The 72,089-nt window shown below is 35.7% G+C and overlaps 3 protein-coding genes across 7 annotated transcripts; all 3 read right to left on the bottom strand.

The window, feature by feature from the left end:
• Positions 1–12,438: 12,438 nt before the first annotated feature.
• Positions 12,439–16,718, bottom strand: LOC131644050 (kinetochore-associated protein KNL-2 homolog). Its single transcript, XM_058914439.1, has 6 exons — positions 16,643–16,718; positions 16,491–16,570; positions 13,318–13,391; positions 13,027–13,171; positions 12,767–12,920; positions 12,439–12,668 (listed from the first exon to the last, which is right to left on the bottom strand). The coding sequence occupies exons 1-6, from the start codon at positions 16,716–16,718 to the stop codon at positions 12,439–12,441; spliced, it is 759 nt and encodes a 252-aa protein (XP_058770422.1).
• A 15,152-nt stretch (positions 16,719–31,870) lies between these two features.
• LOC131625856 (uncharacterized) lies at positions 31,871–46,167 on the bottom strand. Of its 5 annotated transcripts, none has more exons than XR_009290969.1 (3): positions 35,996–46,166; positions 35,520–35,568; positions 31,871–35,420 (listed from the first exon to the last, which is right to left on the bottom strand). XR_009290969.1 is itself a non-coding variant. In XM_058896696.1 (3 exons), the coding sequence occupies exon 3, from the start codon at positions 41,797–41,799 to the stop codon at positions 40,435–40,437; it is 1,365 nt and encodes a 454-aa protein (XP_058752679.1). In that variant the 5' UTR covers positions 41,800–44,215; positions 44,315–44,363; positions 44,791–46,165; the 3' UTR covers positions 31,871–40,434. The 5 variants fall into 5 exon arrangements, 2 of the variants coding, with proteins under 2 accessions (XP_058752679.1, XP_058752684.1); XM_058896696.1 differs by having other exon boundaries at positions 31,871–44,215; positions 44,315–44,363; positions 44,791–46,165; XR_009290968.1 differs by having other exon boundaries at positions 31,871–35,568.
• Positions 46,168–50,392: 4,225 nt separating this feature from the next.
• On the bottom strand, positions 50,393–53,979 carry LOC131625875 (outer envelope pore protein 37, chloroplastic). Its single transcript, XM_058896714.1, has 6 exons — positions 53,515–53,979; positions 53,314–53,406; positions 53,041–53,226; positions 52,816–52,910; positions 51,371–51,491; positions 50,393–50,804 (listed from the first exon to the last, which is right to left on the bottom strand). Exons 1-6 carry the CDS (start codon positions 53,881–53,883, stop codon positions 50,673–50,675), a joined length of 996 nt encoding a protein of 331 aa, XP_058752697.1. The 5' UTR covers positions 53,884–53,979; the 3' UTR covers positions 50,393–50,672.
• Positions 53,980–72,089: the final 18,110 nt, after the last annotated feature.

Below are 72,089 nucleotides of genomic sequence, written 5' to 3' on the forward strand. Positions count from 1 at the left end.
GAGAGGGGAGAGAAAAATGAACAACATGAACCCTGAACCTTGAACCCTGAAACCTAAACCTTGAACTCTAAACCCTAATAAACCCTAAACCTTAATAAACCTTAATACCTTAAAAACCCTAAACCCTAATAAACCTTAAACCCTAATAAAACCTAAACCTTAATAAACCTTAAACCCTTATAAACCCTAATAAACCTTAAACCCTAATAAACCCTAATAAACTTTAAACGCATCTCATACCTATTGTATGGGTCAGCTAAAGATGCATGAACATGTTTCTAAACTTCAAAATTCTACGATGAGATTGATTTAAACTTAAGGAAACTTAATTGGTGATAAATAAATTCATAATTCCTTGCACTTTGAGTTTTAGAAACCCAGAGAATCTTGATCCTTAAGCTTAAATAAGATGAACAATAAAGGTAGCAACAAGAGAAACATGAGAAATCAAATGAAATTTGAAAGAGAGCTCAAAAACATAGATTTGGAATTGGAGAGAATAGTTGCATGAAATAGGGTTTATGAGAGGTCAAACGGTCTTAATATAGCACATGGAAGAGTGACAATAGGGGACTTGCACTTAAAAATTGCTTAATCACCAAGTTTAAAATTTTTGCACATGTGAGGTGGTTATTTTAAAAGAAGTGTTTTGCGTATTATGCATGGCCAAATTTTTGTGGTTTGGGCTCTTTCATAAAGTGAGAATTAGATCCTCCAAAGATGGGCCAAAAAAAATTAGTAGATCTAGTGATTTGAAAAAGTTACCAAAAATGACTAAAATGTAAAAAAGAGGTACAAAGGGAAAAGTACTTGGTTTTGTTGGTTTAGGCAACCCACATGTGGTGCATATTGGTATAAGATGAGGTCTATACCTTGAAATTTGACCTAAAAACCTGACATTGACATTTTGGTGCTAAATGGACTTTTGGTGAAAAATGAATGGGAAGCCTACTTTTACCATGCATAACTCACTCAATTTTGAACCCATGGACGGGAAATTGGACTTTTTGGAAAGGAAAGTTTTTTCTTAAAACTTTCATGTTTGGAACTTTTTAATTTGAAGCTTGTAAAGTACCTTAAAATAGCCACGAAAATGAAGCCTAAATACTAAATCAAATGTGCTTAAAAACTAAGATTTTTGTATTTTGCTTGCAAAAACCACAACTCTCTTTGTTAGTATTCAATGGTCATGATCTTTAGACGAATAGAGAAGGGAGAGAAAAATGAACAACATGAACCCTGAACCTTGAACCCTGAAGCCTGAACCCAAAACTCTAAACCCTAATAAACCCTAAACCCTAATAAACCTTAATACCTAATAAACCCTAAACCCTAATAAACCTTAAATCCTAATAAAACCTAAACCCTAATAAACCTTAAACCCTTATAAACCCTAATAAACCTTAAACCCTAAAACCCTAATAAACCTTAAACCCATCTCATACCTATTGTATGGGTCAGCTAAAGATGCATGAACTTGTTTCTAAACTTCAAAATTCTACGATGAGAGTGATTTAAGCTTAAGGAAACTTAATTGGTGGTAAATAAATCCATAATTCCTTGCAATTTGTGTTTTAGAAACCCAGAGAATCTTGATCCTTAAGCTTGAATAAGATGAACCATAAAGGTAGCAATAAGAGAATCTTGAGAAATCAAATGAAATTTGAAAGAGAGCTCAAAATTATAGATTTGGAATTGGATAGAATAGTTGCATGAAATAGGGTTTATGAGAGGTCAAACGGTCTTTATATAGCACATGGAAGAGGGACAATAGGGGACTTCCATTTAAAAATTGCTTAATCACCAAGTTTAAAATATTTGCTCATGTGAGGTGGTTATTTTAAAATAAGCCTTTTGCGTATTATCCATGGCCAAATTTTTGTGGTTTGGGCTCTTTCATAAAGTGAGAATTAGATCCTCCAAAGATGGGCCAAAAAGAATTAGTAGATGTAGTGATTTGAAAAATTTACCAAAAACGGCTAAAATGTAAAAAGGAGGTACAAAGGGCAAAGTACTTGGTTTGGTTGGTTTAGGCAACCCACATGTGGTGCATATTGGTATACGATGAGGTGTAGACCTTGAAATTTGACCTAAAAACCTGACATTGACATTTTGGTGCTAAATGAACTTTTGGTGAATAATGAATGGGAAGCCTACTTTTACCATGCTTAACTCTCTCAATTTTGAACCAATGGACGGGAAATTTGACTTTTTGGAAAGGAAAACTTTTTCCTAAAACTTTCATTTATGGAACTTTGGGATTTGAAGCTTGTAAAGTACCTTAAAATAGCCACAAAAATGAAGCCTACATACTAAATCAAATGTGCTTAAAAACTATGATTTAGGTATTTTGCTTGCAAAAACCACAACTCTCTTTGTTAGTATTCAATGGTCATGATCTTTATACGAATAGAGAGGGGAGAGAAAAATGAACAACATGAACCCTGAACCTTGAACCCTGAAACCTAAACCCTGAACTCTAAACCCTATAAACCCTAAACCTTAATAAACCTTAATACCTTAAAAACCCTAAACCCTAATAAACCTTAAACCCTAATAAAACCTAAACCCTAATAAACCTTAAACCCTTATAAACCCTAATAAACCTTAAACCCTAATAAACCCTAATAAACTTTAAACGCATCTCATACCTATTGTATGGGTCAGCTAAAGATGCATGAACATGTTTCTAAACTTCAAAATTCTACGATGAGATTGATTTAAACTTAAGGAAACTTAATTGGTGATAAATAAATTCATAATTCCTTGCACTTTGAGTTTTAGAAACCCAGAGAATCTTGATCCTTAAGCTTAAATAAGATGAACAATAAAGGTAGCAACAAGAGAAACATGAGAAATCAAATGAAATTTGAAAGAGAGCTCAAAAACATAGATTTGGAATTGGAGAGAATAGTTGCATGAAATAGGGTTTATGAGAGGTCAAACGGTCTTAATATAGCACATGGAAGAGTGACAATAGGGGACTTGCACTTAAAAATTGCTTAATCACCAAGTTTAAAATTTTTGCACATGTGAGGTGGCTATTTTAAAAGCGTTTTGGGTAATATCCATGGCCAATTTTTTGTGTTTTGGGCTCTTTCATAAAGTGAGAATTAGATCCTCCAAAGATGGGCCAAAAAGAATTAGTAGATGTAGTGATTTGAAAAAGTTACCAAAAATGGCTAAAATGTAAAAAGGACGTGCAAAGGGCAAAGTACTTGGTTTGGTTGGTTTAGGCAACCCACATGTGGTTCTTTTTTATTCAATTATAAACCTTTTTGTTTTTTTCTCTACTTTATTTTTATTAAATATATTCTAAATTCCACAACACGTTGATTATGTTTTCCTTTAATTAATTAGTAACAAACCCGTGCATACGCACAGGTTCTCTTCTGTTACGCGCATTTGTATACATCATTTATTTTAAATAAAATGTTAAAAACGAAAAAAAAATATTTAGATAAATAATTGATTATTTCGTATATAAAAATATTTATATTAATAATAGATTTTTTTCTTGTATATTAGTTTTGGATAAAAAAAATTTAGATCAATAATAATTTTTTTCTCATATAGATACTTCATATTTTTTAGGTATCATTTACAAAAATATTTGGATCAATAGTAAATTTTTTATATAAAAATATTTAGATTAATAGTAGATTTTTTTTCGCATACCATTTTTGAATAAAAAATATTTGGATCATAAATACCATTTTTTCGAAAATAATAGTTTTTTTCCATGTACAAATATTATTTTTGTGTAGGTATCATTTACAAAAATATTTGGATCTGTAACGCCTCATACATAACTGACTAGTATATTATGCATGAAACGTTAAAATTGATATTGAGTACATACAAAAGCTATAGTTATAGAAAGATCCATATAAAATACAACATGAAATCCTGATAAGAATTACAAAACATGTGTCTTCAATGGATCTGCACAGCAGAAAATGAAATCTGACGAGGTCTCCGAGCCATCACCACTTTCAAGTCTTCAGTCCTAACCTGCTACTGACCAAACGTTACTAAACTGCACCTGAAAAAAATGTAAGTTGATTGGGGCGAGATTACTAAATCTCAGTGAGTTCCCCTATCCTATGGGTCCACTCAGATCTACAGGGTACATGCATCAAAACCGAATCCACCATTGATCCGGGGTTTATCCTCACATCCAGTACAAGTACGGAGCAAACACATGAATCGTCCACCATAGGAGTCATGATATCACAAGTATACAAACACGTATGCCAAAACCCATACCTGTGTACGGGGAATCCAGAAACGCGTTAATGCCTCGACTATGTTATAAAACACACCCTCGATGAATCACGCCCATGCCTATTATCATGAGACTTGTACAAGCACATCGCAGCATGATTAGACGGGTTCGCACAAGCCTAACTGGCCGCGAGATGACCTTAGCCTAATTGGCTTCATTGTCCTATTAACCATCTTCATACACGTGTGTTAACGTCGAGTACAAATATGCCATCTTGACACATGGGTCCATCGGGCGAAAGCCTAGTGATGTGGCCTACATGGCATCACTAGAGATGGTTTACCTGTTATGCGTAGGCCTACTTAGCCGCATAACGCCACCATACCGAGCACGGAAGTGTGTTAACGCCAAGTGGGAAAATGCCTCAAGACCCTCACAAGCACACTACAACGGTAGCTTAGGTGTGAGCCCAAGATCACATGATCGGGGCTGTCCCATTGATCACAAAGCCTGGTACATAACGCAACCTAGCCCCCGGCCCGTTTCGATTCAAGCATACTGTAGCGGGGAAAATCTGATATCGAAGCCATGGGATTGACTCGAATCAATATTTCATTTGAAATCGCCACCGCGCTTTATTTTTTCAAAGGAAAAGGGAAAAGAACGAAAAACCCAAAGTTTTGTTTTTAAAACAAGAAAGAGAACTCAGGTTCGGGTGTTGATTATATGATGGGAAGGTTTAAAGCACCCCTCATATCTGTGGTACTCCACAGGAACCTTTTTGAAAATCTGTGTCGTGTGTGCTAAAAAAGGGTTTGTTTTATTTTTAAAATAAGCTCGGCAAAGCGTTAAGCTTTGGGCCTACATACCTCCTCGGTGCAATGGAGAAGTCAGAGCTAATGTAGTTCCGCTTAAAGGGAAAACATTTAAAAACGAATAAACACTTTATCGTCGTTGGAGAGAAATACTCAGCCATTGATCTTGAGCATGAGAACAAACGAGTTCTTTGCATCGCTAATGAAAGAAGGGCTCCAACTCGGATAAAATCGACGAGTATGCCACTAGCTCTCTCACGCGGAAAAGATCTCATTATATCAATCAATTTCAAAATCGTGGGGTATAACCACTCGTTTCGACAATTAACAGTGTCTAAACTTTTGAAGAAAAAGAGGAAAAGGCCACTAAGGGCAAAATATATTTTAAGAGAAAAGGTTTTGAAAAGATTGCAAACATAAGAAGGTTTTTGAAAAAGGGAGAAGATTTTGAAAATTTAAGAATGGGAGGAGATGGAGAGGCTATCCTATTGCGTAAAATAAAAGCTAAGGAAAGAAACGGTCTAACCGAAGAAGAAGCCAACACTTGACATTATGAGTCAAGGTAGATTTCCCATCCTTTGGAATATCAATACTAAACCAACATTATCACTTGGGGATCCAGATGAACTTATTGTCTTAGCACCACTTTGCATTAAGCACATTAAAAATTCTGACGAAAATCGAGCAGAGTAACGGCTGTTTTCGGGTAAAATCCTTATCTCAATGCCTTGGAATTAACCATCAAGGGCTTTCAAGGAAATACCTGCACACATAAACAGACAACAATCCAATGCCAGACAGACAGAACAATCACAGAGTAATAACAGAATGAGAGTCCAGAGGTCCTAAGTCCATAAGTCCGAGTCTCCAGAATGCTAGGGATAGTAACCAATAGTCCAAAAGAGAGCCTTAGGTGTTTTTTAGATTTTTGTTATTTATTAGTGTTTTAGCATAAAAGTAAAGTATGGTCCAAGTGGACAAAAGAAAAATAGCGGAAGCATAAACATAGCGTCCAAATGGACAAAGAGAAAATAGCGGAATATAAACGTCCAAATGGACAAAGAGAAAATGGCGGAATGTAAATATGATGAAATGATAAAATAAAGCGATAAAGCGAGAAATATAAAGAGCGGTATAATAAATTGCGGAAATTAAAGTTAGTTGTTAGATGTTAAAGATAACCATCTTGAAACTTGTCAAGTATGTTATCAAAGTTAGTAGTAAAGATCGATGGTGAGTGAAGGATGTTCTCGGATTTAAATTCAATGGAACTTTATCAGAAGCTTGATAAAATCATAGCGACTACACGATAAATTTCCATAAGTCTTAAATCAACCGCATACAATTCTCTTCCATATTTGATCTTTTTTGTTTATTCGGGACACGAAATATTGCGCTATGTTAAGCAGATCGCCAAGTGATTTATGTAGAAATCACCCTACAACGAGGCCGGTCAAAACTTTATGTGCTAATGCATGCGAGAGAAGTGATATGTAGATCACTCTCCGAAAGCAATACCGCACGAAAAGAAAATAGGTAACGATCTAGTCTTTACCAAGAATCCATAAGAATTCTCAAGGTGTTTAAGACTTTCATCGATCAAAAGAAAAAAGAAGGAGAGGAAGAATGAAAATACATAAAGTAAAATCAACTCACACTATCATTAATATCATTCATCTAATATTATGGATTTGGTCCTTTCAAACCTATCAACATCCTAGATCCAATGATATTAATGAAGTAGAGGAAGAAGAATAAAATGCATAAAAAGATAATCAAATCACACTATCATTAATATCATTCATCTAATATTATAGATTAGGTCATTTCAAACCTATCAACATCCTAGATCCAATGATATTAATGGAGTGGAGGAAGAAGGAAGCCAAAACAAGCATAAAAAAGGCAAAAAACACATTCTGTCCCAGGGGAAATCGATTTGCCTAAGGAGGAAATTGATTTCCTTTGTGCAGGTTTTCAAATCTGGCGCAGAAACGGAATGGAAATCGATTTCCCTAAGGAGGAAATCGATTTCCTCTGTGCAGTTTTCAAAAAATCAGCATTAGGAAGCATAAAACTTGACTTAAGCAAACATACAAACACCTTATGATCACATATCCATTGGAGCACGAATTTTCCATCAAATCACCATCAAATAAGACCAATATAGCATCAAAGATGCATCACATACAAGCACAAAAGAATCACATTATGGTAGATGAAAAAGGATGATGAAAATTACCAATTCTTGAACAAAACTTAGATCCACTTCAATAATCACCAACACAAATCTTGATCTCTCAACAATTGAAGAAAAAAGAGTGAAATGAAAGGTGGCTTAGCTCAAAGTTTGTGAGGTTCAAGGTGTGACTCACAAACTTTATGAAAGAACAAAGAGCTTTGGTGAATTTGGTAGGGATGAGGAGAGAAATTGCAAGGGGTTTTTTGGCTCTCCAAGCTTGAGAAATGAGAGAGTAGTGGCCTCTATTTATAGGATGAGAGCAAGAGTAGTGGCAATTTGGTCATTTTCTCTTAGTTAATTAACTTGTGTTTAATTGGTGATTAAAGTGGCATTTAAATGGTAAAAAATGGTAAAATGAGGTTAAAATGGAATTAATGAAGGGAATTATTTTGGTGAGGTGGAAAATTGGTAAAATGACAAAAATGGTCAAAGAAAATAGGTGCCAAAATCAAATCAAGCTTCCCTCTCTATTTTTTTTGAATTTTGCCTTAAGGAAATCGATTTCCCCCAGGAGTGAAATCGATTTCACTCTGTTCCAGAAGAGAATTTGGCGCAAAATACACTAGGGAAATCGATTTGCCCAGGAGGGAAATCGATTTCATGCTGTCCAGAATGTGATTTTGTTGAAAATTGCTGTAGGGAAATCGATTTACCCAAGAGGGAAATCGATTTCATCAGTCCAAAATGTGGAAAATGCCTTGTTTATTACATGTCTTGGCTTGATACCTACAAAACAAAAGCCTACAAAGAAACAAAGCAATATTTTTGGTATTTGGGTTAGTATAATATGCATACAAGATAAACAATCATTGGTTCTTGACGGTCCCTCTTATTGATGAGGTGAGTGCAACACCACAAACAAAACTTCCAAGTGAAGCTCTTGATTAATGATTGGGATATAAATGATATATGATCTTAGGGTCAAAAATTGGGGTATGACACATACACACACATCAATCGCCAATCACACAAGCACACAATCCCAATTGTTTAACCGAAACAACGGGCATCAACAATATATTCATGTCTCATCACAATATAGCATTCACATTTAAGCATAATGTAGCAATGAGATTAATTCATTCTAATCATGCATAATTCACATATTAAAATTACCACATCCATGATCATATATGACATTAGCATGTTTAACAACCAATTAAACAAGTCTCACATGACTAAGGAGACATCCAGTTCCCTATACGGAACGGGACTGTTCTCGGGGGAAATAGTCACATACAATTTCACTCGACAAGACACACTAAGTGGGGTTCAAATATGATTAAATTAAACATTCTGGTTTGGGGACCAATTTTATTAGAAAGTACACGTCGCTAGCTTTCCAACGATATAAAGTTTGCGCGAAACGGACTTACGACGCAAAAGTTACGAATTTCCGAAGTTTGCTGATTTTCCCCTCTGCACCCAGGGTAACCGATTACCCAAACTCAGTAACCGATTACTGGAACTAAAAACGGCCCAAAATTGCATTTTTAACGGTGTAATCGGTTACCCAAAGACCCGTAACCGAATACCATGTAGCATAATCGATTTTTCTGCATTTTGAAGGTTCTAACCCTAATACAACTTCAATCCAAACACCTCTAACATCTCAGGATCATTCCAGACTAAATTATAACACATAGCAATGGTCCAATACATACAAACTCATTATAAAGCACAATTCCATCAATTATATCAAGCATGCAAAGAAACTATCTCATAATAACTCCCAATTCCTAACAATTAGTCTCACATGCAAGGATTCAATCACAATCTAATTCCAAGCATAAAAATCATTCTCAATTTCCTACCCAAGTCCTATCTAATGGAACTAACCTTGGCTAAATAGAGGTTAGAAGGATGTTCTCGCTGCCATTGGACTTCCACCATAGCCAAAGCTTTATCTCCAAGCTCACCAAACCCGTAACCCCTTTATAACTCATTTCAGCATGCATCATCCAACTTCAAACTCACATATCTCCTTCAAAGCAGAAGCTATAAATGCGAACCATGTATGCAAATCGAAGAGAATTTTTTTAGCTTTCCAACGAGACCAGAATCGTTACGATCGGAGTTACGAGCATAGAGTTATACCTGATTTAGTGGAGCTGCACGATGGAATACGAAAATGGAGGTATGAACTCCTTTCTTCTCTTGCTCTTAAGCTATTCCTCTTTTCTTCCTCTCATAAATTTTGATTTTATGAACACTATCTTACCAAACATGTCTTAAGTTCCATGCACTCATGTTTAAAGGCCACAATACCCTTCAACTAAAAGATATTTACACCCTTGCCATGTAGTTTCATTTTAACTAATTCCCTTTTGTTTCTAACTAATCCACTTGTCTCTTCTCAATAATTCCTCATATGTACATTATCATGCTTAGACAATGAGGGATGTTACATTCTCCCCCCCCCCCCCCCTTAAATAGAATTCGTCCTCGAATTCTTTCTGTTCACCCCGAAAACCAACCCCTCATATCTAACCAATCAAGGGAAAGAATGTTACTCAAATTCCTCTTTAGATAATCTCACTACTCTGTCTGAGGGTCATTTCATACAAAGAAACATAATCTACCAAAATACTTGTGTCCCACCATACATGATTAGGAACCTTAACCGTCAGGCAACACGTCTATTCAGGTACTTCATCTTGACATACCTGGGGAAAGATCCTTCCAGGGTCTTTGACCTTCATTGCTCTGCACTGAATCTCCAGAACTTCAGAAACCCTAATAATTCACTCATGTTGGATACCTGTTGTTCAAACTCTGTTGTGCTCACCTTTGTTCAACTCACACTATTGATTTACTCAGGCTCCTTGAATTACTTCCCATTCAAGAATTCCTTTTTGCCAAGACACTTCAATTTACTATCCACAATAATCCATACAGTGTTGTTAGGTGATCGCCAATTTCTTTGGTCTTAACTTCCGGTTTCCAAAGTGTTAGGATGATTGTCCCAAATTTACCTTTACTTATAAAACTAAATCTCCTTACCTTAACCTTTACTCCAGTTTAGACATAACAACTATCACCGTAAACCGCGAAGGGGTAACATCTTGCAACTATAGCCTTGACACTCGACAACTTCACACAAGATCCTACTGATGAGAGGCAAAATTCAGCGGCTGACCTGTAAACATTGTCCAAGTCTTCTTGCACAATCATAGTACACAAGACATAACCACAAAGAACTTGCGGAAACTGAATGTCCTCTCTAGCCTTCAGCATTTCGGCAGTCACGATACTATGTCCAACCCTTATGACTTACAAGCTAAACTGATGATCTCTAAACACATTGGACAACATGCCATCCACAAAACGTATTCCCAAGCCGGCCCATTGACAACACCTCTCGAGTTTATGGTGATCCTTGAGAGACTAGAATGAACGAAACGATGCTTCGAAAATTTCCCTTAGGAAGATACTTTCATCCCAACATAAAATCCTACAAATGGTCCGTTCATTCCTGCCTCCGACTTATTTGATTCTTCCTTGATCCGTTGCGCTACTTTGATTCCAATGAGTCACACACCTTGAAATCCTCTGAGTCACGTTATATCCATAATCCACTTAGTTTCCATTAATACACAATAATTCCTTATCTACAGTTGTCCAATTACAACACGTGCCAGAACTCCATATACATCCATCGTCGACTACTACTCCTCGAAGTTGCGTACTCTCCAGAATCAAGCTTCTACTTACTCTGCCATTCCATATAGTTCATCTACCACAACTTAGGCACACGTTTCGATCTCATGACATTGAAACCCAAATACTCGCTGACTTAGAGGTTCGTCCTTGTCACTGATTTCCACAACGTACAACTGCTATGTTTTTCCCTTCCAACAAGTCTGGTTGCTTAGCCGGTATAATAAACCCTTCAAAAACGTACTGCAGCTCATGATAACTCTTGCAGTTTTACACAACTTCTACCCAACCATACACCTTTATTCTCTTTCCGTAGTATCACCTCCCATAGCCACACTCCATTCACACAGTCATCTAATGTTTGTTCCACCTCTGAGTCAGACACTAAACTGACTTCCTCGGCGGCTGCATCCTTCATTGCAGTGCTTCCAACGGTCGGAGTGTAGCCACAATGCAAGAAATTGCACTTTGTATTTCGAACATCTCTCTTATAGACTCCTCAGCAGTTCTCAAACCAAAATTTCTATGCTTTACCAAGATTGACATTTCTTCACTCAGAGTATCTACAGACACTCTACCAGATACGTCACACATCAAACTAGTCCAAGATATAATTCGCATATTCCATCACCAGTCACTAATGGTACATGATAGCCACTCGCTATGATGACCAGGATATCATGATCGCACATGAGTCTCACTCTAGACACTCATGCAAAATTGCCAACTTAACACTTCACGAAACGAGAACATCCTCAAGGTACAATCTGATACTAACTCACACGATCACGATCATTCAGAGTCTCCATAAGTATAGTATCGGATCTTGATCCATCCCACTATCGCCTGTCTAGTTATTCCTCTACTAATTCGTGCAATCTATTTTCATGCAAATATGGAAATCTTCTTTTTATGTTTGTTTATACATTTTCATCTATTATTTTTAGTCAATGGATTTCATTTTTTTCTGGTGGCTTCATTTTTTTCTTCCTCTTATTACTATTCATGACTTTACAACTATGTTATTTTACTATTTCCATAGACGTAGCTGCCTTGCTCTGTTCTGGAATTTACTAGAGACAGACTCTAAGCTATTGCACTTGCACTTGATTTTCTGTTTAGTTTATCATATTGAAGTTCAGTTTTCTAATTCAACTTTATTTTAGATATAGGTATTAATGTTAAATGCATTTACTTATATCTCCTTCTCTTTTCATTATAAAAAATTCAAAGAAAACCCACCAAGTATGAAAATAATATATCTTGATTGTAACATTTCAATCATAGTCATAGAATCATATAATTGAAATTTATTATAAAGATGTAAAATCAAATTAATTAATAATAAATGTTCTATTTTTTTTTTTGTGACAAATCATATTTAAAAATAGAAACATCAAGTTAATCAATAATAAGCGTCTATCTTTTAAAATAATTTATTAAGAAAATAATTTAAAATACCTATTTTAATTAGGTGTTAGAATGCAATTAAATTATGTAATAATAGTCTTTTTGTAACTAGCCTTATTTGTAATAATAGCCTTCTTTGCAATTAAATTATATGTAATAATAGCCTTAAAGGGAGTGAATCCATTTTTTAAAACAACATTTACCCCACTCGTCTCCTTTGACACTTGGCATTCATCTCCAGGGAATGGTGTCTGGTTATTTTCTGGGGCTTCTTCAGGCAATTTCGACAAAACAGAAATGGATTCTTCCTCATCTGCAACAACAACCAAAACAACTACTTAAATGATAAAACAAAAAACAACTAGTTTAAGACATGGACACATCATTTACAGCTATCATCAAAATATTTACCGTCAAACAAAATGTCTTGACAAATTGGAGATACATTATCCATAGCAGCATTGACTGAATCAGTACCAGGTTCTACTTGTTCATCTCTGATACAATGTAAAACCCAACAAGTTTCCCAGTTTGGAGGAAAGCCAAGGTAAAAACTATTGAAAATCTGAGCATAAAGTAGAAAAGAAGGTAGCACTTAAACTCAAGATCATGAAATGAATAACATGTTGCAAGAGCAAGCAGCAAAGACATTGACAGTTATAAAAAGAAACCTCAGGAGTAAAACCTTTTTCGCGGGTGCGTTCCTCATTGATGATACCCCTAATGAAAATGTATATACCCTCGGCATTCTTAAGGGAATACACATCGTATCTTTCGACAATAGGAGAAGAATTAAACACGCGGACGGCTTCTCCCCTGAATCATAATATAAAATGTGAGTTTGTTAAAACATTATAAGTTTTGATATGATGTAAAACAAACCCTAAATAGTTCAAACCTAACACAGAAAATAGTTGAATAATCAGACAATATGAAAAGCCAAACGTGATAGTGGAAGTTACTTTCTGGAAGCGTTGCCAGAGATGCATAAACGGTTATCTGGGGATTTAACGAGCCACCAGCCGAATAATGTAACCTAGAGATGGATTGAAAGTGAGATTAGAGAGAAAAAGAAGTATGAGAAGAGAGAATTAAAAGGAAAAGAGAGTAAACCGATGGTAGGAAATGAGAGCCTGCGTTGGTGGCATTGGAACTCGAGTCTGCCATTGTTGAACTTCGCTCGACGGAGTGAAGGCGAAAGAGAATTCGCCGAAGAAGGCTATGTCGAAACTCGACAGAGGAGAAGGGGAACTTTGTTCACAACAAGTCTAATAACCATTATTTTCAACTCTAATTTCATGATTCCTTTTTTTCCAATTGTTTTGATACTATTATTTTTTTAATTATATTTCTTTTTCTTGATATAACATACAAGTTTACTTTTGCTGAAATAATAGATAATGATATGTCAAAGGAGATAAATGTTATAAATAAATCTGGACTGACCTATGATGACTTGTGTGGTGGACCGAATCATATCCTTTGCCTTGGTCTAATAAGTTTTATATATATATATATATATATATATATATATATATATATATATATATATATATATATATATATATATATATATATATATAAACTCTTCCTGGATTCTTATTAATTGGACTTTGATATCATTGCTTGTAGCACACCTGTCCAAATCTTGACACCCCCTACAGTTTTTATTTTCTTTTTCCTAGTTAATTATTTTAATATAATAAAGTAATTTAGTACTTAATTAAACCTGTTTAAGAGCCATATTTTATACCCCTACCCTAAATGTAATTTCATAATCTTAATCATTACTAACCTATTAATTAAATTTCACATTAATTTTTTTCAAAAAACTCATTCCAAATGCACAAGTGGAAACAACATTGGAATATGCACAGACCTTTCTCATATTCAACCCTAATAATTACTTGCGTATCAGTTACATTTCACATTAAAAAATTTCAGCTTCTTCCTAAACCCTAAACTAGGTTTAATATTTCAGCTTCTTCCTATTCGTATATGTTATTCTAATTTTGCCGCCAAGTTTTTCTTAAATCCTTTTGGTTTTCTATGAGAACTTTGAAGATTCGTATTGTTACCATTCTTTATCATGTAGTTAGGGGTTTTGTCAGATTTGTGTAAATTAAATTAATTGATTTTGTTATTTTGATTAATGTTTAGGGTTTTTGTGATATAGTGAGACATTTGCTCTGGTGGAGTCGCATCTATTCGAAGGTAAGAAAATCAATACTTCTTCCCCTTGATTTTGTTGTTTAGGTATGTCATACCCCAATTTTTGACCCTAAGATCCCGCATCCCAGGCTCTGTTTAAATCACATGAAGATCATGTGCGAGGTTCTATTGTGCCTCTCTCATTTTGAGCTCACCTACAGGGGAATCATTAGGCACCTCTTTGTTTGTATTTATAGTTATTATAGTTATCATGTTTACTAACCATTAATCAAAATACCAAAAATATGTCTTTTTGTGCATTGTAGGTGCTGAGCCAATAGCATTTATCTCCTATCCTAAAATCAGGGTTTTTGGGGATCGACTCTCAATCAATTGGTTATCCATGGAAGTTTAATGGCTTAAACTTCAAAGATCATGCGCATCAAGTGATTATGTTTTCATCTGAACGTGCTTTGAGTTAGGGTTTGGTCCCTCTCAAGATTTCAAGTCATTCTTTCCATATGCATCTCAATGCTAAGGTTTTTCGTCAAGACGAACCATGAAAATCAGTAGTGCTATATATCACGAACAGTATTGTTCACGAATATCACGAAAGCTATTTTATTTTATACTATTATTTAATTTTTTAAAATAATTGCAGTTACATTTATTTGTTTAAAATAAAAAAGAAAGCATGGGGTAACAAGTAAATAACCAATTGCCACCGCCATAACTTTTGCACCCTCTAAAGGTAAACACATCATGGCATGCCAACCCAAAAACTAAGTCTGATGATAACAAAGGCCGAGGGATGCTTGATCTCAAACTGAAAACTACATAACATGTCATATTTGAGTCATGGTAAATTTATTCAAGTAATAAAGTGACGCACAGAGCAAAGGTATATTTTGGCATTAGCTTCTTCAATAGCCATTTGCTTGACGGCAGCCATGGAAGCAACACATATAAACGCAACGCAACAACCATGGACTGGACTCGTTTCCAATAAAGCAGATGTGGAACTCCCAGAGAGAAGGATGAACTCGATTTAGCTTTGGATGAAAGAAAATTTGTTTTTTTTATTGGGGGAGCAGGCGTAGCTACAATACTAATAATAGAGAGAAATTGAAAATGCGGGACACGTCGCGAAATTCGTTATTGTTTTTGTCGCGATAATTAGCATTATTCATAAATAAATATATATGACATGTATATTTATGTTTTTTTATTTTAATTTTTGTTACTAACCTTTTGGATTTATAACCTCGATTTTAAAATTCAATTTAAAATTAAGTTGAATTTTAAAATTAGAATTAATAAATTCATTTTTTGTTATTGTTTTTGTTCCATTTCTTATTGGTGCAATTAAAAAAGAAGGCCCATGAACATTCATGCTGCAGCCCATTTGTAATTAATTTACATCCTTGTTTACATTTTGTTCAAACCAAATAGCCCAGAAAAAGAAAAATCCATTTACGATAGCAGAAAAAACCGAAAAAAAGGAGATATTTTGCAGAGATGTGAGTCACGTTTTCCTCCCTCTCATTCCCAGCATGCGTTCACCACCCTCCTACACGCTTGAGGTTTTTTATTCCGCACGTATCGAATTCAGAATTCGCCTATAAAACCGACGCCTTGCATCAGTATCAGGGGAGGAAAAAGTTACAACGTTATGCTGCTAAAATCACTACAGCTTCCTCCTAACCTTCAAACCATTCTTCAATTCACCTTTAAATATCTGCAAACAAAAATCCAATACGCTTTACAATCCTAATTGATGCTCACTCAAGCTCAGGAGGAGGTTCAATTCATGAACTTTCTCTGAGCATTTGTTGAAGCTAAATCAACAACACTTTTGCTGCCTTAAGAGCTCGAAATTAAGAAGATTTAGAGAGGAAAATTAGCACTGTTACTCTGCTGAATTTGAAAATCAACTTTCCTCCAAACCTTTTTCATATCAACCTTCCTATCTCCATAACCATACCTTCATCGCATCTGAAACGAAACATTTAACCAAATCTGCAAATTCCTCCAATCCCAGAGTTACAGAGCTGAAACTCAACTCTACAACACACTCACACAAAACTTTTCAACAAACTCTGAACCGAGATCAAACCAGAAAACTTTCCTCCAAACCTTCCTCACTTTGCTGATCCACCTTCAAACCGAACTCATCTTCAAAACCGATTTGCTTAAGCAGATTCTTCACCATCATCTAGCCACCGTGAAAAACCGAACACACTTATCCTCCACACTACAAAACCTTCATCAAAACAGAACCACACCGTAGAAACTGACACAGCTTCGTATCCGCGACGTCTTCAACGACTCAACGAACATCGCAACGATCCGTCGTCATCAATACTGAGGCAACTTCGCACAACACCGCTCACAACCGCGATTTGTCAAACCGTTCATCGTGATGTTACTTTGAGAGGAAAATCTGGAAGCGTATATTTTAGCGTGAGAAAGAGAGAGGTTGAAAACAGAAAAAGCAGAGAGAAAGAAGAGCGTGGAACAAGGGACTGAAAGAAAGTTACAAGAGGCGGATCAGTATTTTGCTTCTCTAGGGTTAGTTTGCTTTGATCTCAGTATGGGCTTAAATGAAGCAGCCCATCCGAATTACTATGCCCACCATTCTGCTAATCATACACCCTTCATGGCTGACTTCAATTGGACCTTTGGGCCTCCATCAAGTAAAAGCCCATTCATTTTGTCTTTAGTTTTTCTAATACTCATTGTGTTTTTATAATATAAAAATACCAAATATATTTTACAATTAGGTTTTATTTCATATATTCAAAAATACAAAAAAAAATCTATATTAGTATTAGTTTTATTATTTTTTATAACATAAAAAAATACTAAAATTTGTTTTAAGTTTTTTTCTTTGATTTAATACTTGATGATCCATTTGGTGAGAATTTGTGAATTTTACAATATCTCTCTTCTTCTAATCCATTCTTTTCTTATTTTCTTTGAATCACAAGTTAGAGGCCTAATTCCTCTCTAATATCAATGGACTTAGGGCGTCGATAGGATGAAAATCCGAATCCGCAATATTATGTGATTGAGCTTAGATATGGAAGGAGCTTTGGAATATGGTTCCATCTTTCACTTCTTTTTATTTTGATCGATGAAAATCTTCAACATCACGAGAATTCTTTTGGATTCTAGATGAAGATGAGACCACTACCTATTTTCTTTTCGTGCGGTATTGCTTTCGGAAAGTGATATATATATCACTTCTCTCGCATGCATTAGCACATAAATTGTTGACCGGCCTCGTTGTAGGGTGATTTCTATATAAATCACTTGGCGATCTGTTTAACATAGCGCAACATTTCGTGTCCCGATTAAAAAGATCAAACATGGAAGAGAATTGTATGCGGCTGATTTAAGACTTATGGAATTTTATCGTGTAGTCGCTATGATTTTATCAAGCTTCTGATAAAGTTCCATTGAATTTAAATCCGAGAACATCCTTCACTCACTATCGATCTTTATTACTAACTTTGATAACATACTTGACAAGTTTCAAGATGGTTATCTTTAACATCTAACAATTGACTTTAATTTCCGCACTTTATTGTATTGTTCTTTATTTATTTCTCACTTTATGCTTTATCTTATTATTCATATGTTTATGTTTCCGCTATTTTCTCTTTGTCCATTTGGACGTATGTTTATGTTTCCGCTATTTTCTCTTTGTCCATTTGGACGTTTATATTCTGTTATTTTCTCTTTGTCCATTTGGACGTATGTTTATGTTTCCGCTATTTTCTTTTTGTCCACTTGGACCATACTCTACTTTTGTGCTAAAACATTAATAAACAACTTAAAATCTAAAAAATACATAAGGCTCTCTATGGACTATTGGTTACTATTCTGAGCATTTTGGAGACCTGGACTTGTTGGACTAAGTACCTCTGGACCCTGTTCTGCTGTTGTTGTTCTGCTGTTATTCTGTCTGTCTGGCATTGGATTGTTGTTTGTTTATGTGTGCAGGTATTTCCTCGAAAGCCCATGATGGTTAATTCCAAGGCGCCGTGATAAGGATTTTGCCCATATACAGCCGTTACTCTGCCCGATTTTCGTTAGAATCTTATGATGCGTTCAAGCGGTGCTAAGGACAATAAGTTCATTTGGATCCCCAAGTGGTAATGCGTCGGTCAAGTGTTGGCTTCTTATTTTGGTCAGATCTTTCTTTTCCTTAGCTTTTATTTTACGCACTAGGATAGCTTCTTCATCTCCTCCCCTTCTTAAATTTTCAAAGTCTCATATCTTTTTCTAAAAAAACTTCTTATGTTTGAAATCCCTTTTTAAAAGATTTTCTTTAAAGCTATATTTAGCCCTTGTTGGCATTTTCTTTCAAAAGTAAGCATGATTAATTCTTGTCATTAGTTGCAATACCCCACGATTTTAATATTGATTGACATGACGAAATCTTTGTTAGAACAAGATTTGTTCTGATCAATATTCTTAGTTTTAATGATAACAAGGATATGAATTTTGTGTGAGATAATGTGGTACTCTAATACATTGCAATTTCCATTTCAGGAAATATATAAAGAGTATGCACAAATCAGCGCTCAGAAGCTTTGTCTCAGAAGGTTCAGCATGCAACATCAGAACATGGTCTGGCAAGATATCAGAAGATGGTCAAGGCAGAATCAGAACATGGGTCTATGGAAGCATCAGAAGAACTTGAGATCAGAAGCAGTAGCACTGAAGTTCTGATGGTATCACGCTCAGAAGCACTTCAAGGTCAGAAGACAAGAAGATGCTTTGCACCAAGCTGTTTGACTCTGATGATTTTCAAACATTGTATTCTCAAACATCATATCAGAAGAAAGTACAAGTGGCAGGCTACGCTGACTGACAAAAGGAACGTTGGAAGCTATTAAAGGCAACGTCAGTAGACACAGCGTGAACAAGGCTCGAGGTAGTTGACAAAAGCGTGAAACATTAAATGCAATGCTGTACAGAATACGCAAAGCATTAAATGCACCCAACGGTCATCTTCTCAAGCGCCTATAAATATGAAGTTCTGATGAGAAGCAAGAACAACAACAACAACAACTCTGAACCAAATTCTGTGAATATTAACTTGCTGAAACGCTGTTCAATTAAAAGCTCAGAAACTCCATCTTCATCAAAGCTCACTACATTGCTGCTGTAATATATTAGTGAGATTAAGCTTAAACTTTAAGAGAAATATCACTGTTGTGATTATAGCTTTTCAGAAGCATTTGTAATACTCTTAGAATTGATTACATTAATTTGTAAGTAACTAGAGCGATCAAGTGTTGATCAGAATACTCTAGGAAGTCTTAGCTTGTGTCTAAGCAGTTGTATTTAGAGTGATCACGTGGTGGTCAGGATACTCTAAGAAAGTCTTAGCTTGTGTCTAAGCATTTGTTCCTAGAGTGATCAGGTTGTGATCAGGATACTCTAGAAGACTTAGTCGTGGGCTAAGTGGAAAACCATTGTAATCTGTTACGATTAGTGGATTAAATCCTCAGGTGAGGTAAATCACTCCGCGGGGGTGGACTGGAGTAGTTTAGTTAACAACGAACCAGGATAAAAATAACTGTGCAATTTATTTTTTACCGTTCAAGTTTTTAAGACTACACTTATTCAAACCCCCCCCCCCTTTCTAAGTGTTTTTCTATCCTTCAATTGGTATCAGAGCGTCGGTTCTAAGGTGCAAGCACTTAACCGTGTTTAGAAAAGATTCAGGAAGAGAAAAACGCTTCAGTAAAAGATGGCTGGTGAAACTCAAACATCTACATCTGGCTCAGCTGAGCAATACTACAATGGTAATGGTAACAATGGTTACACCAGACCACCAATATTCGATGGTGAAAACTTTGAGTATTGGAAAGATAAATTAGAAAGTTACTTTCTTGGTCTGGATGCTGATCTATGGGATCTTCTGTTGGATGGTTACAAACATCCTGTTAAAGCTACTGGTGTAAGGCTCACGAGAAGCGAAATGAATGATGATCAAAAGAAAGATTTCAAGAATCATCACAAATGCAGGATTGTTTTGCTGAATGCTATCTCTCATGCTGAGTATGAGAAGATATCTAACAGGGAAACGGCCCATGACATATATGAGTCCTTGAAGATGACTCATGAAGGAAATGCTCAAGTCAAGGAGACCAAAGCTCTTGCACTAATCCAGAAGTATGAAGCCTTCAAGATGGAGGATGATGAAGACATTGAAAAGATGTTTTCAAGATTTCAAACTCTGACTGCTGGATTGAGAGTTCTCGACAAAGGCTACACCAAGGCTGATCATGTAAAGAAGATTATCAGAAGTTTGCCCAGAAGATGGGGCCCAATGGTGACTGCATTCAAGATTGCGAAGAATCTGAATGAAGTTTCTTTGGAAGAGCTGATCAGTGCCCTGAGGAGTCATGAGATTGAACTTGACGCTAATGAACCTCAGAAGAAAGGTAAGTCTATTGCTTTAAAATCTAATGTTAAAAAATGCACTAACGCTTTTCAGGCTAGAGAAGAAGATCCTGAAGAATCAGAATCTGAAGAAGAAGATGAACTGTCCATGATCTCCAGAAGGGTAAACCAACTCTGGAAGAGCAAGCAAAGGAAGTTCAGAGGCTTCAGAAGTTCAAAGAAATTTGAACGAGGAGAATCTTCTGGTGACAGAAGATCTGACAAGAAGAAGGCTGTCTGCTATGAGTGCAATGAGCCTGGACATTACAAGAATGAGTGTCCGAAACTTCAGAAGGAGAATCCCAAGAAGAAGTTTCATAAGAAGAAAGGTCTTATGGCAACATGGGATGATTCTGAATCAGAATAAGGATCAGACTCTGAAGGAGAGCAGGCAAACTTTGCGCTGGTGGCTACAGAAGATGATGGATCAGAATCTACATCAGAATCAGATTCTGAAGAGGTATTTTCTGAACTATCTAGAGAAGAGTTAGTTTCCAGTCTAACAGAGCTTCTTGAATTAAAAGCTCATCTTAGTATCAAATACAAAAAGCTGAAAAAGCAATTTGAATTTGAAACTAAGAAGCTTGAGTTGAAAAAGCAATAATGTTGGATCTCCTTCTGATTCAGAAAAATCCACTCCCAGTCTGAATCATATTCTGAAAGAATATGATTTAAGTTTCAGGAAGTTCTTATCTAGAAGTATTGGCAGAAGTCAGCTAGCTTCTATGATATATGCTGTGTTTGGGAACAAGAGAGTTGGCATTGGTTATGAGGGTGAAATCCCATACAAGCTTGAATCTGTGGATGATATGAAAATATCATACAAGCCTCTGTATAACCAATTTAAATCTGGCCACTCCCATGATATTAAGCACACATCACATGCACAAAGTTTTCACATAACACACACCAAGAAGCATGTGACACAACCTAAGAAATATCATGGAACTAAGAATAAGAAGTATCATACTGTTCCTCCTGCTAAATATTTTGCTAAACCCAAGTTCAATCAGAACTTGAGGAGAACTAACAAGAAAGGACCCAAGAAAATGTGGGTACCAAAAGAAAAGACTATTTCTATTGCAGATATCCTTGGCTGCAAAGAAGGAAAAGCACAACATGTCATGGTACCTGGACTCTGGATGCTCGCGACACATGACAGGAAGAAGGTCTATGTTCCAAGACCTGGTGCTTAAATCTGCTGGAGAAGTGAAATTCGGAGGAGATCAGAAGGGCAAAATTATTGGCTCAGGAGCTATAAAGTCTGGTAACTCTCCTTCTATTTCTAATGTTCTTCTAGTAGATGGATTAGCTCATAACTTATTGTCCATAAGTCAATTAAGTGACAATGGTTATGACATAATCTTTAATCAAAAGTCTTGCAAGGCTGTAAGTCAGAAGGATGGCTCAATCCTATTTACAGGCAAGAGAAAGAACAACATTTATAAGACAGATCTTCAGGATCTTAAGAATCAGAAGGTGACTTGTCTTATGTCTGTTTCTGAAGAGCAATGGGTCTGGCACAGAAGATTAGGACATGCTAGTTTGAGAAAGATTTCTCAGATTAACAAACTAAATCTGGTCAGAGGACTCCCCAATCTGAAATTCAAATCAGATGCTCTTTGTGAAGCATGTCAGAAGGGCAAGTTCTCCAGACCTGCATTCAAGTCTAAGAATGTTGTTTCTTCCTCAAGGCCGTTAGAACTCTTACACATTGATCTGTTTGGCCCAGTCAAAACAGCATCTGTCAGAGGGAAGAAATATGGATTAGTCATCGTTGATGATTATAGCCGCTGGACGTGAGTAAAGTTCTTGAAACACAAGGATGAGTCTCATTCAGTGTTCTTTGAATTCTGCACTCAGATTCAATCTGAGAAAGAGTGTAAAATCATAAAGGTCAGAAGTGATCATGGTGGCGAATTTGAGAACAGATTCTTTGAGGAGTTCTTCAAAGAAAATGGTATTTCCCATGATTTCTCTTGCCCCAGAACTCCACAGCAAAATAGAGTTGTAGAGCGAAAGAATAGGACTCTACAAGAAATGGCCAGAACCATGATCAATGAAACCAATATGGCTAAGCATTTCTGGGCAGAAGCAATTAACACTGCATGCTATATTCATAATAGAATCTCTATCAGACCTATTCTAAATAAGACTCCTTATGAATTGTGGATGAACAGAAAGCCCAACATTTCATATTTCCATCCTTGTGGATGTGTATGTTTTATTCTGAATACTAAAGATCATCTTGGTAAGTTTGATTCCAAAGCACAAAAATGTTTCCTTCTTGGATATTCTGAACGCTCTAAAGGCTACAGAGTATACAATACTGAAACATTGATTGTAGAAGAATCAATCAATATCAGGTTTGATGATAAGCTTGGTCTTGAAAAACCAAAGCAGTTTGAGAATTTTGCAGATTTTGATATTGATATATCAGAAGTTGAAGAATCAAGAAGCAAAGCTGCAGAAGCTTGCAGTCTCAGAAGCAATGGATCAGAAGATCAAGTTGCTGCATCTTTAGAGAATCTTAGGATTTCTGAAGAACCAACTATCAGAAGATCACCTAGACTTGCCTCAGCTCATTCAGAAGATGTGATCCTTGGAAAGAAAGATGATCCCATCAGAACAAGGGCATTCCTTAAGAACAATGCAGAATGTCAATTAGGTCTTGTTTCTTTGATCGAGCCAACTTCTGTTGATCAAGCTCTAGAAGATCCAGACTAGATAATTGCCATGCAAGAAGAACTAAATCAGTTTACAAGGAATGATGTATGGGACTTGGTTCCTAGACCAAAAGGATTCAACATCATCGGTACTAAGTGGGTTTTCAGAAACAAGCTAAGTGAGAAAGGTGAAGTGGTAAGAAACAAAGCCAGACTGGTTGCTCAGTGTTATAGTCAGCAAGAAGGGATTGATTATACAGAAACCTTTGCACCAGTGGCCAGGTTAGAATCTATTCGTCTATTAATTTCTTTTGCCACTCAACACAACATCACTCTTTATCAGATGGATGTCAAGAGTGCCTTCTTAAATGGTTATATAGATGAAGAAGTTTATGTTCACCAACCTCCTGGTTTTGAAGACTCCATGTCTCCAAATCATGTTTTCAAATTAAAGAAATCATTATACGGACTGAAACAAGCTCCCAGAGCTTGGTATGAACGTTTGAGTTCTTTCCTTCTGGAAAATGATTTCACTAGAGGAAAAGTGGACACTACTCTCTTTTGTAAAACATTGAAAAAGGATATTTTAATTTGTCAAATATATTTTGATGATATTATCTTTGGAACATCTAATGCTACACTTGGAAAGGAGTTTGCTGAGTCTATGCAGGCTGAATTTGAAATGAGCATGATGGGAGAACTCAAGTATTTCCTTGGGATTCAAATCAACCAAACTTCCGATGGAACCTATGTTCATCAAACGAAGTATATGAAAGAACTTCTGAAGAAATTTAATCTTTCTGAAAGCAAAGAAGCCAAAACTCCTATGCATCCAACATGTGTACTGGGTAAGGATGAGGTAAGTAAGAAGGTAGATCAGAAGTTGTACAGAGGTATGATTGGATCTCTTCTATATCTAATTGCTTCTAGACCTGACATTCTCTTTAGTGTTTGTTTGTGTGCTCGATTCCAATCAGATCCAAGAGAATCTCATTTAACAGCGGTTAAAAGAATTCTAAGGTATCTGAAAGGTACTACTAATGTTGGTTTAGTTTACAGAAGATCTAAAGACTACAACTTAGTAGGATTCTGTGATGCTGACTATGCTGGAGATAGAATAGAAAGAAAGAGCACTTTTGGAAGTTGTCAATTTCTTGGAAGTCATCTGATCTCATGGTACAGCAAGAAGCAAGCTACTATTGCCCTCTCAACAACAGAAGCAGAATATGTTGCTGCTGCTGGTTGTAGCACACAAATGCTCTGGATGAGAAGTCAGCTGGAAGATTATCAGATATATGAGAGTAACATTCCTATTTTCTGTGATAATACTTCTGCTATATGTTTATCTAAGAATCCTATTTTACATTCAAAAGCTAAACATATTGAGATTAAACATCATTTCATAAGGGACTATGTTCAGAAGGGTGTTATATCTTTAAACTTTGTGGATACAGACCATCAATGGGCTGATATCTTAACAAAACCCCTTGCTGAAGATAGGTTTAAGTTCATTCTGAAGAATATCAGTATGGATTTATGCCCAGAATGAGAAGATGAGAAGATCTTATGTATGAGTATCTTCTGAAATGAAATTGGATTTTTTTTAAGAAGTTCTGATTGAAATCAATTAGAAATTGTGATTCAGTTATTACTAACGTTTCATTGTCTAAGTTGATTCAGAATCTCTTTAAAAGCAAAACAGCTGTAACTGGCTATCCAGATGGTAAACACGTGTTCACTATTTCTGGACAAGCGTGCGTGCAGTTGAGGGGACGTCTACTTAGGTAACTGTGCAAATCTCGTCTTTTGTCATTATTATCTCTCCTCACGTCATGTTACATTAAATGCCATTCATCATTTCTTTTATTGTCCTTCTTTTCTTTTTTATATTCCTCGAACGTTTCCCTCTTCTTTTTCCCTCTATTTATTCCTTCATTTCGTTGCATTTTTTTTCAATAAGTCTTGGCTCTCTTTCTCTTTCTTTTTCTCTCTTGTCCAACAAAGTTTTTCTTTGGCATAAACCCTAGTTCATTCATCTTCAACCTAGCGTTCATCATGAATCCTTTCAACTCAATGAGAACGGATGGAAGGGTTAATCAGTTACAGGATGTGAAGCATATCTTGGGATGGCTCTCCAAGTCTCTTTCAAGACAGATCTCTTCTTCAATGCTGTTATCAACATTTATCCAAAGGAAGAAGACCTTCTTGAGTCACTGGAGCCCGTTTGCAACATTAGCTCCCTGTCTATGAACTGTCCCTCACTTCCTATTTGGTCTCTTGGATCTCTCCTACAGTGGAGGTTCTAGTCTGGACAGGCATGAAGAGTTTTCAAGCTTTCATGGCTGAACAAACTGAAGACCAGAGGGTTCTTGAGTTGTTTGCGCAGTCTTTGCGTAGGATAGAGTCTTAGGCTTTAAGTCTTTGTAGTTTTCTTTCCTTGTTGCATCTGTTTTCCTGCATTCCTCTTTTGTAATCCTTCTTGTTGAAATCAATGAAAAGTTATTTATGTTTCTTTCCTTTTGTATCTTGCTTTACATCTGAATCTTTTATGCTTTTTGATGTTATGACAAAAAGGGGGAGAAAATATATGATAAATGATCTGATTAATATTATCAGTTACCGAGTAAAAAGGCTCCACATTTACTAACAGAACTTGCAAAGTTCTATGTTTTTAAGTTGTGTTGTTGCAGGAATCAAAGATTCAAGATCAACATAAGAAGCAACAAAATGAATCAAGCTCTTGGATTCTTGAAGCAAGCTGAGTGCTAGGAAGCTTCAGAATCAGAAGCAAGAAGGAAGAATGATCAGAAATAGCTCTTGGATTCTTGAAGCAAGCTGAGTGCTAGGAAGCTTCAGAATCAGAAGCAAGAAGGAAGAATGATCAGAAATTCTGATAATAGAATATGATCCAAATCATTGTCTATTTGCTCTGATACATTGTCTATTGGATCTGATATATTCTATATGGCTTATATGGCTCTGATACATATTTTGTGTTCTGATACACATTTTATGTTCTAACTCATTCATGCTGACTTTTGTCGTTTAGTTTTGTTCTGTAACATTTCAGGATGTAGAGATGCTCTGATGATGCTCTGGTACATTCAACAATGTTCTGATACAATCTAGCATGAAGTGATGTAAGAAGAAATTCAAAGTTCTGAAGCTATCTGAGGGAAGCAGAAATCAGAAGCTGTGAATGTTCTAAAGATCCAGAAAACTCAAGTTCTGAAGCTGTCCTAAATGGAAGCATGAATCAGAAGCTGTGAATGTTCTGAAGATCAAAGAAATTCAAGTTCTGAAGCTGTCCTAAATGGAAGCAGGAATCAGAAGCTGTGAATGTTCTGAAGATCAAAGAAATTCAAGTTCTGAAGCTGTCCTAAATGGAAGCAGGAATCAGAAGCTGAGAGTGTTCTAGGGATCTAAAGAAATTCAAGTTCTGAAGCTGTCCAATGGAAGCAGAAGTCAGAAGCTATGAATTATCAGAAGACAGAAGCTTATGTGATCGTCTCTACCGAAATAATCAGGGAAGTCTTTTATTATTAAAGTTCTTCGAGTATTTATTTCAGGGGGAGATTATTCATCTCAGGGGGAGATTGTTAATCTCAGGGGGAGACATATTCACATGCTTATGCTATAGCTGTGTAATTTGTCTTTAGCCGTCTGCTCTTTCTAGCGCAAATTCATATCATTTATATATGTTTTTGTCATCATCAAAAAGGGGGAGATTGTTAGAACAAGATTTGTTCTGATCAATATTCTTAGTTTTGATGATAACAAGGATATGAATTTTGTGTGAGATAATGTGGTACTCTAATACATTGCAATTTCCATTTCAGGAAATATATAAAGAGTATGCACAAATCAGCGCTCAGAAGCTTTGTTTCAGAAGGTTCAGCATGCAACATCAGAACATGGTCTGGCAAGACATCAGAAGATGGTCAAGGCAGAATCAGAACATGGGTCTATGGAAGCATCAAAAGAACTTGAGATCAGAAGCAGTAGCACTGAAGTTCTGATGGTATCACGCTCAGAAGCACTTCAAGGTCAGAAGACAAGAAGATGCTTTGCACCAAGCTGTTTGACTCTGATGATTTTCAAACGTTGTATTCTCAAACATCAGATCAGAAGAAAGTACAAGTGGCAGGCTACGCTGACTGACAAAAGGAACGTTGGAAGCTATTAAAGGCAACGTCAGTAGACACAGCGTGAACAAAGCTCGAGGTAGTTGACAAAAGCGTGAAATATTAAATGCAATGCTGTACGGAATACGCAAAGCATTAAGTGCACCCAACGGTCATCTTCTCAAGCGCCTATAAATATGAAGTTCTGATGAGAAGCAAGAACAACAACAACAACAATTCTGAACCAAATTCTGTGAATATTAACTTGCTGAAACGCTGTTCAATTAAAAGCTCAGAAACTTCATCTTCATCAAAGCTCACTACATTGCTGTTGTAATATATTAGTGAGATTAAGCTTAAACTTTAAGAGAAATATCACTGTTGTGATTATAGCTTTTCAGAAGCATTTGTAATACTCTTAAAATTGATTACATTAATTTGTAAGTAACTAGAGTGATCAAGTGTTGATCAGAATACTCTAGGAAGTATTAGCTTGTGTCTGAGCAGTTGTATTTAGAGTGATCACGTGGTGGTCAGGATACTCTAAGAAAGTCTTAGCTTGTGTCTAAGCATTTGTTCCTAGAGTGATCAGGTTGTGATCAGGATACTCTAGAAGACTTAGTCGTGGGCTAAGTGGAAAACCATTGTAATCTGTTACGATTAGTGGATTAAATCCTCAGGTGAGGTAAATCACTCCGCGGGGGTGGACTGGAGTAGTTTAGTTAACAACGAACCAGGATAAAAATAACTATGCAATTTATTTTTTATCGTTCAAGTTTTTAAGACTACACTTATTCAACCGCCCCCCCTTTCTAAGTGTTTTTCTATCCTTCAATCTTTTCCACGTGAGAGAGCTAGTGGCATACTTGTCGATTTTATCCGAGTTGGCGCCCTTCTCTCATTAGTGATACAAAAAAATTCGTTCGTTCTCATGTTTAAGATCAATGGCTGAGTATTTGCCCCGATGATGGTAAACGTGTTTATTCCTTTCAAACGTTTTTCCCTTTTAAAGCAGAACTACATTAGCTCTGACTTCTCCATTGCACAGAGGAGGTATGTAGGCACAAGGCTTGATGTTTTGCCGAGCTTATTTTAAAAATCAAACAAACCTCTTTTTTTACACACAATATATTTTAATAAAACACAGATTTTCAAAAAGGTTCCTGTGGAGTACCACAGATATGAGGGGTGCTTAAAACCTTCCCCTTGTATAATCAACACCCGTACCTAAGATCTCTTTTTGTTTTAAAAACAAACTTTGGGTTTTTTTCGTTCTTTTCCCATTTCCTTTGGAAACAATAAAGCGAGGTGGCGACTTTCACTAAAATATTGAGTCGAGTCAATTTATGGCTCAGATCTCAGATTTTCCCTGCTACAGAAAAATGGCGACTTCACTGGGGATACTGTTCAAATTATTGGTGTATCTTTGTGTGTTAAGCCTATTTTTGTTTATCTGTGTATATTATTTTGTGTATATATTATTGTGTGCTTTGTCTGTTTTGTTTGTTTTTTATTTTGGTGCCTGGTGGTTTCTCTGTGTGAGATAAGTCCTATACCCGGACTTAAGTATACATTAAGATAGGAGGTGGTATTGTCATTTTGGCTTATGTGGAGTTATTCCTTCGTGAGCTGACTTGACATCCACCACTCAGTGGAGAATGGCTTGGCTAAAGGTGATAGTGTTGAACGAGTCAGTCGTGAAAGAATTGTTACTTTTGGTTGGGTCTGTAAAGCTGAGGACCTTAGAACCCCTTAACCCATCTTAGCCTTTTAGGACGTAGTGCGGAGACTAGTTGGGTGAAGTCCTAATCGGTTGTCACGCGATACTACATTCGGGCGAGTTTCTCTTTAGAATATTATTGGTTGGTGAGTCAATTACTTAAGCCAATAATATTCTCAAGATGGAATACAGACCTCAGGAACTTTTTAGAACCCGTTCTACAAGTACAAAAATACCTTAGTACACACTTTATGGTTGGGTGGACCCATGGCTTCATGCCCGTGACGTCGAACCTTTGAACCTTGTTTGTGTGCTCTTGATTGTGGTTTATGCATACACCATGCATTCATGCATTCATGAAAACTCTTTTTCTTTTGGTTTTCAAGGAACTTAGAGGTCTTTCCTTGTAAACATCATAAGTTTCATCAAACTCAATGGATCTTGGGTGTTGATGGGGTGAAAACTCTAATCCACCAAAATGGATGATTTATTTTGATGATAACTTGATCGATACATTGATCCAATGCTAGAGTGTTTACAATTTAATATCTTAAGTTCCTTGAAACTCAAAAATAAAAACAGATCATTTGCATTGCATATCATGCATCATTTTGCATTCAGTTATGATTTTTGAGAGTTCTTTCAGAGCCTTTTTTCCTTTCTCTTGGTATCATCAGTACAACACTCGTGCTAAGAAGGAGACATAAAACATTTAAGCATGAGATCTTTGAACTCTGCAAAGAGGTGATTATCTCGAAGTCTGGTATGGAGCATTTGTTTGCTCTGGTTGAGGCTTTAGTTCTCCAAGTCAATCCTCCCATGAAGGAAGAAAATATGCCAAAGGGTGCTCCTGGGTACAATTTGGAAGGTTGCTTTGCTTTGAAAGTTGAAGTTCAGAAGTTGGTCATACACAGTGTCTTGTCATTTGAAGACGTTGGTACTAATGTTCAAGACAATCTTTTTCCAAAGCATGAATGAATCTCTATTGATGGTAGCTCTGAAGTTTGAAAGGTGTTTCCTTCAGCACGAGTCCAGATGGAGAGAGTCTTCTCAATTTTTAGTATTCTTACTGATTTTCATTTGTAATATTTCTTGTTTTTCAAATACAATGTTTGCATGTAGAAACTTGTTTGTTTTTTAATGTTAATAATAATACAATGATAATGTTTGTCTTGAAGTAACCCATTCGTTTCACTCATGTTATTTGTTTTTATGCATTATGATACCAATTGCTTTTGCCAAACTCTTGCTTATGCAAAGATTAGAGGGAGGATGATGATCTGAAAACGCAAAACTTCTAATTGTATGCTTTTGAATAAAACCCTGCTGATGATGTACAAGCATTGTTTCAAATTCCCAAACACCGTAGATATAAGGAAGTTAATCCCTTGTTAACCCCTTTGAGCCTTGATGTGTGAGTTTCTTTTCTAAACAAAAAAACCCTAATTTTTAACCTGGGGCAGGGTAGTGTTCAGTTGATTTGACCAAGTGTTTAGATTTAAAAAAAGGATTGTGCATCCAAGGCTCGAATACGTCATATCCACATCAAATGTTGGATTATGTGAAACCACAATGGTTATCCCTCGCGCATCAAAAGGATAGAAAGTATGAAACCACAATGATTATCCTTCATCTACCAAGTAATAAGGCAGTCACAACCCTCTTAACAAGTCAAGACAAAGTCAATGTCACACGATTTGTTCAAATCAAAAGAATGAAAAAAAAAAGATGAAAAAATAAAAGAGAAAAAAAAAAGAAAGCTCGCTAAGTCAAAAACTTGAAAACAAGTGACTTAGGCAAAAGTTAGAGCATCCCGCTGGACGATCAATTTATTTGGTCCAGGCAGAAGTTAGGGGAAAAAAAGAGCGAAAAATGAAAAGAAAGGACTACAAAACAAAAGTCCTCATCAAAGAACAAATCCGTGTGAATGTGAACACGAAGACAAAAGGGTGATTGCTACTCCAAGAAAGCTTCATTGGATCCTTAATAGCACAAAATCCTTTTGAGAGATGAACACTCATGTTGAGTTTACTGAACCTAGGACTGGAGAACATCACGAAGACGGGGTGGGATAAATAAACTTTGAGCCTAAAAATCATTTTTTTTGAAAACCGTGAACCAGGCCACGTTACAACCCTCAAAAGTCCTAATTGAAGAAGGGTTTATTTCAAAATCATAATTAAAACAAGAAAGCGTTCCTGACTCCTATCGATTATGCTGAAAACTTGTGTTGGTATCATATGCATACAAAAATTAATGTCATTTCCTTAACCAGTGATTCGTTCACAAGGTTTTGTGACATCTTTTAATAAAACTTCAAGACTTACATAATTGTTGCATTTTAATTATCCTTCTCAGAATAAACATTTTTTCTGCTTGTAAATATTTGTTTGACATCCAGGAAGCTTACATCTGATCATCAGTAGAAAACTAAAACATTTCCATGGGCATGTTGTTTTCCCAATATGTTGCTTTTACAATTTTGATTACCATCATGGGGCAAAACTTGAAGACTCTGTCGAGCAAAAGAATGTGCCATGTGTAGTCAATAAGGGGAAGTTACGTCGAGATTCGACAAATCTCTCCAAGAATATGTTGATTTGGGGCAGATTACTCCAAGTCTTTATGATGCCAAGGATATCTATGTATCTTCTTCAAGCAAGTTCCTCTCATAGACTATGTAGTCTGGGCCAAGTTGTGAATAAGAAGTTACCTTGTTCACCTCATTAGCTTGAAGTACAAAGGTCGTTGCCATGATCAATCCAGAGTATGTCACTCTCTACTAAGAAGTTTTGAGATAAGTTGGTTGATTGTTGGGGTTTCTCTCTCACCTTGTATTAGAGTTTTGAACTAAAATCCCCCGTTGTTAATCTCTTGCTATGATGATAACTTCTTATTTCCCAACAAGTTTAGGATGATGTTTGATCTCCATAACAGAGCTTGCAAGAATATGTTCTTCCATCCCTTTTGTTAGGAGTTGATGATCTGTAATCCCTCTCAGATGTTGATAGTTCCCAAAGAGTTTGCTTGGTGTGCATCTCCAACAAGTTTTCCCACAGTGCGGAGTTCACGTTGTTATCCTTTCAGTGGATTTATGGATATTTGAAGTTTGAATTTGAATTTTCCCCTTAGTCAGTAGCTTTCTCTTGAGCCTTGTAGCAGGACTTTGTTCCTCCAACGACCGCGGTTTATCTACAATTGAATCCTCAGTCGTGTTCCTAGCATGGGTCTTTAGAAGGATGTCTTTTAATATCTCCAACTTTTTGAGATTCATCAAGTGTTTGTTGTATTGTGATGTCTTGTCACTTCCTAGTATTTTTGTGTTTGTTTTGTCAGCATATACATGACATTCATTCATTCATTCATTCATACATACAACATGCATAAAAAAATAAAAAGAAAAATATATTCATATCCATTTTGCATTTCTTAATATTTTGATCCATTCTCTTTGATTCCTTAAAATACATGATCTCTTTCCATTAGAGTGTCTACCTTAAGCAGAAAGTGTTTATCCTTTCTAATTCCCCACAGAGTTTGTTCCTCGTGGAAGAATTTTTCTTCAGTGTTCCTCCTCAACTCATTTGTCAGGATGAAACTAATCCCCAGTTGAGTTTATTCCTCATTTGGTTGAGTCTTGTTTGACCGTTTCTATCCAGTTTGTTCATGGAGTTGAACTTTGGTCTTTTGCAATATTATGTTAGAACCTCTATAGGCTGAGAAGCCTAGATTGAGAAGGAATTTATTTTACACATCTTGAGGATTCCGCTTTCTTTAACAATGGAGAATTTCTTTATGATTGATGTTCCTATCAAATATGGAAAGATTTATTTCCCAACATTGTTGTTATTGCACTCCGTTGAAATTTGTACTTGAAAGCAAGGGGCAGGTTCAAAATTTGAGAAACTTGTATTGTCCTTAGCATGTTTGTTTGACAACAAATGGAAGCCTCTTTATTTGAGCAAGTTTGTATGTCTCCACATATCAATCTTATCTTCACAGCAAGTGATAATCTCTCAGACATTATGAACTTCTTGATTCCAAATGGAAGAAGCTCAGCAAATGGTAAGTCCCTTCATCAGAAGTGACAGTTTGCATCCAAATGGAAGAAGCTCAGCAAATGGTAAGTCGCTTCAGTAAAAGTGACAGTTTGCATCCAAGTGGAAGAAGCTCAGCAAGTGGTAAGTCTCTTCAGTATAAGTGACAGTTTGCATCCAAGTGGAAGAAGTTCAGCGAATGGTAAGTCCCTTCAACAGAAGTGACAGTTTGCATCCAAATGGAAGAAGCTCGGCAAATGGTAAGTTCCTTCATCAGAAGTGATAGTTTGCATCCAGATCCTTTTATCAAGCCACGTCCTTGATTAAAGAAGAAGTTGATCCCTATTCTTAGCGGCAACTTATTATTCTCAGCAGCTTATCGTCAACTATTGAGGCGGTAATTCAATTTTCTTCTACCTTCAACTATTGAGTTGGTAGCTTATCGTCAACTATTGAGGCGGTAATTCATCTTCTTCTACCTTCAACTATTGAGTTGGTAGCTTATCGTCAACCATCAAGGCGGTAATTCAATATTTCTCTACCTTCAACTATTGAGTTAGTAGCTTATCGTCAACTATTCAGGCGGTAATTCCTGCATCTTCAAGTAAAAAGTCGATGTTCAGATGAATTGTTCTTCACCTTCAGTAAAAGTCGGTGTATTCTTGCCTTCCTACCTTCAGTAAAAGTCGGTAGCTCACTGTAATACGGTGAACTGACTTTTTATAATCGAAAATGTCGCGGTAAAGCATGAGTCGCCACCGACTTTTATTTTATCCAAACAAATTCGGAAAGGCAAAAAGAAACAGAAAAAAAACCTTTTTAAAGAAATCTAAGTTCGGGGGGTAATTTATGCAAAGGGAAGGTGTAAGGCACCCTTTGCATCCATGGTTTTCCATGGGCTCTTAATTGCTTTGCTTGCTCGTTTGTCTATAGAAAAAGTAGATGAAAGAAAAAAAAGTGGACTTTAGCTCGTAAATGAGCGTAGCCAGTTTTTGAAGAATTGTGAGAAAGAATATGAAAATTGAGCATTGCAAGGCAATTAGGGGCAATTACCTTAAACTCAGATGATAGGTCTCTTTTTAGCCTTTCAGAATGAAAGGGTCAATCATTGCCATAAGAGGGCAGGAAGCCTTTCGTTTGGAGGTAGAAGGGTCATCGAAATATCCTTTGCCATAAGACTGTCCCATGCCATAGGAGGGCAGGTAGTCTAAGGTAAGGATCAGAATAAGCCTTATTCGTAGGCAGCCAGAAGATACCTCAGCCTTTTTTCGTAGGCAACTTCCGAGGGTCGAGGTCATATTAGTGTATCGAAGGCAGCATCATTTAGGGTCGCATGACCTTTAGTTATCGAGGCAGCATGGCTGAGGTATCCTCAAATTCGAGGGACATGGCTTATTCTGCAAAAAAAACACAAAGGCAACAGGCAACAGGCAACAGGCAACAAGCAACAAAGAGGTTACCCCAAAAGAGTGTGTGTGTGTGCCACAATCACGTGGTTCAATTCAGTAATTTATCTTGTAATTAGTGACTCTAATCCAGTTTAAATTTGCACTCCCTAAATTACTAACCACGCAGTATATAAACAATTATGGGAAGGGGGAAAATGAAACCAGCGGAGGAGAGGGGAATTGTAACCAGCGGATCCCTTAATAGGGTTTGACACAAGTAATAATAAACAGAAAATATAAGGTTAGGGTTTAGGGTTACCAAACTCGTAGCTGTGGCGATCAACAACCCTGAAAATGCAAACCAATAAACAAATAGTGAGTGTATGGCTAATTCAAAGGCGAACAGGATTGACCCTAACATAAAGAATAAATAAATATAAAAAAAAAATTAAATAGGTATGGGTACTTAGCTCTGATTTGATCTGATATGGTTGATAGGGCGCCTTTAAGATTAACTCTGAAATAAAACAAGGCAGAAAAAGATGAAGGCGGAACAAACCCTAATTCTATAAATAAACCAAATAGAACTTAAATTAAATTAAACAGAGTACTTAACCTCGTATTTTGGATCAGGCGCGTAGTCGGGATTAATCATATTGCTAACCCTGAAAAGGCACAGAAGAAGAAGATTTTCAGTGTATTATCAACCCTGGTTACGATTGAGATAGAGTGTAATGATAAATCGATTTAATTAATTATTGGTCTTGCGACCTAATTAATTAAATCGAGGCAACAATTGAGTGAAAAATAATTTTTAGAAATTTTTTTTGGGATTAAAATAACATAACCATGAATTTTTAATGTAATTAAATAATTAAATATAAATAAAAATAATTTAAATAAAATAATTTTTAAAATAACATAATGATTAAAAAAATGATTTTTTAAAAGCTAAATAAAATTTTATTAGTAAATATAAATAAAATAAACAAAACAAATATATATATATATATATATATATATATATATATATATATAAATAAATAATAGGGTCACGTAATTAGAGATAAAAAAAATTATGAAAAACATAACTTGTGATCTGGTGTGGACAAGCCTTGAAGGACTATGGTGGGTGTGCGCTTGCTGAGCCATTGGATCTAACTCCATGATAATTTAGTGGTTGGCATGCTGAGGGTGCATCATGGGCGCGTATGGCTTGTTGCATTGGATCATGAGATAACAATACTGAAAAAATTGTGTAGACGGAGGGGCTCGAACCCAGGTGCTAAAGCTTTCCAAAGCTCCCCTTTGCCACACGCGCCATGCTTAATTTCTGTTTGATAATCAACAAACAGCATAATATATAAAACAATTGACTCAGAAATAAAACTCCATGCGCATACTGCTTCTTCTTCCTCGTTGGGCATTTACGAAGACACAGACACCTACAGCAACGGTTTTATACCGTGGCCATAGACCTCTCTCCTCAAACCTGCAAATAAACGCCAATGAACGCAATAAAATTGCACAAATCGATCGTATATGGCCTTGCGAATCCCATGAGGTCCTTAATTGAACATGAAATTGCTTCTATCGGATTTTCCCCAAATTTGTGAATATGAACCCTAACGATGGCACGGATCAATTCCGGCCTTTAAAATTCAATCAAACTATGCACATATGTTAGGAACATCTTATTAAACATTAGTATGCAAACAAAATTGATTATCAATGCATGAGTCCATGGAATTGAATTCAAACAAAAAAACTGCAAACCGTGGACGCTGGCTCTGCGATTCTGGAAACGAAATCAACTTGCAATGGTCCAGGATTATTCAGAGAAGGTCGAGGGATCGGTTTGAATCCTTAGAATTGCTTGAATCGAGTGAATTCTTGGTCTGCAAGTAGCACTTGAATTCACGGTTTTGGCAACGTGAATAGAGATTCTGTGCCGAAAAAAAACCTCTTCCCCCCACATGAGCACGTTCTTTATTTATATTACAAGGAATTAGGTTAGGAATAATGAATCAAATCGTCATCAATTAGAAGATTGGAATTTGATTTAGAGGAAATATTGAAAGTTTCTAATTTTTGTCTTCAACAATCCAATCTCCCCAAATTTCACGTATCTTTTGGATTTGATTTTATGCTGACTGTACCAAGAAGCAAATATGGAGCACTCATTCTATAACTATTTATTTATTTCATTTTTTATTTATATTTAAATGAATAAATTCATAATAAAATAAAAAACTAATAAATAAATAAGAATAGTTATAGAATGGTTTATGGGCCTTTTATGAATCATGTGTTTGCTTGAAATCCAAAATTTAGGCCCCTTTATCCAAAAAGTCCGTTTTACTTAATTAGATTTCTTGAAATTTTCCCAACTTTCATCAATTCATAACTCCTTCAGTTTTCATGGTATGAAGGTGTTCTATGACTTTTTAGAAACCCTTAAGATTCCTTGTATAGGAGTGTGTGTCTATGAGCTTTGTGTATTGATTGGCATTTGTATAAGAGAAATAGTATGGGCAAATTTTGGGGTATGACAGCTGCCCCTGTTCAATTATCTTGAACCTGAAGATGTAGAGTGGTTTGTATGCCAGTTGGTATCTGAAGGTGGAAGATGATTGAACACTAGAATACCAAGAAATTTGCCCTAGCGGAAGTAGGGACTTTTGTCGGAGATGGGCTTCAAGATGCCATCCGACTTGATAGACCTGAGAATTAGAATACGTCGTAGTTAGACCGTATCTGAAGAATATACTTAGGATGAGTCGTACGTTAGACTGAATCCTCTGGGAAGTATTTGTTGGAGATTGATCGTGTCAGCACCGTTCGTAGTAACTGAATTAGATCTTGGATTGTTTCTGAATTGTGTCTTGAATGAGTGTCAAAAGATGGGAGTTATAAGAATGTTTCACAAGTCTGGGGGTCACGCTTCCAGAATGTTCATCTGATTGGAATTTTCAGAATGTCCGGGGTTCGAGCTTCCGGAATGTATATCTGATTGGAATGTTTCAGAAGTCTGGGGGTCACGCTTCCAGAATGTTCATCTGATTTGAACTTTCAGAATGTCCGGGGTTCGAGCTTCCGGAATGTATATCTGATTGGAATGTTTCAGAAGTCTGGGGGTCACGCTTCCAGAATGTTCATCTGATTGGAATTTTCAGAATGTCTGGGGTTCGAGCTTCCGGAATGTATATCTGATTGGAATGATTTGTTGATGATACTCGTCTGCTTGGGAACTTACCTGAAAGACAAAGTTAGCAGCATGTAATGCCATGATGCATGTATTTATGTGACGAGTCTCTCAAAATAAATGAGAAACTTGTATGTTATGTATGAATTTATTATGAGGTAATGTATGCAATGTATGACTATGTTTATGATATGTGAACATGATTTATTTTGTCTTGATTGGGAAAATAAATCTCTATGTCTTTGTGATTTTGATGTCTAATCTTGCTTTGGAGATGCTCAGCTGGGAATTTATAATTTCTGCTTGGGGATGACCAGTAACTTGATGGACCCTGATTGGTGACAAAAGTATTTGGAAGAGAGCAAAGTGTTGGAGAACCAGCAGTGTCGAAGATGTAAACTCTGTTGGGGAGCCATGTCTTTGTCGAGAGTGTTTGAAGATATCTTCTTAACGATTACTCTGTGGGGATATGATCTTGTGAAATCGGAATTACGGGAACGCATGGATGCTTTGATCATTGCCCCAAGTATTATAGTACCTACCATTCCTGGATTTAATTAGGACACGCCACTGAGTATTGATCAAGATGTCAAACTGGACTTGCATAGATTTGCCCCTGCTAGTTGGGACTTTGGAACGATTCGCCTCGCGAGGATTTTATAAGATGTGCACTATGGGCATCATGTCCCTCATAATTATCGGCCCATGACAATGCCCCATGTTGGTTGGGAAGTAGATTCAGATTTACTTGGATTGTTTTTGAATCCTTGAGAGATTCTCGGAATCTTGACCTGATTGCCCCAGATTGATCGGGAAATAGTTTGAAACCCAATTGGGATGTATGCCTTTGACTGTTTGGCATTTGAGAGATTCTTCGAATCTTGACTTGATTGTTCCAGATTGATTGGGCAAAGTGTGCCATGCCCCTTGTATACATAGGAGACATTGCTTCTCGGAATAATCTTGTCTGTCGGGATAACGTTCAGTCATTAGTTGTACCCTGTGCAAATTCTTCCTGTTGCTAACATTTGAAATTATGTAGCAGAATATGTTTAATAATGAATTCATGAGATGCAATGCATACGTTTGTCTTGAGTTTTTGAAAATCATTAAAACAAGAGATGTAAAAGCGTGATATTTGTAAAAACATGATATTTGTAACAATGTGATGTTTGTACAAACGTGGTATTTTTAACAATGTGATGTTTGTAAAAACGTGATATTAACTCGGCATTTGTGGTAAACCTTAAGGAGTCAGGATATCTTTTTGGTAACAGTATGCTTTCTAACTAACCATGCTTCAATTAGGACTTTCAAGGGTTGTAACGTGGTTTGGTTCACGGTTTAAGAAACAAAGGATAATGGCTCAAAATTTATTTATACCCATCCCCTTCTTCGTGATGTTCTTCAGTCCTAAGCTCAGTTAATTCAACTTATGCATTCAGGTTCCAAGAGACTTTTGGATTTGCACCTTTGATAATGACGATGGTTCACAAGCAAAGAGAACTTTTGAGATGACAGTCACTTCTTCCTTTTGGTAGTCACAACATTGTGTTGTTCAGGAATTTGTTGACTTCTTTTTTCATCTTTTTGATATCCCTAACTTTTGCCTGAACTGTCTTTTTTGAGCTTACAGTCAGCGGGATGCCTTGATTTTTGCCTAAGTCATCTTTTTTATTTTTGACTTAGCAGGCTTTTGTATATATGTTTTTTCATTTTTTTTTGTGAAAGATGTTGACTGCCTTGCTTAATGATTGATGAACCATCATTGGCTTTTGATTGACATCTCCAACACTTCTTTGATGTGTGCGGATGAACGCTTGTGATTGAAACCCTTGTTGAAAGGTGTACTGAATGATTCTCTTAAGATAAAATGCACAGACAAATTAACTGAGAACTACCCTGCCCCAGGTTATATTCAAGGGTTTTAATTAGTACAAGAAAGAAAACTCCTACAACTTAGGCTCAAAAGGGGTTGACGAGGGATTAGCATCCTTATATCTCCACTGTTTAGGAATTGAAACAATGCCTGTACATCGTCAGCATAGTCTGTTCAAAAGCATACGGTATGAGGTTGCGGTATCGTTTTAGTCATCCTCCCTCAAAAGGCTTACAGCTTTAGCAGGAATTGAGTATCATAAAACATATGCAAAGTAAATACATAATTTAAAATGAGTGATAGCGAAATAAATTACTCAAGACAAACATATGCAATGCACTGATGATGATTATTAAAACAGATAATGTCTATTATAAGTCGAATGTTTAAACAAACAAAAAAAAATTGCAACTGAAAGTAAAACTAATGATCTTAAAGTCCATCCTTCTAGCCATCCACAGTATTAGCACTTTTGTTGTGATTAGGCATGGGAGCAGTGATCACGTTAGGAGTTGCAGGAGGATCGAACTTGATTTCCCCGGCATCGATCATGTCTTGGATCTTATTCTTCAATGTCCAACAGTTGTCAGTGTCATGTCCATGACTATTGGAGTGATATGCACACCTCGCGTTGGGATTATAGCGAGGGGAGGAAGTGTTGGGATTTGGATGAGGAGCTATTTGTATAAGTAACTCTGCTTTCAACAAGTGTTGCAGCGCTTGAGTCAAAGACATGTTGATCTTTGTGAATTGTCTTTTGGATGCGCTTTGTTTACGTTGGTTGTTTTGTTGTTGTATCGATGCTTGATTAGAGACCAAAATTGCCCCAACAGTGTCAGATTCATTCCTCCCATTGTATGACTTTTTTATAGTACCGGAAGAAGTAGCCACCTGAATTTTTCCGCTTCGGATACCACTTTCAACACGTTCTCCAGTCAGTATAAGCTCAGTGAATCCAGATGATGAACTTCCCAGCAAATGACTATAGAAAGGGCCAGTCAGTGTATTCATGAACATATCTACCATCTCTCTGTCGGCCAAGGAAGGTTTGACTCTTCCAGCTAGATCTCTCCATTTCTGAGCATACTCCTTGAAACTTTCCTTGGGTCCCATAGACATGCTTTGTAGTTGCATGCGAGTTGGTGCGAGATCGGAATTATATTGGTATTGCTTATAGAAGGCAACAACTAAATCTTCCCAAGTATGGATGTTGGTACTTTCCAGTTGATAGTACCATTCGAGTTGAGTTCCAGATAAGCTTTCCTGAAAGAAATGGATCCAGAGCCTCTTATCATCAGTGTGAGGCTGAATCTTCCTCACATAAGACCTCAAGTGTATTTTAGGACAAGAGACTCCATCATACTTAGCAAAGGCGGGAGTTTTGAATTTTGGAGGAATAACGACCCCAGGAACAAGTCCAAGCTCTTCAAAATCCAGCCCAGGTATCTTCTGAATTTCCATGCTTCTCAGACGCTCTTCTAACATCTTGTATTTGTCATCGGGATGTTCGTCCTCATGGTAATAATCCTCTTCTTCTTCAGAGAGTTTGGAAGACTCGTGGTTACTTTTTGCATCGGTTTTGACACTAACATCATCATCTTGCTCATCCTCATCACTGTCTTCAGAGGTTTCAGCATCCCTGAGTTGCAAGATCGGTCTAAGCTTTTTCACCTGAGTCTTCTTACCCTTCTTCTTCTTCTTTTTAGTCAGCATGGCTTTCAGCTCTTCTTGCCCCTTGGACAAATTCAGAATCAAGGCTTGGAACTCAGTGTTTTGAGCTTGGAGATCCTTAACTGATTGTTCGAGATCCATGATGCTGAAATAAACAGCGAGGAAAGATGAGAGACCTATTGTAAGAAACCTGTTATGCGATGTTATGAATGCAAATGCAATGCTTTCAAGGATCTATAGGAAATTTAGTTAGCAACATTAGGAAGTGATTTAGTCGCGTCTTTGTCCGAAGAATTCTGAATTTCGTCTTTGAACATCCTTCTTTGAGAATCAAGCTCACCATATCGAGTGGGTCATCGCCTCTGATTCGGGATACTTCCGAACTGGAAGGTACGTGGCCAGAGGAAAATAAATCCTCTTGCCCCTTGATTAGGTACTGAGTCTATGAATTGGAAGATATGTGGCCAGAGGAAAATAAATCCTCTTGCCCCTAGATAGGAATTCAGTCCTTAATAAGAGCACCTGAAATTGTGCGCCCTAAATCCCTAAGATCCTTGAAAGGGTTAGTTAAATCATGTTATGCTTATGATGTCATGATGTCATGATGTCATGCGAATGCAGTTCATTAGTCATAGTGTGAGATAGTAAGGACAAACAGGTCCTCTCAACAAAACCTGCGAGGAAATGAAGGTTAGTAGCAAACACAAACAAGTCACACAAGTCACGCAAGTCACACAAGTCACACAATTTTTGGCTTAAGGCTTGCATGGAGTCTGATCAGGTGTCCTTCCCAAGGGTATTTCTATGGATAAGGAGATTTCAGCAACGGGTTCTACCAAGTGACCCAGAATTGTCAGCCCCCTCTAAAGCACCCTCGAACATGGTACATGCATACCACGCAATGATACTTCAGGAAGAAACCTATCTGAGCTGTAGTATCGGGTAGCGACCATAACTTGGCATGCACCAAGAATAGCCCCCCCACTACGTTCCTAAAAGTTAGGATGGGTTAAGGGTTACTAAAGGTCCTTGAGCTCCGACGCACCCAAAGATACATGCATAAACCTCTCTCATGCAAAAGAGGTACACAATAACCAGTGGAGGCCTAACTCAAGTGTGAAATTCATTTTGACCAACCCCAAGCATGCACAAGGGGGGTCTCCATGACTATGCCACTCCTAATCTTAGGTGTTCTTGAATCCGGGAATAGGATTCGTCCTTCAGTTTTCCCAAAACGCCCCTGAAAAATAAAACAAACAAAGCAAACAATAGAAAACATTTTAAAATGAATCCTAAACCTTTAAGGTAACCCCTCTTAATCGAAAAAGTCCCCAGCAGAGTCGCCAGTTCTGTAATACGGTGAACTGACTTTTTATAATCGAAAATGTCGCGGTAAAGCATGAGTCGCCACCGACTTTTATTTTATCCAAACAAATTCGGAAAGGCAAAAAGAAACAGAAAAAAAACCTTTTTAAAGAAATCTAAGTTCGGGGGGTAATTTATGCAAAGGGAAGGTGTAAGGCACCCTTTGCATCCATGGTTTTCCATGGGCTCTTAATTGCTTTGCTTGCTCGTTTGTCTATAGAAAAAGTAGATGAAAGAAAAAAAAGTGGACTTTAGCTCGTAAATGAGCGTAGCCAGTTTTTGAAGAATTGTGAGAAAGAATATGAAAATTGAGCATTGCAAGGCAATTAGGGGCAATTACCTTAAACTCAGATGATAGGTCTCTTTTTAGCCTTTCAGAATGAAAGGGTCAATCATTGCCATAAGAGGGCAGGAAGCCTTTCGTTTGGAGGTAGAAGGGTCATCGAAATATCCTTTGCCATAAGACTGTCCCATGCCATAGGAGGGCAGGTAGTCTAAGGTAAGGATCAGAATAAGCCTTATTCGTAGGCAGCCAGAAGATACCTCAGCCTTTTTTCGTAGGCAACTTCCGAGGGTCGAGGTCATATTAGTGTATCGAAGGCAGCATCATTTAGGGTCGCATGACCTTTAGTTATCGAGGCAGCATGGCTGAGGTATCCTCAAATTCGAGGGACATGGCTTATTCTGCAAAAAAAACACAAAGGCAACAGGCAACAGGCAACAGGCAACAAGCAACAAAGAGGTTACCCCAAAAGAGTGTGTGTGTGTGCCACAATCACGTGGTTCAATTCAGTAATTTATCTTGTAATTAGTGACTCTAATCCAGTTTAAATTTGCACTCCCTAAATTACTAACCACGCAGTATATAAACAATTATGGGAAGGGGGAAAATGAAACCAGCGGAGGAGAGGGGAATTGTAACCAGCGGATCCCTTAATAGGGTTTGACACAAGTAATAATAAACAGAAAATATAAGGTTAGGGTTTAGGGTTACCAAACTCGTAGCTGTGGCGATCAACAACCCTGAAAATGCAAACCAATAAACAAATAGTGAGTGTATGGCTAATTCAAAGGCGAACAGGATTGACCCTAACATAAAGAATAAATAAATATAAAAAAAAAATTAAATAGGTATGGGTACTTAGCTCTGATTTGATCTGATATGGTTGATAGGGCGCCTTTAAGATTAACTCTGAAATAAAACAAGGCAGAAAAAGATGAAGGCGGAACAAACCCTAATTCTATAAATAAACCAAATAGAACTTAAATTAAATTAAACAGAGTACTTAACCTCGTATTTTGGATCAGGCGCGTAGTCGGGATTAATCATATTGCTAACCCTGAAAAGGCACAGAAGAAGAAGATTTTCAGTGTATTATCAACCCTGGTTACGATTGAGATAGAGTGTAATGATAAATCGATTTAATTAATTATTGGTCTTGCGACCTAATTAATTAAATCGAGGCAACAATTGAGTGAAAAATAATTTTTAGAAATTTTTTTTGGGATTAAAATAACATAACCATGAATTTTTAATGTAATTAAATAATTAAATATAAATAAAAATAATTTAAATAAAATAATTTTTAAAATAACATAATGATTAAAAAAATGATTTTTTAAAAGCTAAATAAAATTTTATTAGTAAATATAAATAAAATAAACAAAACAAATATATATATATATATATATATATATATATATATATATATAAATAAATAATAGGGTCACGTAATTAGAGATAAAAAAAATTATGAAAAACATAACTTGTGATCTGGTGTGGACAAGCCTTGAAGGACTATGGTGGGTGTGCGCTTGCTGAGCCATTGGATCTAACTCCATGATAATTTAGTGGTTGGCATGCTGAGGGTGCATCATGGGCGCGTATGGCTTGTTGCATTGGATCATGAGATAACAATACTGAAAAAATTGTGTAGACGGAGGGGCTCGAACCCAGGTGCTAAAGCTTTCCAAAGCTCCCCTTTGCCACACGCGCCATGCTTAATTTCTGTTTGATAATCAACAAACAGCATAATATATAAAACAATTGACTCAGAAATAAAACTCCATGCGCATACTGCTTCTTCTTCCTCGTTGGGCATTTACGAAGACACAGACACCTACAGCAACGGTTTTATACCGTGGCCATAGACCTCTCTCCTCAAACCTGCAAATAAACGCCAATGAACGCAATAAAATTGCACAAATCGATCGTATATGGCCTTGCGAATCCCATGAGGTCCTTAATTGAACATGAAATTGCTTCTATCGGATTTTCCCCAAATTTGTGAATATGAACCCTAACGATGGCACGGATCAATTCCGGCCTTTAAAATTCAATCAAACTATGCACATATGTTAGGAACATCTTATTAAACATTAGTATGCAAACAAAATTGATTATCAATGCATGAGTCCATGGAATTGAATTCAAACAAAAAAACTGCAAACCGTGGACGCTGGCTCTGCGATTCTGGAAACGAAATCAACTTGCAATGGTCCAGGATTATTCAGAGAAGGTCGAGGGATCGGTTTGAATCCTTAGAATTGCTTGAATCGAGTGAATTCTTGGTCTGCAAGTAGCACTTGAATTCACGGTTTTGGCAACGTGAATAGAGATTCTGTGCCGAAAAAAAACCTCTTCCCCCCACATGAGCACGTTCTTTATTTATATTACAAGGAATTAGGTTAGGAATAATGAATCAAATCGTCATCAATTAGAAGATTGGAATTTGATTTAGAGGAAATATTGAAAGTTTCTAATTTTTGTCTTCAACAATCCAATCTCCCCAAATTTCACGTATCTTTTGGATTTGATTTTATGCTGACTGTACCAAGAAGCAAATATGGAGCACTCATTCTATAACTATTTATTTATTTCATTTTTTATTTATATTTAAATGAATAAATTCATAATAAAATAAAAAACTAATAAATAAATAAGAATAGTTATAGAATGGTTTATGGGCCTTTTATGAATCATGTGTTTGCTTGAAATCCAAAATTTAGGCCCCTTTATCCAAAAAGTCCGTTTTACTTAATTAGATTTCTTGAAATTTTCCCAACTTTCATCAATTCATAACTCCTTCAGTTTTCATGGTATGAAGGTGTTCTATGACTTTTTAGAAACCCTTAAGATTCCTTGTATAGGAGTGTGTGTCTATGAGCTTTGTGTATTGATTGGCATTTGTATAAGAGAAATAGTATGGGCAAATTTTGGGGTATGACACTCACCTTCAGTAAAAGTTGGTGTCTTTTGTTCCTGCATCTTCAGTAAACGTTGATGTTCTGAAGAAAGTTTCCTGCATCTTCCAGTAAAAAGTTGATGTTCAGATGAAAATTCCTGCACCTTCAATAAAAGCCGGTGTTCAAATAAGCCTTTCATTCATGCATCTTCCAGTAAAAAGTTGATGTTCAGATGAAAATTCCTCTACCTTCAGTAATTAAACATTTTTACCCAAAAATTGTGTCTCATTCTTCAATAAGTTGAAGATTTTATGTGTCGGAATTTTGTGTTCTTCATTGACTTGAAGATTTAAAGAGAAGAAAATGAATGTTTAAAACTAATAATTTGAACTTTTTAAAAATAATTATATAATTATAAAGATAAAAATGAGAGATGTTTGATAGAGAGTGAAAATTTTATTTATTTTTTGAAAAAGAAAAAATTTACCCTATTTTGTTGTAAAATTTACTCTAAGCTTTTAATCCGAATTTTTATCATTCAACTTTTTGATTATTAGTTTTGGCTTAAATTTACTACTAACCCTTTACATTTATTTATTTATGATTAAAGTCGTTTCATTTTTAAATTTGATTTTATTTTCAAGAGTTTAAATATTGAATTTGATTTAATATAAAGAAATAGAAGCAAACGGATAACAAATTGTATGACATTTGTTTGTTTAATTTAAAAAAGTTGAAGGGGTTGCGAGTTGTGATTACCATATTGATGGTTCAAGAGAAAGAATTGCAATAAGCTTTTAGATTCTTCATGATTTCTTCTACACCTTATAGTATGTGCGAGGAAGAAGACGTGGTTGAATCTCTTGTTAGAAGGTATCTAGAATGGTCAGGGTCAGTATGGACTTTTTAGAAGCACATGACAAATAATAAAAATGAATCCTAACAAAAAATCGAGCAATGAATCAAAATCAGGATCGACTTATACAATTATTTTTCTTAATTTTTCGTGTAAAATTTATTTATTTACCGAATTTTTATCATACCTAAAAGCTATTAGATCAATCATATGTTTCGGTTTGCACGAATAAAAAAATTTAAAAATTTTAGAATTTTTATTTTAAAAGATCCTTGAAACTTTAAATATGGTAAAGTTTTCGTTGCACTAACATGTACAAATATTTTCAGTGCAAAACATATATTAATATTTGTTTTCTTTTTGTTATCAACTACCTACCTAATAATATAACATACTACCAAACACCCTTAACTACCCTTATTACAAAAATTAATTACACTAACAAATGTCCTTTCTTGTAATTTACTAAATAAACATTTAATTTCCACCAATCACAATACCCCAATCCTCTAAGTGGCACTCTCTTTTTATTTTCCTATAATCTCTTTCTTAACTTTTCTATTATCCATTGGTTTTTTCCATCCATTCTTTCAAAACCAATACACCCTTTCAACTTGTATACACTGTTTTCATTTCTCAACTATGTACTTCACTTTTCCTTTTTCTCCTTCTCTCTCTGCAATGAAAACCCAAACCCCCCGACTCCGGGTTCCTCGTCCGGAAATCACCATCGTTGCACCCCAAAATCATCATCCTTGCACCTCCGATAAGCTATGGTTTTCTCCCATCTTCTCTCTCGAACGAAGGGTTTTTCAGCCGTTTCACTTACCTTGTCTTAGGTTTGTCCAATTCTCCCTTTTCATTTTTCATTGTTGTTTTCTCCCATCTTCATTGTTTTTTCAGCCGTTTCATTGTTGTTTTCTCCCATCTTCATTGTTTTTTCAGCCGTTTCATTGTTGTTTCAGCCAAATTTTAAGGTTTTGTTTAGATTTATGTATTTTGAATTTTATTGGTTTTTTTAGGGTTTTACCCCTAATTTTTTTTTGCAAAATATTGAATAGTTAGGTTTTTATTTGTGTTTCGGTATCATCTAGATGTTTGTAGAGGAAAAGATTGTGGTGTGCAGTTTCAGATGTTGAATGTTGTTAGAGGGTTCTCAAGATCAAATCAAAATGGATTGTTCATAAATTCATGTTTTGCTCACTGCCAATTTGAGAGACCAGACACATGGTTTGCTGACAACTCTCCTGTCATTGGAAACAAGGTGACTCTCACATATGCCTATGCAGTTTTTGATAAAATATCAAGTTTTAGTGTTACGCAGAAGTGGCGATTCTATAATATAGTTTAAGATCTTATTATTTTTGTGTCTTATCTCTAACCGATATGCATTGGAAATATGTAGGTAATTGCTCTGACCATGGGAGACTAATATTTTGACCGAGCCGGTGTTAAGGACATAGATTGTCCTTGCCCTTGTGATAACACATGCCACCATTAGTATAATGTGTTCCCAACTTTTATTTGTGCAAATTTCATGTTCTTTAGTTGGGATTGAATTTGATGTTCTGTATGTTAAAATCAGTGTTGTGTGATAAACTCATGATGTTGCCACTATAATGAGGTTTATTGACATTCTTGAATCTTATAAAATATTATGTGTATTAGGATTCTATTCCTCATGAAATAGAAGTGTTGCGTCGAAAGTGCCAAATTAGTATGGAGAATGACCAGAGAATAGAAGATCTCTTGAGAAATTTGTGGCAAGAGCTCAACCTCATTGTCATACCGATGAGAAAAAGGACAGCGGAAGAAGTTGATGAGTTTGTAGACTGGGATATGCTATAGATGACTTGGATTAGAATCCTCATTTTTTTTTTCATCTTAACTCTTTTGTTTGATTATGCTTATTATCTTCTTTTTTGTGTGAATGTTGATTAGGATCTAATGTAGCATTCCTTATCTCATCTTAACTCCATTTTAGTCAAAGATACTAAATCTGTTGCAAACAAAAAGTGTATCTACTACAATTGAAAGTTTCTAATGTGCCAAAGATGTCAAAAGGTGTAGGACTAAAGTCAGGTAAATACTAAAAAATTGAAAGGTTCTCTAATGTGCCAAAAATGTCAAAAGTTGTTTATATGATGTTTGATTCTTGGTCTCTATGTAACATCATAGTTTCTTAAATAGCAGGGTAAGTTATTTGTATCTAAAATATAAGTAGCAGTATTGGATAACATGTAGGACCAAATACTAATTTGCCATCATATTTTATAATTTCAATTTTTTGAACTCAATATGTTTTCTCGATGTTGTAGCCTCCAGTTGCAGCAGTCCGCATCCGCATCAACTCTGCCTTTTCAACTGTTGTATTCCCATGTACGGTTGTTTTCCCCTTGCCTTCAACTGCTCTTTGTATACCTTAACATACTACAAGGATTCTTGGTCCCCGTTCCTGTTAAATCAATGTCAAGTAGCAGAAAAATTGTACTTTCTTAACCAATGTTATGTTGATAATTTTTTGAGATGCATGCATGAAAAATTTTTGAGATGCATATCCAAAATAAGAATTTTCAAAAATGCACATATGAATTCACCTCATAAATATTCACAAATGCATCTCCAAACTAATTTTTGCCATAAATAAACAGAGGAGATTTAATACACCTCATAAATATTCACAAATGCATCTCCAAACTAATTTTTGCCATAAATAAACTGAGGAGATTTAATACACGTTCGAAAATGCATCTCCAAAAATTTCTTAAAACAATTTTGAATTTTCAAAGATGTGAGTGACATCATAAGGGTGCAAAAAGAAATTGCCCTCATTCAAATACTCTAACGGGTGGAATATAATTTCTCCATATATTTTACTGGGTGCAGTTACCGTGCATAGATAAAAATCTATGCACCGTGCATAGATTATTATGGACCCTTGGATCATTAAATCAAATTCTAGACATCAATTGTTATTACTCAATACTCAATACTCATCACTCAATAGTCAATACTCAATACTCAATACTAAATTAAAAACATAATCCAATGACTTATATAGGCTTATGCACGGTGCATAAGGAAAATTCTTATGCATATTAGCCAAAGCCTATTATACTACCTCCGTTCTAAATTTATAAGACATTTTGAAAAAAAGAAATTGTGTCTCAAATTATAAGTCACTTTATAATTCTAATTAATACAATTTAATATACCCTCTATCATTTATTACTATTCACTTTTCATACTCCTTTAATTATAATTTGTCATATTAGTATATTCACTATAAATACAAAATGGAAAATATTAAACTAAAAGTTATACCACTATTAGAAAATGTAATTTTATAAAAAGAATTAATGTTGTAAGAAATAGTTCACTTATTTTAGAACAATTATTTTGGTTGCAAATGAGTTATTTTAGATCGGAGAGTACTATTTTACAATATTTTGTGCAATCTTGCCACACAGCTAAGTACCGATCAGTCAAATAGTCAGTCAGCATCATCTTAGCAAAGGCAACCATCTTTTTTTGTTAAAATAAAGAGCGAGATAATACCCATCTTTTTAACATATAAATTGCATGGAAACTTGCCAGGAGGAGACCCTTAAATGTCCCATCTCTTCTTAACCCGAAACATTAATACTGAAGATTTTATATCATCTTGTGGCACTTGAAGCATGAATTGAACTTTCATCTTCATCGGAGCTGTTTTTGCTTTCCCGCCTTCATCTCCAACCTGAATGAATCAAATGCTGTCAGTCAGGAATTTCAGCCACTAGGCTTATGCTTTTCATGCTACTCACTATCATTCTGAATTTCTTAGTATAAAGATGGGAGACTACTTTTGGAATACTGAAAATTGGCTTCTAATTTAGTACTAGTTTAAGTTTTGAGATATAAAATTAGGATATTTTTGAAATTAAAGCAAAAATCCAAGTAAAAAGAAGATAAATGCTTGACAATAGTTTTATACCGAATAAACGGCTAAATCACTAAGCCATTTAAGCTAGATGATATGCTAGGGCTTAAAATGTTCAGGAAGGAGTAGTACATGCATGATGCATCCTTTATATTCATGAAGCAGTATCATGTTATGTCTAAAACTGTAAAATTCCAATGTAGGTCAATATACCTATGACTATAATAGTCACATCAATTATAATCCAAAATTTAGGAGTTCAAAGTCAACAGACAATTAGTAATGTATGGCCACAATTAGAAATACAAAATTGACATAGGTATTTACAGATGGTATCAATGACATTAGTTATGAAAAGCAAATTTGCAAAATGAGATACATACCCAAAGGGAAGCCCAGCCAAGGCGAACCTCTGAATCATAACCAGCTTTAAACTTGAAATCTTCACCGTAAGTATGCTTGTAGACAGCACTCCAATAGTTGGAATCACAATTGTACCAGTAACTATCCATAAAGCATTTTAAGAGTCATGTCAGCAAGGAGACTAGCTTATTATTTTAAGGGTCTTGTTAACAAATTCCCTAAGGGCGACGGATTAGTAACTTTAAGTACATTTGCAAAGAAAGCACAAAAATAAGGGATCCAATGAGGGTCTTCGGCCAAAATAACTTAATCACTGATGAACTTATTGTCCATGCCGTACCCTAACCCATCAATGTCTCCTATGAAGAGGCAAAGGAAAAACCAACAAACCATAGCCAAAAATGAAAATCTAACAATCAACTAGGCACAGTAGTTAAATACCATCCATAGCTGCACTATACACCTATATTGCAATGGCGTAGTGGAATTTAGACAAACTCCTATTATTCTGCGATATGCTAATTGGTACAAAATGTTCTCAAATAACGATTATAGTAGTACTAGCGCACTCATGCGTAGCAACATTATAGCAATTCACTATTTTCCATTATCGCAATGGCGTAGCGGAATTTAGACAAACTCCTATTATTCTGCGATATGCTAATTGGTACAAAATGTTGTTAAATAACAATTATAGTAGTACTAGCATACTCTTGCGTAGCAAAATTATAGCAATTCACTATTTTCCATTATCCGTGATTGACAACGTTACTTTTAGGTTGGACTCAGTTGGTGTACGCTATCAACTGAGTAATTAATCGGGGTAAGCTGTATATTTTTGTTTTTGACTATTCAGTGCCTAAAAGCAAATCCTTGGTACTAACTACTAAGATAATGCAGTAACCAACTGGTGTCCATATATTGTAGTTGATTACTATGTGTTGTTCCAATTCCAAATGAAAAGTAGTTGATTAAAGTTGTAACCAATTCATGGAAGTTTCCTGGAAAAGGAGTTGGTAATTCTTATAAAATTCTAATGGGCATAGTTCTCATACGCAACAAATAGAAAAATCAGCAACTAATTACTTTTTGAGAATATTTCTATTTGTCATTGAAAATGAAAACACAAAATATAACAAGACCTGACTTTCTATTTTCCCTCTTTCCTTCAATTCAAACATGAGGAGAGAACTCAGCTTCCCTTTCTCTTGATTTTCTGTTATTTCTCTCATAAAAAAGAATAGAAAATTTATTCATTTTCTAACTATTTTTTTCTTTTGTTAACAGTAAAGCAGTTGTTATCGGATTTAAACCAAATGTTAGCATAACTTGACAAAACAACTTTAAGACAACATTTTGAAATCAGTCAAGTAAGGATAATTTTATTGGATAGATGAAAGATAATTGCAAGTAATAGGACAATATAAATGGGGATTGTTAAGAGGGTGTTGTTGTAAGTTCTAACCTTAACTTGTCAGAAGGACCAAACCTACGCTTGAAGGCAAATGACAAATCATTGGAAGGAAGAGAAAGTATTGGAAGAAATGACATTTCATCGTCCTGCATTTATTTGAAACATTGAATACTAATCTCAAGTGAGTGTCAAACAAGCATTTATTTGAAACATTCAATACTAATCTCAAGTGAGTGTCAAACAAACAAAGAAGCAGCAAGAAGAGTAAGAAAGTACCTTGTAGCGATATCTTAACTTGAATTCTTCATCCTTGTATTGGGCAGTGCAGAGACCCTTAAAAAATTGACCTTTAAGAGTCCCACTGAGTGACAAGGTATTTTTGAGTTGTTCCTCGTCGTCGTGGTCATCATTTTTCTCTTGTAAAGAAATTTCACCTTGAGGAAATTTGAAGGTTGCTTTGGGCTGGCAACATAACAAGGATATTTGAAATGAAGTGAAATTTATGATAGTAGTAGATGCAAAGAAGATGAAAGGTTTAAAAGAAGATACCAATAATGTAGTGGATGGAAGTGGTGTTGATAGTTGAAGTGCATAGCCAGGGTTATCAAGGTTTGCAACCATTGTAACCTCTCCTTGTTGAGCCTTAATAGTTAGTTAGTTAGGTCAAGAAAGTCAGAACATAAGATATAGGTTATTCGATTCAAATCAATAATAACAATAATAATAATAATAGAAAGAGGGATAATAAACCTTGACATCGTGAGTACCAATGAGTTTCAATTTGGGACCAACGTCAACGGAACTCTTAACGAGAGCACTGTGATCTTCAAGGTCGTAGTGAAGACTAAGATACTTGGATACGAAGCTGATCTGAGGGTCAGCAATCTCTCCTTTACTGTTATTATGGAAAGCTAACTTCAACTTGGCAAGGCTGTCCAAAAACTTACAAGAAATTTTGTGGAAGAAAACGGTGCTTTCACTATCAAACTCAGTGGTAATTCTGAGGGCAGGCCTCTTCGGAAACGACAGGATGGGTCGGCTGTGGATAGGATTGGTTGACGGAAGAGGCTGAGGATCAAATTCCGGAGAGTAATTAGGGTTCCCGGTACCAGAATCCATCTCCACCGTCCACTCGCTCAATTCTCCTTAATTCCTTATCTCACTCTGCAACACTAAAATTGAAATCATCACCCAGCACTCTATACATTCTGGTCCATCACACACCGGGTTTCATTTCAAATAATAATAATAATAATAATAATAATAATAATAATAATAATAATAATAATAATAATAATAATAATAATAATAATAATAATAATAATAATAATAATAATAATAATAATAATAATAATAATAATAATAATAATAATAATAATAATAATAATAATAATAATAATAATAATAATAATAATAATAATAATAATAATAATAATAATAATAATAATAATAATAATAATAATAATAATAATAATAATAATAATAATAATAATAATAATAATAATAATAATAATAATAATAATAATAATAATAATAATAATAATAATAATAATAATAATAATAATAATAATAATAATAATAATAATAATAATAATAATAATAATAATAATAATAATAATAATAATAATAATAATAATAATAATAATAATAATAATAATAATAATAATAATAATAATAATAATAATAATAATAATAATAATAATAATAATAATAATAATAATAATAATAATAATAATAATAATAATAATAATAATAATAATAATAATAATAATAATAATAATAATAATAATAATAATAATAATAATAATAATAATAATAATAATAATAATAATAATAATAATAATAATAATAATAATAATAATAATAATAATAATAATAATAATAATAATAATAATAATAATAATAATAATAATAATAATAATAATAATAATAATAATAATAATAATAATAATAATAATAATAATAATAATAATAATAATAATAATAATAATAATAATAATAATAATAATAATAATAATAATAATAATAATAATAATAATAATAATAATAATAATAATAATAATAATAATAATAATAATAATAATAATAATAATAATAATAATAATAATAATAATAATAATAATAATAATAATAATAATAATAATAATAATAATAATAATAATAATAATAATAATAATAATAATAATAATAATAATAATAATAATAATAATAATAATAATAATAATAATAATAATAATAATAATAATAATAATAATAATAATAATAATAATAATAATAATAATAATAATAATAATAATAATAATAATAATAATAATAATAATAATAATAATAATAATAATAATAATAATAATAATAATAATAATAATAATAATAATAATAATAATAATAATAATAATAATAATAATAATAATAATAATAATAATAATAATAATAATAATAATAATAATAATAATAATAATAATAATAATAATAATAATAATAATAAATAATAATAATAATAATAATAATAATAATAATAATAATAATAATAATAATAATAATAATAATAATAATAATAATAATAATAATAATAATAATAATAATAATAATAATAATAATAATAATAATAATAATAATAATAATAATAATAAAAATAATAAAAATAATAATAATAATAATAATAATAATAATAATAAGGCTTAATTGCAACTTTGGCCCTCCTATTTTATCTTTTTTTCGATTTTGATCCCCCTATTTTTAAAACCACAATTTTGGTCCCCCTTTTGAGTTTTATGTTGAAAAAGGGACAACAATAGGGACTAATTTTGCAGAAAAAAGCAAAATAGGGGGACGAAAATTGCACAAAAAACTTAAAAAGGGGACTAAAATAGTGATTTTTAAAATAGTGGGATCAAAATCAAGAAAAAGACAAAATAGGGGGACTAAAGTTGCAGTTAAGTCTAATAATAATAATGCTTAATTACAGTTTTGGTCCCCCTATTTTGTCTAATTCACGACTATTTTAAATTTAAACAGTATTGATCCCCCTATTTTAGATTTAAACAGTTTTAGTCCCCTTTCATTCTTTTGCACTTAAAATTAACGATATTCTTATTTTTTAAATAACAAATTACTTGTCCTGTCAAAAAAAAGACAAATTACTTGTAAAACATGACAAATCATCGTATATAAATCTATTATTGATAAAAAAATATAAGATAAAAGATAAAAGATTCCATTGATTTTCTTTGAAAAAGCATGAGAGTGGGACTGAAACTGTTTAAATTTAAAATAAGAGAACCAAAACTGTTTGAATATAAAATAGGGGGACTAATTTTGTAGATCAGACAAAATATGGGGACCAAAATTATAATTTAGCCTAATAATAATAATAATAATAATAATAATAATAATAATAATAATAATAATAATAATAGAAAAAAATTAAATAATCAACTTTAAAAAAAAACAAAAAAATACCACCTTTTCAACAAAATTATAGGAGTCAAAAAATTACCTGGATAACCAGGTTTGAGGGGTGCCCTAAACATTAGTCACCCCCATGGCACCTAAGTAAAAAAAAAATAGTGAATGCACCACGCATAAGTTGTAGGAGAATTAGGGTTTTGGGTGGGGTGGCATCAACGACCTCTTCAGTTGGTCCGTATGTGTAAGGAACCCCAAAACCTGGTTACTCAAGTAAATTTTTTGAAAATCTTTTTTTTTTAATTATTTATAAAAACAAAACATGTTATTTATATTTTTTTCAATTAAAGGAGTAATATGATTTTTTTTAAGTCATGAGATTAAAATGAACTCTGAGATTAACATACGGTAGTAGCAAAAGGAATATTAAGTTTTGTTTCATGTCGGCCAAAGACTCGGTATTAAATGCTTTGTGTCGGCCAGTGGCCCGATAACACGAGGCTCATTACCTAGCCAACTCTGTTAAGCCTAAGGTATATAAATATCTCCGTACATTATTCTAAGGTACACAATCTCGAATCTACAATTTCACTACCTTCGACCTTGAACACTAAACTAACTTAGGAGTTAGAGTTTTAACCATTCAGGTACCCCTAAGTCCACTATATCGGAGACAACAACATCATTAATGACATCACATCAACATCGATACCTTTGGTTCAAGAAACACCATGATCGCATAATTCGATCCACAATGTCACATCAACGTAGTACATCAGAAGCTCTCTTCCACTATAGTTTCTGCAAAGATCGATTCTAGTTCCGCAACAGAAAATTGGCGCTAATTGTGGGAATCGACTTTTGATTCATATGATTACACGTTTGATTCTCATATCTGAGCTCCAAAGAGATCTCTCACAATGAAATCAAAGTTTCACGAAACCAAAATCTCATATGTAAGTCATTGGATCCACCGAACTCTTGTCAAACGTCGATCAAGTGGATATGTCGATTCCGAACCACCTCATAACAACGTCAATGGAAGTCACCTGCCAAGATCCCATCTGGGGACGTCAAACTGAACTGGTGGCATCAACCTCAAACTCTACGGGAAGTCGTCCGGGGTAAAGCCCTCAGATTCATATTCACATACAAGTGCAGGTCATTTGGGTTCCATGTTACCCTCGTCCAAGAAAAATCATGAGTCTGATCTTATCACGCACACCTCTGTCTAGGTCTCATCAAAATCTGAGGGAAATTTCATCTCTGACGCGAGCAAGTTTAGAATGATTCACTCCCAAGAAGTGTGTCGCATTCGACATTAACCCAGGTGACCAATGTCGGGTATCTCATCATCGTAAAGACCTCACACCGAGTATCTTATAATTGTAACAACTGATGCCCGATCCTGACGCGAGGTAACTCAGGGGATCAAAGGTCGTCTGAGCATTTGGGCAATGGAGTAAGTAGGTGTGAGATATTGGATCGAACTCTAGTATGGTCGAAGGGTAGCTTCTTGGTTTGACAGGATTAAACATGAAGTTAAAGGTTATTCACATGTTGGGGTCGAAGATGCTAGGGTTGTTAGCATGTTAAATTAGGTTTTAGTGTTTAAACCCTAATTTGTTAAGTTAGCTTGTTTATTAAGTTGGCTTGTGTAATGGGCCTTGTGGAAAAATCCCATTAGTTAGTATGCTAGGTTTATTATAAATAACATACTAGTCTCTCATTATTGCATACTGCAAATCCTAATTTAGGGTGAGAGAGGTTATTTGTTATTCTTGTAAACTTGTAATCTTGTTTTCTAAGAGAAAGTAAAAGAATAGAAGTTATAACCAATTCTTGTGTTCTTCTTCCTATTTCTTTATTCTTCCCTTGTTTTATACTTTGTTCTTGGCATTGAATTCACAACAAATTAGTGCAGTGAGCATGGAGAAGATGCCTTCAACAAAGTATGAGATTGAAAAGTTCACCGAAGTGAATGATTTTGGTATGTGGTGCTTGAAGATGAAAGCCATACTGGTTCAGCAGGGTTGGTTGGAAGCGTTGAAGGGAGTGGCAGCCATGAATAATACATTAACGGTAGCAGAGAAGACGACTTTGATCGAGAAAGCACACATCGCAGTTTTGTTAATCCTTGGTGATAAGGTTCTCAGACAGGTATCAAAGGAGACGGCGTCATCAGGGTTATGGACGAAACTTGAAAGTTTGTACATGACCAAATCACTAGTAAATCGACTCTACCTGAAGCAAGCTTTTTATTCATTCAAGATGATTAAAGAAAAAGTGTTAGCTGAGCAGTTGGATATGTTCAACAAGCTTATTCTTGATCTTGAAAATATTGATGTGAAGATCGATGATGAAGATCAAGCGCTGTTACTATTGTGCGTTTTGCCTCGATCACATGCCCACTTCAAAGAAACTCTCTTGTATGGAAGGGAGTCCCTGACCTTTGAAGAAGTTCAATCAACTCTGTATTCTAAGGACTTGAATGAATGAAAGAGCATAAACCTTCAATGGCATGTGAAGCTTTAGCCGTTAAAGGAAAATTCTTACGAAAGGATGGTAAGTCCGACAAGAAGAAAGGAAAAAGTCAGCAGAAGTCTTATAGTGGCGAAGCATCTGGTATTCGATGTTATCATTGTAAGAAGGAGGGTCACACATGAAAGGTGTGCCCTGAACGTCTGAAATATCGTGGAAGTATGGATAATGGCAATGTAACCATTGTTCAAGATGATTTCGAATCATCTGATGTCTTTGTGGTTTCGAGCAGTGACTCTAGGAAGGAGTGAATTATGGATTCAGGTTGCACTTGGCACATGACTCCAAACAAATACTTATTCGAGGAATTATGTGATCAAGATGGTAGATCAGTATTGCTGGGAAATAACAAAGCTTGAAAGATTGCAGGTGTTGGATCTGTGAGATTCAAGCTCCATGATGAGTCAATAAGGTTGTTGAGTGAAGTTAGGTATGTTCCTGACTTGAAGAGAAATCCTGCTTTCTCTTGGTGAATTCGACAAGAAAGAATATGTTTTCCAGGGAGAGAAAAATATCCTAAGAGTCATGAAGGGGTCTAAGGAAGTCTTGAGAGGCGTGAAGAAACAAGGCTTGTATTTTAACACCCTTCTAAAATCCCGCAGAAATATTTAACAATAATCAGAGTAAAACATGAAAACTGAGGGTTGTATTGTAACAGAAATATTTAACAATATTCAGCCACTTCTGAGCGCCTTCGGGATCGTGAGTGCCTTTGAACAACGGAGGGTTGTTCCTCTGAAAACTGTTCAGCTGCCTGTCAGCACCAATTCCAACCCCATTGGCATTCCCTCCCAGTACACCAGCAATCATGCCCAGAGCCTCAGTGTCATACCCCAAAATTTGCCCATCATAATCTCAAGATATTTTGGCTCAAGTAGTCTCAGCTCCAACTAGAAGCAAGCATGCATGTCTTCTCCCACATAAAGACCCGTAATATCATTCATTTATTTTTTATAACATTTATTTATTTTATTTGGATTTTATTCACTTAAATTCTAAATAAACCAAATAAATATAAAAATTATTTGAATTAATCTATGGGAACTTATTTTAATCATTCAAGAGGACCATGGACAGATTATTGTCTATTCTCATATTTTTATTTGATTTATTTAAAGCCAAATTAAAATCAAATAAAATTATAGTGTAGCAATAAGAGATAAGCTAGGGTCCAAGCCCATTCTATGACCTAATTTCATCTATTATATATAGATAACAATACAAGTCATTAGGAGTACTTTTTTTCCTAACCCTAGTACATATCTCTGACACTTTTGAGGCCAATTCCGAACCCTTATACTTTTCCCCTCTCTCACTTTTCATACACTGCTAACCCTTATATCCTCCTGCTGTCACGCACAAAAACCATTGATCACACTTTTCATCCAGAAAAGATCCTCCCACGTTTTGGTCACTGTCAAAACATTGCAACCATTTGTTTCATGTCTCTTGCAAAAATCTTCTAACACACCTAATTACTAACCATTAAACCACAAAATTCCAAATACTAAGAGCGCAGTGTCTCTCACTGTTTTTATGATAACACAACATCAATGGTTCATTCTTTTTTTCATGATAGGGACAATTGAAGAAAACTGGAAATAGTGAAAGCCATTCGCGCTATGCTGCGAATTTATTAGAGACAGAATCGCAGCCCATCTCACAACACCAGATTTAACAGATTTTTATGACATATCATTAGTTTGTTTTGCAGGGAATTACAAAAGAAAATAGGAGAAGAATAAATCTGCAAGTTTCAAATGTCATCTAGATTATCATCTTAAGTTTCCAATCTGCACAGCAATATCAGAACGCGATAAGCAACAACACAGAAGCGGAACTGCATCACCGCTCTTCTCCATCGATTTGCAGATCTAACGCAGCTCGAGCTCAGCGTCACAACATCACAATCGCACCTGCAGTTTGAAGAACAACAACACTTTAGCGCCATCGCAGAAAATCGTATGCGTCGACATCAACTAAAATGGCCAACAGAATTCAGCGTCACAACATCGCAACAACACCGATGCGTACGTTTTCAGCATCACCGAGAAAATCAAACGCTCCACACCGACAACACCATACTCGGAGCAACAACGGACATAAGAACTCAACCACGCCGATTCTTAAAATGGGAATGGCCTCCGCGTGAAGCCCACCTCGCCATTACCTCGAGTTTCCGACGCTTTCTAACATCCTCCGCTCCGTCGTTGAACCGCACAACCACCATTTCCGGCCAGGTATGCACCCTTCTCGGTTAAGAATACATCGCTTTTGATTATTGTTTAAGAGAAGCTTTAGGGATCGAAAACAACCGGGATGCATATGGTTTTTTGTTGTTGTTTTGTTGTTACTGAAAAAGGGTATCAAGAGAGGAAGAGAGATATCGTTAGGGGTGTGCAAAATATCCGGTTTTGATGTCCAAATCCATAACCAAACCTAAACCACTTTTAAATATCCGGATATAATTGAATGGTTATTAACCGGTTTATTTATTAATGGTTTGGTTATCCATTCATATAATCCGGATATAATTAAACGGTTATTAACCGGTTAAATTATTTTGGATTCGGTTATAATCCGGTTATTATCCAAATCCAAATATTTTAATTCTCAAAATATTATTTTTTTTTTTGAAAAAAAATATTTTCGGAAAAAAAAAATCAAAACTGTATTTTTTTAAAAAACCGGTTATATAATCATAACCAAATTTATAACCGGTTTTATAACCAGTTTTGATTAAAATGTGGTTATGGTTATAAATCCAAACCATTTAAATAGTTTTAAAATGGTTATGGTTTGGTTTTTGAATATAACCAACCATGCACACCCCTACTTTTGATCAATGAGCTGGACATACACTCACCTTTTGCTTTTTATTTTTCCTTTTCCAATTTTCAGGGTTAGCCAACCGTCAAAGCTCGATTAGTCAGTAACCCTAAAACCTAACTTATTTTCTTTCTCTTAAATTATTATTTGTGTCAGACCTGCTGCTCTGTTGTTTTTTTTTCTTATTGCTTTCTCCCCTTCCCCATGATTTATCATGTAACTGCTTCTGGTTTGTATTGCTTGGCCTTGAAGGCACTTAACACTGCTTATTATTATTATTATTGTGTGGTTAGTAACCCTAGGGAGTGATAACCTCGAATTGAACATAGAATCATTAATGTTATAAGATAAATAATTGAACTTAATCACGTGATTGTCGCACCCACGCACACTTTTTGGTAACCCCTCTTGTTGCCTGTTGCCTTGTTGCCTTGTGTTTTTTTGCAGAATAGCCATGTCCCTCGAATACGAGGATACCTCAGCCATGTTGCTTCGATTATGCAAAGATCATAGGTTCCTAATGATGCTGCCTTCGATACACAAATATGACCTCGTCCCGCGGAAGTTGCCTACGAAAGGCTGAGGTATCCTCTGGTTGCCTAAACGAAAGGCTATTCTGGTCATTCCCTTAGACTACCTGCCTCTCTATGGCATGGGACAGTCTTATGGCGAACGATATTGCGACGACCCTTCAACCTCCAAATGAAAGGCTTCCTGCCGACACGGATAGACCCTTTCACCCTGAAAGGCTAAAAGAACTGATTTTCTACATTATTAAGGTAATTGCCCCTAATTGCCTTGCTCTGGCTAAAACATTTTCATATTCTTTCTCATAAACCTTCAAAATGGCTACGCTCATTTACGAGCTAAAGTCCATATTCACTTCTTCTACATTTCTGAAACTAAAGAGCAAAACAATTAAGAGCCCATGGAGAACCATGGATGCAAAAGGTGCCTTACACCTTCCCTTTGCATAAATAACCCCCCGAACCTTGTTTCTTTAAAAAAGGGTTTTTTCTTTTCTTTTACCCTTTCTATTTATTTGGATAAAATAAAAGTCGGTGGCGACTCTTGCTTAACCGCGACATTTCGATTATAAAAGTCAGTTCACCGTGTTACACTCAACAATCACATCGTCGTTCCTTCCACCTCTTCCGGCCATTGTTCTGCTAAATATTAAAATAATATTCGTTAGAACAAGAAGTATCGATAGTGTCAACCTTACACTAATCGCATACGAGAAATTAACTGACACGAGACTCCGACTCTAACGACCGATTATGCTCTGATACCACTATTGTAATACCCTTCTAAAACCCCACGGAAATATTTAACAATAATCAGAGTAAAACATGAAAAGGGCATTACAACTTCCATATAATTAAAACAATACTCATGTCATGCCATAAAATAGAACGTTAAAACAAAATTATCCAGATTAGCATGTTAACACAGCGGAAATATCTTTAACATTTGAATAATGAAACAACCAGAGTCATAGACTTAAAACACCACCATAAACAAAACAACCAATAGTAAGAGTTTATCAAGTAACTCTAAATAACGTCCCCAGTGTTACACGACCAGAGCATGACACGGACCCAACTGACTCTAACGAATTACTTAACGAGCTAATCCTCACCAAGTACAAAAGCTACTCCTCAATCTGAAAAATAACAACAGTAAGGGTGAGTTTCATTCTCATTTAACCAATGTTATAAGATATAGATAATAAAATATCAATCACAGGTTATTCACCCAATTACAATTACGATCAGATTCACAAAACCACAATTAATCACAACCAATACACAATCACACGTATTATAACATTGGACAATCATCCATTCATGTTATAATAACACAAGTAGCCTAATGCAATGCAGCTATATACATGTGGTACCAAAACTGGGATAACCCATCTCACCGATCCACCATCGTCAAGGATACGGCAACACCCACTCACTAATTCCACACAATGGGAATTAGCTACCACTGATCCATCATCGTTAAGGATCAGCCACATAATGATTATGAAATGCATGTATCAACCATAACATGCTCGTCATCAACATTAACCAACCAGATGTCATAATCATCAACCAACACAACAATCACTAGCCACACATAGTTTATGCTATCCTCAACCATAATAAAACACATATTTTACATCGAAAATATATGTATAACAACCATCAGTTACAACCACGACATCATAACAGATAAAACATTCGCCATAGTACATGTACGCATAAACCATCACCACCAATTAAAATCGATAGTTTTAATATAAAATCGAGTCACGACCTAAAACACTATTTTATTAAATAAATCATTTAATTAGCTTCACTATGCTCGAAGCGGCACCAAAATCTGATTTACGGTTTAAAAGTTAGGAGTTTTTAAAGTTAGGTAAAATTTAGGAAAAGTCCGTGGAACCCGGTTCCTCCCTACGTGGGAACCGGTTCTTGAAATCCTTCAGAAACACCTCTCTGGTTTTTAGTACCAGGAACCGGGTTGTCTCTGCGTGGAAACCGGTTCCTGCTGAACAGAAACTCCTCGTTCCGGGTGTTTACTACAGAAACCCGGTTCCTCCCAACTGGAAACCGATTCCTGACGCTGTTGTAGCAGAAAAAATCCAATTTTCCAGCACCGTAGAAACCCGAATCCATACCAATTCGCACCCAAATGTATTATAACATCAAACAGCAACCATAAACACAAATTGGCACATTTGTAACACATTTCAACCATCCAATTAACACCATACATGATCAATACAAACATTATTAATCAATTCTTCCAAAACCTAACATTTCTACAACCTAAGCATAACTCAATTGACACAAACAACATGTTCAATCCATCCTACTATCTATAATCCCATAATAGAAGATAAATGGAAGAGTCTCCCCTTACTTGAAGGTTGATTCTTCGCTTTTCCTCTTTTCGCACTTCTCCGCTTCTCTGCTCTTTCACTTTCAGACTTTCTCTTCTTTTGGTTCTATTCCACTTTTCTCACAATCCTTTATTTTGTGAAAAATAAAATAAAATAAAACTATTCTAATTAGTAATAGGGCCTACAACACACCCCCTCTTTACTAATCACAGCTCAAGCCCATTTGCTTAATTCTCACAATTCTCAATAATTCCAAATGATTCCCATAATTCAATTAAATTAATTTAAATTAAATTACGAAAATACGGAGTGTTACATGTATACCCTTGAGGTTGAAGTTGTAAGTGGTTCAACAAATGTTGCATCCATAAAACTATTGTCAAAGACAAAAATCTGGCACATGAGATTGGGCCATGTCAATGAAAGGGGTCTGGTCGAATTAGGGAAACAAAATCTGCTTGGTGGAGACAAAGTCAAAAAGCTGAAGTTTTGTGAACCCTATGTACTTGGAAAATCTTGCAGAGTGAAGTTCAATAAAGGCAAACAAAGAACACATGGATCCCTTGATTACATCCATGCTGATATTTGGGGTCCTACAAGGTGTCTATCACATTCACAAGCAAGGTATTTTCTATCCATAGTTGATGACAATTCTAGGAAGTTATGGGTATTCATCCGGAAGACTAAGGATGAAACTTTTAAGAATTTCAAAAGTTGGAAGACTCTGGTCGAAAATCAGACTGGCAGGAAGGTCAAGAGGTTGAGAACCGATAATGGCCTTAAATTTTGCAATGACGCGTTCGATATTTTTTGTGCTGCCTTTGGTATTGCAAGGCACAGAACTACTGTAGGTACTCCATAGTAAAATGGTTTGGCTGAAAGGTTTAATCGAACTATTTTGGAGAGATTCAGATGCATGTTGACTAGTGCCGGATTAAAGAAGGTGTTTTGGGCTGAGGCTGTTTCGAAAGCAACATATATGATAAATAGATGTCCTTTGACAGTGTTAGATATGAAGACACCTGAAGAAGTTTGGTCGGGAAATCCACCAAATCTCGACAAACTAAGAGTATTTGGCTGCGTAGCCTGTGCTCACATTAGGCAAGACAAGATCGAACCTAGAGCTCTTAAATGCATGTTCATAGGACACTGATCGGTCACGATTCTCACTATGTCTTTGTCACTTTCCTGATGATAATTCAGGTATTTTGCACTGCTTAATGTCATAGTATAGTCTTTTTAAGCTGTTTAAGTAAGTTGGTTTGTTTTTGCAAGTTTTATCCGTTTGTTAGTTTTCGAGTTTATTTTCCCATTTTATGCGTTGGTTTGGTTGTTTAATGGTATTTCAGATCTAGGAGATTCTTCACTTGACCCAGTGCAAGAAATGTCGGAGGTAGAGCGCAAGACAAAGAAGAAAGGATAAAATCAGTAGTGCAACACGGGCGCCCGTGTTGAGTAACACGACCCGTGTTGCTGGGAGTGTAAGCAAGAAGGAAAAGTGGAAAAGCAGTGGTGCAACACGGGCACCCGTGTTGCCTAACACGACCCGTGTTGCTGCTACTGAGTGCAAGAATTATTTTTAGAGGAGCCAGAGGACCAACACGGGCACCCGTGTTGCCCAACACGACCCGTGTTGGCTTGCTACGCTGATTTTCATGTTTTTATGCTTTTTACTCAAAAAGTGATCCAGAAGGGCGTTTTGGTACTTTCCGACTTAAAAAGAAGGGTTTGCAATATATAGTGAAGGATGGAGAAGAGAAGGAGTATCTTTGACACAACCAAAGGAATTGAATCTGAAGCAGAGCAGCGTATGAGATTATTGGAGAAGAGAGATCATTCATGAACAAGAGCAATTGAAGATCACAAATTCCCCGATTATCTGTAATGTTTAACTTTGATATTTTTGAATTTCTTTTGAACAATATGAGTAGCTAAACCCCCCAATGCTAGGGGGTGTCCCTGATTTGGTTTGTAATGACTTTTGATATTCTGATTTGATCGACTTCATGTTTATGTTATTCAATTCAATTTTATACTGTTTTTAATGCCTTCTTTATCGGACCAATAAAGATTGTTCTGTGATTAACAATTCGCCGGCTCGCAATTGTTAAGGTTTGTATTCAATTGAACCATAGTAGATATCATCTAGGACTAGGGATACCCTATGGTCACTAAGAATTCTTGATAGAAAACAAGCTTGGTTTTATCTGTTAGCTCTAAGGACTTAGGTTTATAGGTGAAAAACCAAAGGTTTGCCCAATAAGGATTTAGGGGCAAACACTCTAAAGATTTAGTAATTGAATATCATGAACTTGTTGAAGAGATCTCAAATAAGAATTCAGGGTTATTACAGAGCAAATTACACACCTTACCTTGGCATTTACTCATATCAGTGAAAAAGGCTTAAATTTACTTTCTGCTATTTTTATTTTAAATTTAGAAATTATAACTCAATCAAAAACACCCGTTGACTTTTTATTTAATTGAATAATTATAAAACTTATATTCAAACGCAGTCCTCGAGATCGATACTTGGTTTTTAACCTTTTATTACTACTTCGTAAAAATAGTACACTTGCTATTTTTCCGATCAAGTTTTTGGCGCCGTTGCCGGGGACTGCCAAATATAAGTTAAATAATAATTCAATTGAATTTTTGTTGCTCTGCAACCAAAATTTTATTTTCTGTATTTGAATTGCTCATACTAATATTCATCTAATCTTTGTATGCGAGGTAAGGCCTCAGCTGAACTTCTTTTTGACGCAGAACCAGAAAGATTATTTCGAGCAAGACGCCGAGAAGCTAAACAAAGAGAACTGGAAGCAAAAGAAGAACCGCTGATAGTTTCAGATCCCGAAACAGAGAAGACTCATTCAATACATTCTGAGCATTCAGATTCTGAATCTGAAACTATGGCCGAAGACCCACCTCCTGTGGAAAGGCTTTTAGGTGATTATGGAAGAGCAAATGCACCTCTTGGTCGGATGACAATTGTTAACCAACCGGTCAATGTTGCCCATTTTCAGCTACACCCGGCAACAATAAGACAACTTGAAAAGAAACCATTCTCTGGAAGGATCAATGAAGATGCAAATAAGCATTTACAAAGGTTTCTTACTATGACAACGTCGTTAAAGATAGAGGGGCATTCTGAAGAAGCCAAGAAATTGGTGATGTTTCCATTTACATTGTCAGACGATGCTGAAGAGTGGTTTTACTCTTTACCTGCTGGAAGTATCACAACTTGGCAACAAATGGAGACAACATTTCTGAATGAATATTTTCCCGCTTCTGTGTATATCCGCAAGAGATATGATATAGTTAATTTCAAACAGAAGGAAGGAGAATCACTTGGAGATGCTTATAAAATATTCAAGCGGTTGTTGGTTGCATGTCCTACTCATAACATGGATGCAACCGAGCAAATGCAGAATTTTGTGAATGGTCTTAAGCTTAAGACTAAACAACTAATTGACACAGCTGCTGGTGGTTCAACAAATTTTAAAACAGCCACTGAAATAAAGAAGATCATTGATGCTATTGCAGCAAACGAACACTTAGAGCTGTATGACCGCAGTGTAAATCAACCAGAAGGGTTAGTTGATTTGAAGTTGACGAATCAAGTTGTTAATATGGAAGAGCAAATCGCAGCTGAAGTTGAGCGTAGAATGAAACAAATGGCTCTTGAAAAACAAACGGTGGCTCAAGTTCAGCCGGTTCAACCGATTCAAGCAGTGAATTGTGAAATATGTGGAGGACCTCACTTTGCCGTGCATTGTGTGGCAACAGCCCAGCAGGTAGAAGAAATCAACTTTTTGAAACAGAACAACCCTTACTCTAATACTTACAATCCAGGATGGAAGAATCATCCGAATTTTTCCTGGAAAGATCAACAAGGGAACGTTCCAAAACAAGGGGTTGCTCCTTATCAAGGTATTCCACAACAACAGCAATAATATAGGCCACCACAACAACAACCTTATCAACAGCAGTATCAGCAACCTCAACAACAATTCCAGCAACAAGGGCAAAGAAAAGCAGATTGGGAGATCGCCATTAAAAAAATGGCTGCTCAAAGCTCCCAATTTCAAGAAGAAACAAGAAGTAATTTTCGGAATACAGGAGCATCAATTAAAAATATTGAAATTCAAATGAGTCAAATAGCACAACAATTGGCAAGCCCTCAGCAACCTGGTGCTCTGCCTAGTGCCACAGTTACAAATCCCAAAGACCATAATAATGTGAGCGCTATAGTAACTAGAAGTGGTAAAGCGAAAGAAGTTGTTGAGGAGATTGCTAAAGAAGGAGAGCCATTGCTTGAAGTAGATGTAGAAATAAAAGAGAATGAAGCACAAGTGGAAGACTTAGGTGTGTTGGAACCAACAACTAAAGGGAAAACTAGTGAACAAAAACCGGAAATCAAATTACCCTTTCCAACAAGAAATAAGAAGAAGGGACAGCACGAGAAAAACTTTCAAAAATTCTTGGAAATGTTTAAGAAACTTGAGTTGAACATACCATTCCTGGAGGCGTTAGAACAAATGCCTACCTATGCCAAGTTCATGAAAGATATCATCTCCAAGAAAAGGACAACCGATTGTGATCCGATTATTCTAACTGAAACTTGTAGTGCTATTTTGCAGGGTATGAAGATTCCGGTGAAGAAGAAAGACCGAGGCTCTATAACTATTCCTTGTACTATTGGGGATAGATCATTTAAAAAGGCTCTTATTGACTTAGGAGCAAGTGTTAGCCTTATGCCGCTGTCCATCTACAAGAGATTGGGAATTGGTAAAGTTCAAGATACAAGAATGACACTCCAATTTGCCGATCATTCCGTAAAAAGACCGTACGGGATAGTAGAAGATGTGCTTGTAAAAATAGACAAGTTTGTGTTTCCAGTAGATTTTGTAATTTTAGAGATGCCAGAAGATGAAGAAATCCCGATCATTTTGGGGAGACCATTCTTAGAGACCGGGAGATGTTTGATAGACATAGAAGAGGGCACGATGACCTTGAAGGTGTATGATGAAGAGTTAAAAATTGATGTGCGAAACACCATGAAATACAAGGATGATGTTGCGACTAGTCAACATATTGAGGTGATTGATCAAATTGTTCACAATGAGAATGCTTTGAAGTCACAACAATTACCTTTAGAAAGAGTGTTGAGTTTATCAATTTTCAACGAAACTGAAGAGGTTGACGAAGAAGAGATAGAAGTGTTGAAAATGATGGAGGCAAAACCTTTCTTTAAAAGTTCTCGACAAAATCGGTGGGAGGATTTAAGGCAACCATTAGTAGAGGAAAAGAAAGATGAACCAAAGAAGGGGGCTGAATTGAAACAACTACCGGAGAACCTCAAATATGTCTTCCTAGACACAGAAAGCAAATGTCCGGCTATCATAAGTTCACACCTTGAAGTTATCCAAGAGAACAGACTTGTTGAAGTTCTGAAAAAGCACAAAGGGGCCATGGGATGGTCGGTTGACGATTTGAAAGGTATTAGTCCTACGGTTTGCATGAATAAAATTCTCATGGAGGATGATCACAAACCGGTAGTCCAACCTCAACGGAGGTTGAATCCAGCAATGAAGGAAGTGGTCAGAAAAGAAGTGGTGAAACTATTAGATGCGGGGATGATCTACCTGATATCTGATAGTGCTTGGGTGAGTCCTGTACATGTAGTGACGAAAAAGGGAGGAACTACGGTAATAAAAAATGAGAAAAATGAGTTAATCCCTACAAGAACAGTAACAGGATGGAGAGTTTGCATCGATTACAGAAGGCTAAATCTGGCGACAAGAAAGGACCATTTCCCGTTACCTTTCATAGACCAAATGCTAGAAAGGTTAGCGGGTCATGATTACTATTGCTTCCTCGATGGGTATTCGGGGTATAATTAAATAGCGGTCGCACTAGAAGATCAAGAAAAGACAGCTTTCACTTGCCCGTTTGGTATTTTTGCCTATAGAAGGATGCCATTCGGGTTATGTAATGCTCCAGCTACTTTTCAAAGATGCATGCAAGCCATCTTTGATGATATGCTTGAAAAGCATATGGAAGTATTCATGGACGACTTCTCAGTTTTTGGTAAGTCTTTTGATAATTGTTTAACTAATCTTGCTCTTGTGTTAGAAAGATGTCAACAGACCAACTTGATCCTCAACTGGGAGAAGTGTCACTTTATGGTGCGTGAAGGTATAGTGTTGGGTCACAAAATTTCCCACAAAGGAATAGAAGTTGACCAAGCAAAAATAGAAGTCATATCAAAGCTACCGCCACCAATGAATGAGAAAGGTATTCGAAGTTTCTTAGGGCATGCGGGTTTCTACCGCCGGTTCATAAGAGATTTTTCTAAAATAGCTAAACCCTTAACTACTCTGTTGGTTAAGGACAGGGTCTTTAATTTTGATAAAGAGTGTGCTGTAGCATTTGAAACAATTAAGAAAAAACTAGTTTCGGCACCAATTGTTGTGGCCCCAGATTAGTCTCTACCTTTCAAGATCATGTGTGATGCAAGTGACAGTGCAGTAGGGGCGGTTCTAGGACAGCGTAGGGACAAATTGTTACATGTTATTTACTACGCTAGTCATGTTTTAAACCCTGCACAGATAAATTACGCAACAACTGAAAAAGAGTTGCTAGCTGTTGTTTATGCCTTTGATAAATTCAGGCAATATCTGTTGGGTTCCAAAGTTATTGTTTACACTGACCATGCTGCTTTGAAGTATCTTTTTGCCAAACAGGATTCTAAGCCAAGGCTTCTGAGATGGATCTTACTCCTTCAGGAGTTCGATGTGGAGATTCGTGATAAAAAAGGGTGTGAAAACACAGTCGCAGACCATCTTTCTCGAATGTCACCTATCGAGGAAACAGAGGAAAAAAGCCCAATAAAGGATGAATTCGCAGATGAACATATCCTTGCTGTTGTTGGTGCACATTGGTTTGCCGATTATGCAAATTATCTGGTAGGTGGGGTAATTCCAGAAGATTTTGATTCTAACCGCAAGAAAAAATTTCTACATGATTGCAGGTTCTACTTATGGGATGACCCCTTCCTATACAAGAAAGGGATAGATTGGTTGGTCAGACGGTGCGTACCAGAGGAGGAACAACGGGATGTACTAAAAGCATGCCATGACTCAGACTATGGGGGACACTTTAGTGGAGATAGAACTGCTGCGAAAGTCTTACAATCTGGGTTATACTGGCCGACCTTATTCAAGGATGCTCACCATGTTGTTCGAGAATGTGACAGATGTCAAAGAACAGGTAACATCTCAAAGCAAAATCAGATGCCTCAGAATGCTATGTTGGAAGTAGAACTGTTCGACTTATGGGGGATTGATTTTATGGGACCGTTCCCACCATCCTTCGGGAAGAATTACATCTTGGTGGCAGTTGACTACGTATCAAAGTGGGTGGAAGCTGTAGCCTTACCCACCAATGATGCGAAAGTGGTGGTGACTTTTCTCAAGCATAACATCTTCTCTAGGTTTGGAGTACCCAGAGCACTAATCAGTGATGAAGGTACTCATTTCTTAAATAAACTAATGGAGAATTTGTTGAAAAAATACAATGTGAAACACAAGATCGCAACCCCATATCATCCTCAAACAAGTGGGCAAGTCGAGGTTTCTAACAGGCA

Source organism: Vicia villosa, linkage group LG1 (assembly GCF_029867415.1).
Source record: "Vicia villosa cultivar HV-30 ecotype Madison, WI linkage group LG1, Vvil1.0, whole genome shotgun sequence".
Lineage (NCBI taxonomy): Eukaryota > Viridiplantae > Streptophyta > Magnoliopsida > Fabales > Fabaceae > Vicia > Vicia villosa.

Bases quoted from the DNA above. Each gene is read 5' to 3' on its own strand.
- LOC131644050 (XM_058914439.1), bottom strand. From the start codon at position 16,718: ATGGTGAAGAATCTGCTTAAGCAAATCGGTTTTGAAGATGAGTTCGGT. The intron at 12,921-13,026 runs GTTTCTTTTTAT...CTTTATGCTCAG, and splicing joins AAAAAGGTTTTACTCCTGAG to ATTTTCAATAGTTTTTACCT. The intron at 12,669-12,766 runs GTAAATATTTTG...TTGTTGTTGCAG, and splicing joins TCAAGACATTTTGTTTGACG to ATGAGGAAGAATCCATTTCT.
- LOC131625875 (XM_058896714.1), bottom strand. From the start codon at position 53,883: ATGGATTCTGGTACCGGGAACCCTAATTACTCTCCGGAATTTGATCCT. The intron at 53,227-53,313 runs GTATCTTCTTTT...TTATGTTGCCAG, and splicing joins TTCCATCCACTACATTATTG to CCCAAAGCAACCTTCAAATT. The intron at 50,805-51,370 runs GTATGTATCTCA...TGATTCATTCAG, and splicing joins TTGGCTGGGCTTCCCTTTGG to GTTGGAGATGAAGGCGGGAA.
- LOC131625856 (XM_058896701.1), bottom strand. From the start codon at position 41,799: ATGGATCTCGAACAATCAGTTAAGGATCTCCAAGCTCAAAACACTGAG.